The 72,089-nt window shown below is 26.6% G+C and overlaps 2 protein-coding genes across 2 annotated transcripts; one reads left to right on the top strand and one right to left on the bottom strand.

Moving 5' to 3' along the window:
- Positions 1-5,250: 5,250 nt before the first annotated feature.
- Positions 5,251-33,379, bottom strand: LOC129980700 (zinc finger CCHC domain-containing protein 8-like). The gene is made up of 14 exons (XM_056091085.1): positions 33,296-33,379; positions 27,155-27,249; positions 24,419-24,515; positions 24,237-24,333; positions 23,293-23,381; positions 21,985-22,056; positions 16,958-17,077; positions 12,899-12,949; positions 12,553-12,701; positions 10,778-10,819; positions 9,986-10,056; positions 7,299-7,376; positions 5,727-5,799; positions 5,251-5,591 (listed from the first exon to the last, which is right to left on the bottom strand). Exons 2-14 carry the CDS (start codon positions 27,246-27,248, stop codon positions 5,263-5,265), a joined length of 1,362 nt encoding a protein of 453 aa, XP_055947060.1. The 5' UTR covers position 27,249; positions 33,296-33,379; the 3' UTR covers positions 5,251-5,262.
- Positions 33,380-33,959: 580 nt separating this feature from the next.
- Positions 33,960-37,519, top strand: LOC129976054 (protein roadkill-like). The gene has a single exon (XM_056089412.1). The coding sequence runs from the start codon at positions 34,194-34,196 to the stop codon at positions 35,322-35,324; it is 1,131 nt and encodes a 376-aa protein (XP_055945387.1). The 5' UTR covers positions 33,960-34,193; the 3' UTR covers positions 35,325-37,519.
- Positions 37,520-72,089: the final 34,570 nt, after the last annotated feature.

Here is a 72,089-nt window from a genome sequence, read left to right on the forward strand (position 1 = left end):
ACTTTTATACCTTATATTATCTTATATAAGATTTATTCCATTTTACTTACATTTGTTATATTTCTGGTATTCTAATTTTCATTAATTATAAAAAAAGTGCCTTTCAATAAAGATTCAATTTTTGAACCTAGTAATTTAATTTCTATCTCTTTCCCAATTTATGAAATTGGAGCATTTCAATTTCTTATTAAATTTAACAATTCTGTAGCCGATATAAATATGCCCTAAGTATTTTTCAAACAATATTAAAGATAATTAATGTCTTAAGAAGTAATTTACAATATTTGTAAATAAAAATTATTGCTGGGTGCTCAAAACTACAGTACTGTAATAGTAAATAATCATAACTCAAAGCTGTAAATGATGAGTAATTATCTATTTTATTATTTATTAAATGCCTTTTTTTATTTTAAATATCTACTTTTATAAACCTCTTCATTTCAATTTTTTGACATGAAAGACCAATCATAAAATAGAAAAATAAGGAATAAATTATTAACTTATACTTTGGCAAAAGTAGAAGTTATAGTAATTTACTTCCACTTTTGCCAAAGTGAACACTTTCATGAAGAATATAGTATAAAATGAATATTCATAAAGAAATTGGCATGTACAAGTTCATATGAGAAAAGTGTAGGTAAAACTCAATAAAGACTACTTTCTTAAGATGCTATTTCTTAAGATTTACTTTCTTCTGATGTGAGAATGCCCTAAGAATTTGAGATAAAAGAGATGGTGGTGATTAATCTTGTTTATATTCAAAATGTTATTTGGATATCAAACAATCACCAATCAGGAACAATTTGCAGTTATAATTTTTTAAGGAAGAAAATAAACTTGGGACAAAATTATTAATTAAGTATATCAAAGATATTTCATGAATCGTCTTAACTTTTATTAACTGATGCAAAAAATAATAATAATTATCAAAATTAAAATGTTTCAATTAAAATGAAAAAAAAATGAAATTTTTTAGCAGCAGTAATTGTAATGAAACCAAATTAATTTGTACAATCAAGTCTATGATTTATTTTTAAATTTTATTTTGTGAAATTATGCAAATTAAAATGCAACAATCAGAAATTACACAAATACCGAGGGTATTTACACATTTTTTTAACGATTTCGATGAAAAAAATTCTTTTTAAGCAAATATTTTGGAATATAAATTTCTGGCAACAGCTTATTATTTTAAATGGAAAATATTATCTCCTAGTTTTAAATTTATTCTTCGTTCAAAATATCACAAATAAAAATGCTGTAGTTTGTAGGATATTCTTTTACACCCTCCAAAGCGAAATAATCTTATTCCATAGTTCAAAAACATTGTGAGGAGTATGACATTAAATTTTCCAAGTGCAAAATGAACAACATTATTAATTGGAAAGGAAATAGGCAGTAATAATTACTTTTACATGAAAAGGTATCTTCAAATAAATATTCAAAAGAGAAATGCACTGTTGTAAATATTTATAAAGTGAAATTGCTGGAAATAAGAAAATGTGATATAGAAATCGATTGGAAGGTCTTTAAATACATCTGTAGCAACATTAAATCAAGAAATACAACTTAAAAAAAAACAAAACATACTGTTTACTAGCTTTTTCAAAGGTACATGGGTCAACACAAAACAACCAAAACAATTTATAAAACTTTGTATCAAAACTATTTAACAGGAGATAAATGAAAATAGATAGATTGTGTTCATAGATTCATGTTCTTCTTGATGAATTATGAGTTTCTGTAATAACTACAAGATAAATAGGTACATTTACTATTAAAAAAGAAGTGAAAAATAATGTACAGACCTTGTTTCGTAAATACTAAGTAAGTTTCAGTAAGAAATTTATGATTATCAGAAGGTTCTTCTATAGTACGAAAAAATTAAAAATAAGAAGAGTAAGAAAAAAAATATTAAAATAAACTCATTGTACCATCCAAATAAAGTTTTATGTCCAATATTTACAGAAGAAATTTCCTTATCTCAATAACTTTCAAAGAGTGAAACTTCATCAAAATAAAGCTAGAAGTCATATTTAAAAAAATACCAACATGTTCCTTAGAAAAATGAAAATTAAGAAGGTATTGCATATATAAATTTTCAACATATCAAAGCAAAATTCCCTGACATTTCATTTTCTTGGCCTTCATGTTCTTCTGGCAAATAGAAAAGAACTTTTTTCTAAGCACATATTCACCATGATTAATGGATTCTGGTAAGAAATAAATGAGGAATAGATCGACATTCCCCGAAATTTTACAAAAAGAGGTTCATCATTTCAAAGCCTTCCATCAGATCAAACATTTAAAAAAATAACCTTTGCATTTTAAACATTAATTAAATGATCTCAAAATTATTCGAAAAATATGTAAATACCCTTTATATCTTGAAAAAAGTTTCAAATTTAGAAATGGTACAAAAATGCAGGAAAGATTAATTTATATGCATTACTAAATATTAAAGGAAAAATTAATGTATATGCAATACCAGATATTAAAAGAAAGATTAATGTATATGCAATACTAAATATTAAAGGAATAGTTAATTCATATGCAATTCTATATACATTAATGAAAAGATTAAATAATATGGAATAATAGAATCTCTTTACATAAGAGTTGTCACACAACAATATTTTGTGAGGTTACTGTTCAACTTAAAATCTACCAAAAATTAGACAACTACCAAACGTTTTAATGCTAACAGTGCTATAAATGCATCACAGTAAAAGCTTTTAATGTGTTGCATTTTGAACTAAAGAACCTTAATTATTATAGTAATAATAATAACAAAATAAATAAATATGCAGTAAATAGTTAAAAGTATTTTCTAATAAGGGACTGTAATAAATTAAATAGCAGAGAAATTAAAATTTCAAAAGTTAATAATTCATTTTACAACTACACTTATTTATAGATATTTGTACAGTGTGCAATTGGTATAAATATGTAATATGTTACATGAATAATTATACCCCGAAAATAAGATATAGATAATTCGAAATGAATATAAAATATAATTCTAATCAACAAAAGAAAAAAATGAACATTTAAAAGTAATTTCATATTCAAATTCAAAGCTATTACATTTTGAGTTCATTAACATATTTATAATTTAATCATTTGATTAATATTCACAAATTTTGGCATTTGCCAATATGATATTTAAAAGTTATGAAAGCATAATTCTATATTCAAATATTTCCACAAATTGGGAGATTATTTTTTATAAATATGCATTGTAACTTACGATATGTCCATAAATAATTTAGCCTTATTAATAAATATGGCAATTTTCACACACAACATTCTTGGAAGTTAGGAAACTAGACATTTAAAATGACAAAAGTTTTAATGAGTATGCTCTTGACATACGAATAGTCTCCACAGTCATTATCCTAATGAATTTTAAAGAAATAATGGTAATAAATTCATTCAAGATCTGAATGTTCAGATTCATAAAATACAATTCCTCATTATGTAAAAAGAAAATGTCTTCAATACAGTTCAAAGAAACTGAAAAATACAATTCCTCATTATGTAAAAAGAAAATGTCTTCAATACAGTTCAAAGAAACTGAACACAGAAATTACTAAGCAAAAGAAAAGAAGTTACAAAAATTCTTGAAGAATAAAGTGCATAAGTTTTTACACACTTGTTTAAATACGAAAACCAGAGTATCAATAGTGTTCTTAAAATAAACTTTTACTACAAAGTAATCTATTACTGATACTAGATGCTAATGATATATCAAATGAGTGGCTCTCAAGGGGTATACCTTCAGAGTGTGCACTTCCAAACAAGGGTGCCTAGAAGTATTAAATGATTTTTACATGCACCAAAATTCAGATAATTACAGTTGTTCCTTCATATAAATTTAATTTAATTCGCTTTGCTCTTTTTTGGCCAAAGTAGAGTTTTTAGCGACTGTTGCCATAAATTTAAAGTCTTGTGCAAAAGTCAATGGGGCTAAGAAAATAATGATAACTACATTTCTTTAAATTTTACAATTTGAGAAAATGTGCACTGATTAAGTAATAAATTACATATTCCAATGATATTATATTTATCAGAATTTATTCAATAAATTTTTATGGTGTCTAAAATGTGTTTTATTTAATTTGAGCTACTTTATACAAAAAAATATTATCTGAATATTTCCTAAAAAGTACTTTTTGCGGTTAAATATGCATCATTTTGGAAAAATCTTAGTTCAGCAATAACGTCAAATTAAAAATAGTTTAGAAGCCACTGTGTTTAATGGGCAATAGTGTTAATAAATCTTTCTCCTAGTAACATTCCTTTTAAAGAATATAAACTAAAATATACATCATTTTTTTAAAAAAATTGTTTAAACAAGTAAAGTAACATCTAATCATAAATAACAAAAAAAAAAAAAAAAAAAAAAGATTATGCCTGACAAGAAATGAAATCCTAAGGAAAACCTAAAAAAAAACAGCAAGTAAACTTATAATTGTCATGCAAAAATGCTAGTGAATAAAAGCATAAATACAACTTTCTCTAGAAATATGAAATACATACAATACAGAATTGAAAATGAGATTAGATGTTACAAGTAATTTTCATGTGCAATAGTGTAATAGTTACAAATTAACATAGATTCTAAGGAGGTGAAGCATCCTTAGAATTTTTGAACATCCTTCGGTGTTTCTCAAGTGAAAGAAGATGTAGAATATTTACAAAATTAGAAAATGTGAAATATTTATAATATCACTTAACCACTCTTTTCAAATCCAACACCAAAAGATACCAGGTTAGCAAAGATCAATAAAAGCAATAACAATAAAAAGAAGGAGGAAAGACAATGCATTCTATAATATCTTTAAATGACTTATGGTTCAAATATTTAACAGAAATGCAGTGCAATAATAATCAACTTTTTTGAAAACCAGCATTTAATTATTACGTCTGCTGACAAACTTTCTACAAATTTTGAAAACATATACACAGATTGAAAAAAAAAAAAAAAAAAAGTGCAAACTAATGGTAAAAAAATAAAACTACGAAAAAGAAGACGCAGTTTCTCATAAGATGATAATGTCTAATTAAATACATGAATATATTGTACTCTTGTCGTATAAAAGGTGTGAATATGTCCAATAAAATCTATGAAGATGGAATTAGCAAAATTTGTACTATTGAAATGGTTTGAAATTAACAATTTAAACAGCGAGTAAAAACTCAACAAAAAGTTAAAAGTATAAATAAAAAAAAGAAAGGATTATATACACTAAACAAACATCAACTATCTTTTTTTAAGGTTTGAAGTTTTTTCTGCACATTGCTTAGAACATCTCTCATTTTTTCGTATTTACCTACAGAATCTGGAAGATTTTCGAAAGGTAAATGTTCGGTAATTCCTTGAGCAAATTTATCGAGTTCTGGGAGCTTTTTAAAACGATTTCCCTGTGGGAGGATCGGAGTACCTGGAGATTGGGATATTGAGGTTCCTAGTGATTTTTGTATCGATGTGCCATTAGAAGTATTAAACGAATGAGAATCTTGTTTTTTGGGTGTTGAGCAATTTTCAGGTGGCAATTGCGAAAATGAGACATTAGCATCATTTGTTCCTGATTTAAAAGAAAGAAAACAATTGAAAAATCAGTAATTTATAAGAATAAAAAAATAGTAATGAAATTTATTTAGCAATTGAAATGACACCTTAAATTAATCATAATTAAACGTTTTATGCATTTACTGCTTACCATTTCGAACCTTCTTAGCTTCCTCTTCTTCCGCTGAATTAACATTTTTTCTTTTATTTGTGTTATTAGCATTCTAATAAAAAAGAATACCGAATCAAAAACATATTTTTTATATATATCTTAAGTTATTGATATATTTTATTGCTGGATGTAATGTTAAAAAAATTAGAAAATTCTTATTCCCATAAGTGAACATATATATATGTATACTGATATTTAAAAATCTAATTTAAATCTTAATTAATTTTCAAATTTTTATTTTAAATTAGACCATGTTAATTTCATTCTAAAATGTTCTCTTATTTCCTCCTCCAATTCCACTTTTTTTTATTTAATTAATTCTACATGCATTCTAGAAAAAAAATTCTTCTTTTGATATTATAATTTTGATTTATTTCAATCTGAAAAGCTTAATTTGTACAAGAAACAAACGATCATAAAAGATATGTCAGTCTACATCACAACAAAAGAGCAAAAATGACCAATCTTCTTTTTTCCAAAAGGTTTTCCTTCAGTGACTTTACTACCGAGACTTTAACAAGGATTTCTTTGATACATGTAGATTTAGGAAAGGGTCTCTTTGGCATCTTAAAAAGAATGTTTTAAGTATTAAGGAATTTTATCCCTTCGCTCAAAGCATGAGAACATGCTGAATACATCAGTTTTCCATGCTGTGTGCAGAATTAAATTTTTAAAAAAAAATTGGATCAGGAAATAATAGAACATTTTAGAATGAAATTAACATGTAGTAATTTAAAATAAAAATTTGGAAATACCATTATATATATGATTATTTTTTTTAATAAATGTAATACTTCAATCTTTTGTCAAAAGATAATATCATTCCACACATTGAATTGGAGTTATGTCACCATTCCTCTTAATATTCAGTTGAAGGAACTACTAATCCATTGTTCATCAAATAAATATTTCTGTACATTTTATTTCTTTCTCTTTCAGTTTAGGCTTCTGAAGAAAGAGAATGGCCTAGCTAGGAAATGCAACTTATGTTTAAAATTTAAGTTCAACTATTTATATTTTGGATAAATATTCTTATAAACTGATCAAATACTACTTCAAACATTATAATCTATAACTAATTGAGGTTTTGTGCTATATTAATACAGTACCAGTATTATGCTCACACATATTCATATAAAATAGAGATATTCAAGAAATGCTTAAATATATTTGCTTTTATTCAATTTAAAACGTAGGGCAGACACTGACATGATAAAAAAAAAAAGGGAATTATTCATTAAGTTGGAATAGATTATATAAAATGATTCTTAAATATTTTGTTTCTTCAATTCATGAAAAAATAAAATTATACACACTATTTAAGTTAGCTTAGAATGATTTAAAGTTGCAGGAATTTTAATTTGACTATTTGTTAAGAAAGTTAAGAAAAGATATAGTAAAGTGTATAATGAAATTAAAATGTTTAGTAAAGTTGGTAAGACTTCCACAGCTGGCTAAAATGGAAAGAAAATATTTTATATGCAAGCCATCATTATAAATTTTTAAATTCAACTGGTTCATAAAAATGATAATAAATGGAATGAAACTTACAACTGTATTTTCTGCCTTTAAAACTTCACTTAATTGTTGATGAGCTTGAATTGGAACCATACCCATACTTTTCCACTCCTTTACAACAGAAAACAAGCAAACCATATACAGAATGAAAAAATAAATATATTAACATAATAACTTTGGGTTTTTTTAAAAAAATCAGTAGATAATTTATTTAATTTTGCGTGAAATTTATAAAAGCTAAGTTTATATTCGTGAAAGACATTAGAAGTTAAAATTCTATGAAGTATAAAAACTTAAAAATTAAAATTAATCAAAAAATATAGAAAAGAAATATTTTGAAAGAAAATTAGCATAAATTGTGCTAAATTATCATTACTATTTTGAAGCTGCATGAAAGTTATTTTTGACACAAACCTCATTTTTAAGACCTGGAAGCCATTATGATTAAGTACAAAAACGAGTAATTAATTTGAGTACTTAATTTAAATATTTATGTTAAAATTATTTTTTACTCTTTCCCCACAAATTTTATTAAAGATTTGATTACCCAAACTGTATCTCAGAAATGATAATATCGTTTTAAAGATTTAGAAGGGGTATATTTTACCATCCACAGATTTTAATAGAAACTGACAGATAATATATCAACACAAGATTTCTCATAAAATAAACGGGGATAAAAGTGTTATAGCCACCATATTTCTACCAAATGAATTCGGCAACTTTCGAAGTTTGTGGCATAAAGCATTATTTTTAATTTCAAACAGCATGAACATAAATATTTTTAATTGCGTGGTAAAGTGTAAAGAAAATCAATTTCAAATTATCAGTCTTTAATGTTATTATGAGTAAAAATTTCCATATAACATAAATACATATTTTTTAACAGGATTAAGTGTATTATATGCATTTTATATTAAATTTTTTGAAATAAAAAAAAATCAATGAAATGCATAAATGTTTTTATATTCTTCTAATGCATGAAAATTTTCACAAAAACAATTGTTCATATTTCTTTTTAAAGCTCTTTTTAAATAGTTAAAGTTAAATGGTCAAATTTTCTGAATAAGTTTAGCAAAACTTTGTTCAAAGCTTACAACACAATTTTATAATTTTTTTTTTTTTTTTTTTTTGTGATATGCCCCTTTAGATCACAGAACATTTGTATTTAAAAACCCATAATGTAGTTATCTCTATTAATATTGAAAAAGAATATTGCCTGTTAACATATTACATAAATATACTTAGTGAGTGGAAATGTGCAGTGACTTATTCAAAAATCAATATGGAAATTTCAATTACAAAATAAGTGAAATTTCAAATTTTTTTAATGATTATTTCTAAAAAAATAACTAAACAAAAATCATTTTTACTCTATCTTGAAATTGAAAAGTTGAATTCAGAGACATAAATGTGATTGTTGCATAATATTTCGGTAAATTTAATTAATGTTTAAATATTATTTGTAACAATAGTTTTCACTACCAAAAATTTAACTCAAACTTCATTGTTTTGAATGTCTATAAAGAAACTGTTATTCTTCTGTTAAAAAAGTTAATTAAATTTCAGATAACTTTAAAAAAAATTTTACTTTACTCTTAAACTACAAAATTGCAGTAAATGGTTTTATTGTCTATGAAAATTAATTTTTTTTTTCTATTTCTATATGATTTAAAACCACAAATAATTTTATTTCAGAATTAGATTTGTCATGTTATTTATTTTAAGAATGCAAGAACTATTTAGAAATTTTTTTTATAATTTTTAAAGAATTGGATGTTTTTTATTGTGCATTTCATAAAAAAATGGCACTTTATTTTATTTTTTTCTTACATTATTAATTGATTATTCACAAATGTGAACTAACTATACTAAATGTGAATTTAAAAAATAATAATAAATGCAATCATTGTATTTATCACTTGAGTTGTATGTAACTTCAATGATTAAATATTTTTATGTAAATCATATAAATTTTTTGCCAAAATTTAATCTTTTTAGATATTTTGTAGCTCATGAATGCTAATTTAGTCAGGTGTATTAACTATGAATATATGGTCATTCATATTTCACAATCATATGTAATGAAATGTTTCTTTTCTTTTAATGTACATGAATGATTTATATGGCTCTTATGACATTTTATAAAACAGTAGGTGCTCAGTTTAAGGGTAAACGTAATAATTTGTTATTAATTGTAGATTAAATATTTATAACTTTATATAATTAGATATGTGATGAAATTATTTTAATTTATTTCAAACCTGAACAAAATGACAACATCATTAATTTCATAATTTTAGAAATTTATTCTTTTTAGCTTTTTTAAAACAATTTTAAATAAGGGCCTAAGTCACTGACTTAATAAATGCAAAACATGCAATACAGTTTTGTTTTGTTTAAGTATCAAAAGTTAGATAAAAATAGTAAGAATTTTGTTAAAACAGCAAATAGTCACTAAAATTTAGTACCTAACACTTTTTTTTTGGCAATTTTTCAACTAATTTCTTACTTGTTTGTAGTAATTAATTAGATTTAGAATATCAAAGATTAAATCAACAACTAAATTTAAGTTAGGTGACATTAAGAGATTATGGTTAGTTTGCAAAATGCAAATCATTTAATTTTAAAAATGTTCCATATATTAAGACAATAATTGCTGTTAATAGTACTGATCCACATATATTCTTGCATCGAAAGTCACTGAATAATTAACTTACATCTTTGACATTGGGAGGAAGAGGGCAATTAAATCCTGGATATTCTATAAATTTTTTTGAATCATATTTTTCTAAAAAAAAAAGAAAAAGAGAATTAAGATGTTAATATTAAAAAAAAAAAGGAAGATATTTTAAAATAGATATAAAACAATTATAAAAACATAATATATTTTTTTAAAAAATTAATTGAATATATCATGTAAGGTATCTTCTAAAACTGAATTATAAGTCAAAGTTATATAAATTTTATTATATATTTTGAAATGAGATTTCATATTAAACACAAACTCAAAATGCTTTATAAAAAATTTAAGATAAAAAATTTTCATATTTTTTAAATACAAATTATTGGAAACTAACAACTTAGCTAAAACAAACTGATTTTACATTAACCCACAACAGACTAAAAAATAAATCTCAAATCATACTTCATCAAATTATACTTTCTTCGTTGATTCTTGTTCCAATCTTATCAAATTTGGGATGGCAACTAATATTGTTTCACAATACCTAGCTTCTTTTTCTATTCTTTATTTAAATAATAATCATAACTAATTCAAAATTATTTAATTTCAAAACATACTATGCAAGACTTCATTTTAGAATATTTAATTGTTCATTAAAAATTAATTTAATTTAACTAATTCATCAAAATCATTTAACATTGAATCAAAACACAGAAATCACATTTACTTCAAATCTTTTTGTATGTATTTGAATATTTCTCCGAAATAAAAATTACATAGAAGAAAAGCAACTTCTTGTACCTTTAAAAAAAAAAAAAAAACTTACTTTCATATTCTGATGCTTCAGAAGATTCGCCATCAGAAATAGCTAAGACATAAAAACACAATTAACAGAAATTTATAATGAAAAAAAAAGCATTTATATAATAATATTCTTAATTACTGAATAGCACAACAGAAAAGCCATAGCTTAAAAACCTTATAAGGAAAATTTGAAATATGGGATAAGTTTAAAATTATGATTTAAAATTCAAGTTGAAAAATTACACTTAAGTTACATTTTAAAAATGTTCATTATTGGAATCAAACCATTAATATTAAATAAAACATTCCTCAGATATTGCATATTATCTTGAAGCATATGACATCTGCTCATACAGAAAAGCATATTATATCTACTCATTTAACTTCAAAAACATTCTGAAATATACAAAAGAAATGTAAATATATAAAAAAAGATCACAAATTGCATAAAAATTTTTTGCACATTACTGGAAACATGAAAAAAAAAAAAAAAAACAACTGGTTGATTGGTGAAAAAATATAAATTAAATCGAATATTTCTACAAACACAAGAAATCCAAAGAAAAACTAACGAGAGAATTTTCGAAATCCGAGTTCAATGTCAACTTACAGGAATAAAATGGGGCACAAGTTCCACATCAAGGTAAACTAATAGGAAAAGATTATATCATTTAAAAAATTATTAATTATTACTTTCTTAATTAATGGTTGATAATTAATAATTGGTAGTTATATACAAATTGCATAGACATGTCAATGAACTCAGAAAAAGTTTTTTAATGATGTTTCAAATCATTGCTTTCATATTTAGCTTTTCTTTTTTTCTAATAAGGAATTAAAGATGAAGAATGATAGAATCTATATATTCCAATCAACAACCTTGCTGTCATTATTTTCAAATTTAAACTTCTCAAGACATTTCTACGAAATTCATGCATGATGTTCTTTTGGAATTGTTCCTAAACACACTGATTATAATTATCTTATAATCTTTACTAGTTAATCTTGGTTATAAATGACCTGAATTCACATTCCTTATAATAATAATGTATTGGAAAAGAAAAAGAAAAAAAGATTTTAATCCTTTATACTCATTATGATTTGTTTAATAAAATTTGATTAATATATTCTTAATAATGGTTAAGAAAAAGGGCCATATTTCATTATATTCAATTGCATCTAATTATTTAATTTTTTTTATCTTGATATTGTTATAATTTATATTAATGAAATTTTCTGAAACGTAAGACAGAAGAAAGAAACCAAGAATTATAAAATGCTAATGTGGGTATAATTTAGTTTCTTTTTCAGGAAAATAATTGAACAAATATATTAAATTCATAATCGAAAAAGTGGTTAAAATCATTAAGAAGTAAAAATATAAGAACTTTCTAAAAAATATTAGTCAGGTAAGAAGAAGAAAAATATTTGTTGAGATTCAAATTATATTGAAAATGTGTCAAGCCATAAAAGTGAAATTGGAATCAACCAAAATAACAAGACAATTCAAAAATTCAAATGCAACCTTCCTTTTTTTTCCCAAAATATTTTATATAGAAAATATTTAATATTATTTTTATACTAACTGAAAAAAAATATGTAAAATGAACTGACAGGACATTGTCAAATTCAGAAGATTAAAATAAGAATTCAAATTACAAAAAATAAATTAATAAGATATAAAATCAAATTGCTTTCATTATTAACCTTCATCAATCATAGCCATTTCTTAAATTTAATGATTCAAAAAACAAGGCAATCAAGAAAATAATCAAATAAACAAATCTGCCTACCAACCTTTGCCTTCTTCATCATACAAGGACAATCCTGATGTTTCAAGTTTAGCATCATCCATCCATCCAGGTGGGTACCCTATTACTCTCATTTTGTATATATATGGCGGTAACTGATTGTCCTTTAAACCTAAAGCTTTACGAACTTCAGAGCTAAAATGAATTGTTTCATTAATGTAATTACAGGATGAATCATAAATGCTTAAATAAAATTATAATTTCATATATTATAAAACAGAATTTTTAAAAAATTGGATATTATAAACATTTTTGATAAAGTTTTTCCGTTTTTAAAAAAATAAAGAAACATATTTTAAAATAATAAAGTTAAAATACTTTTTAAAATTTACCTGATAGTTCCTGGTTTGATTGAATTTTTCCTTTCTTCTTCATGATATCGACTTGAAATATAAATAAATGGTTTAAAAAATTGTTAATAAAATTCTGACAAATGTGATAATAAACATTCACTTTTATTAACAATAAATCTTGCTAGAATGAAATTAATCAGGAAACTTATTCAAAGCATATATACATCAATAAAAGACACATGGGGGAAAAAAAATAAAAACACTATTTTATTAAATAAATAAATCATAAATAGTAAAAATAAACAAAATAAAAATGGTTATTGCTCAGATTACATTGCTCACATTTTAAAAGCTATATGCTGAATTTTTCAAAGCTTGTGTGAACAATTCAGTAATTATACTTTAATGAACAAATTAAACGCCCACAGAAATTTTTTTAAAAATAGAATGAAATCTACAATCACAAATTTTGAGTTATCATGTGAGAACATTATTATTTTTAATTCATTATTTGTCTTAATTAATTTAAGTCATTAACTAGTTTAAACCGGTTTGAAACAATCAATATTTTTAAATGTTCAATTTTCAATCACAAAACAATCACGAGACTTCTCTATTGGTCTATATATATATATGTAACAAATTCGAATCCTGTCGGCTTTTTAATATGTAATATTATTTGTTGCGAAGCATGATGCAGTTTGAAGACAATGAAGATACTTTTAATTTCGTGACGTCGTTTTATTTCATTTTGAAGAAGCAAGCATATGTACAAGCGACGAGCACACAGAACTACACAGAGAGGAATGAGGGAAGAGCTCTCGGACATTTTATCCCTGGTCTTATATAACCTATAATTTTGATAGGGAAAACATTTCTTCACAGTGCTAATGTATTATGAGATTTCGATAGGGATTTTCATTACAGGCGCCGAGAAGGTAGGGGAAACAAAGGGAGATTTTAAAAAAGAATTTGCTTGATCAGCGGTATGTTATCTCTTCACGCGCAGTGTGGGAAAGTTAGATTTTAGCTGATTCAACAATTTAACAAAGCTTCTCTTGAATTAATTAAGTAGAGACAGTGGAATTGGATCACGAAATAAGAGAATATTTTAGAATGAAGTTACTATGGGCTAAATTAAGATGAAGTTACTATGAAAATTAATTAAATTGAAATTAGAGTTAAAATATCATTACATATATATATATATATACATGTAATGATATTTTAAATTCTTTAATAGAAGTTAATTTTCAAAGCTTATTTTAATTTAGCCCATCGTAACTTCATTCTAAAATATTCTTTTATTTTGTGATCCAATTCCACTTTCTGTTTAATTAATTCCTCTGTAAAACTAATGCACCATCAGTACTACATATCAAATCAAAGTGATACTTCATTTAATACGCTGCCCTTGTCAAAGGTCATTACATCGGAATGCGGCCGGAAATACTATGTTATATAAGGGTAGTGATCATTTGTTTGACCCTTTTTGCTTCTTTCTTACTTTTGCTTTTGTGCCGCTTTGCATCTGCTTGTATATAAATTACTTTCCCGAGATGGATATTAAAGTGAGAATAAAACAAAAGTAAAAATGCAACGTCTCGTCTATGTCTTCAAACCTGCACTCTGCTTCAACTAAAATAATATTACATATTATTTAGTCGACAGAATTCGAAAATGTTATATATATATATATATATATGATAATTTTAATATTGATAATATTAAAATTATTTATAATAATAATCATACTTTTTATAATAATAATTTTTTTAAACTTTCATTTTCCATTTTTTCTAGCTGGCAAACAAAGTTCTGGATCTCGATCGATTTTGAGATGAAATAGGAGCTAAGATAATACCTTAAAGGTATCTGACTGCAGTAAAGCAGCAAATTGGGGTAAAATTAACAATTTTTTTTATTGCTTTATTTTAAAGACTATTTATTTGGATCTCCAAATCTGTGTTTGCTTTATATTTAGGAATAATAAAATCTAAATTATGGAATTTTTTATAAAAATACTGTATTTGAAAATGGAATCGGATATTTTCCCATCACTTTATCAAATAAACAGTACTCAGAATTATAAAATAATTCACAATTTGCACTACTAGTTCATTTTTATCTGTACCAGAATACTTTAGTGAATGTTTCCAACCCAATTTTAAAATAAAAAACGAATTAAAAATTAATCAGTGAATTAAATTTTATATTGCTAACAACTTATTACGATTTAACGAAAATACATATTGCTGGTACATTACCTACTGATTAAATATTATTTAAAGGTACTCTTTCTGTGATTTAAATGTTATTTATGGATATTCTAATTGTGGATTAAACTTATTTTGAGGTTACGAGTAATTTATGAAGAATCTTTTTTCTTTACTTTTGAAGAAATATTTTTGAATATATTTTTTCCCACTATATATATATATATATATATATATATAATTGCCTTAAAAAAATTTTATTCCATTATCAAAAACTGTTATTAAGATGTTATTTTTTTTTAATACCATATGGGTTTTTATACAAGAATTATATTATTGATTGACTTTTCCGGTTTTAAGGAATTACTCAATACTTTTCCAATTTTAACTATATTTTGATAGTAATTAACGATGAAAGAGCCAAAACTCCCCAAATGTAACACCATAGAACATTAACCTATGAACGATTACTTACAAGAAGAAAACAAGCATCTATATGTGCTTACAAAATATCGTATTATAGCCAACGAATCTCCAATCTTTCACTGTTTATTCATAAGTATCACATTTTTTGTTACTATAATGGAACTTGAGCTTTTTCTATTGTTTATTCAAATATCTGTCCTCTTGCTTTCATTCAATTAATTAAATCTATGTCAAGATTTTTTTATATTTATTTTGCACTCCTTTAAATGAAATAAAGAAAATTTTAAATTAAATTAAATTAATAATTAGGTAGTCCTTGTAAATTTATAAAAATTTCAAGTAAAAAAAAATAGAAATATTTTATTTATATTTAAACACAAAGGAAAAAATACACACATTTATACATATCTTCTTCTTAAACTTTTTACCTACGAAAAAATTCATCTTCCAATGGACTTTTCTGTCTCATACATAGCATGTTGTGACTTAACCGCTAGTTATGATGTCATAGTTCTACATCAACCTTTAAAAAATGCATCTGCTGACAAGGAAGCATATGTAATAATAAAGCAATACTGGTAAAAGCAGGTCAACCTTTTAAAAACGTATCTGCTTTCAAAGAAGCATACATAATAATAATGCTATACTGGTAAAAGCAGGTAAAAAATATATGCAATGAAAAGATGATGAAGAAAATGCCATTTATGCTTTAATCATTGCCTACGTGAATTCGAGCTTTAAAACCCCCTAACCAAAACAACATCATGTTCTCACATGATAATATAAAAGAAAAATATTGGAATACTATAAATGTAAGTAGCTAGCAAATAAAACAGACACATTCAGGCTGAAATTCTAGTCTGCAATAAGTATCAATTTATAATCAGTAAAATTATATTTTTAAATTAAATCAGTTATCTTTTTAAAGTCAGTGATTCTTTTGTATAAATAATAAAACTTTTTTCACTTTGAAGCGTATGATGGTTGATACTATTCTATTTCTGGGGATTTTCATTTCACATTCATTTTTGGATAGTTATAACAAATTGTCCACAAAAAAAAAAAAAAAAAAAAATTAAAACTACATTTATTGCATCAGAGACAGAATAATTTAAGATATAAAAAATTATAATTATATCATTTCTTGCCCAACATGTTATCAAAAACCAAAAGTAAGCCTATTATTTTTGAAAATTGTATTTGTCACCATTATTGGTAAAATCAAATTTATATAATTTTTTCACTTGGAAGCATACTGTGGTTGTTAATATTCTATTAAATATTTCAAAAGTAACAGGTTAACAAAAACAAATGTTTAGTTTAATTTTTTTACGAGTTTGTAGGTAGATAAGGCATTAAAATGTTGTGCATAAAGAAAATGATAATCATTATTAAGTTCAACATTTACCACAAGTTCTTTAAACGCAAGAAAAAATTAGTAAATACAAAAACATACCTAGAATTTTCCATTAGAATATCTTTTCGATTTGCAGCTATTTTAGAACGATTAATTTTCTCAGGACAGTCTTTCATGTGATGATCACCAAGACAATTAAAACATGTCATAGTCTGCACTCTGAAACCAAAATAATAATAAGATGAGAATGCTGGTGACTTTAAAAATAATCATAAACTTCTAAAATACTTCTTTAAAATTATTAGAATAAATGCTGTTTGGTTCATATACACAAAAGCTATATTTTGAACAAGTTGCATTAAAAATGCGATACAATGTAGAAATGAATATTTATTTAAGGATTTAATTAAGAATAAAAACAAAGAATTAAAAATACATCTACATAAAAAAATGAAAAAAAGAGAAGAAAAAAACACCCTGAAGCAACATTTATTAGTACAGAAATAAAGAATTTTTTTAAAAAAATCTACATTAAGAATGTTAAATTAAAGTAATACTATTTTTTCATTATAATTGAAAAATGCTTCTAAAATTCAAATAAATGCAAAAAAAAGTTATTGTTAATTTATTATAAAAGTTCATTGTTAATTTTTTTTTTTATATTCCTTCTATTTGAATAAATGAATTTGATAACTTGGGATTCCTGGATATGTTACTGTAGAAGAAAGACAAATATGTGTGAATTATATAAACAGTGGCTCAAAAAATTGAGAGAACACCTTACTTTTACTTGATAAATGCGGCTTTCAATATAAATAACACATTACCGAGAAGTGCAAATATGTTTTTATTTTTACACATAACAAATGGTTTAATTTAGAGTAAAAATAAAGAAAATTCAACTAAAAACTTCAAAATTGAAAAGTTTCAGAAGCATTTTAAATAAACATACGCAGAATTTTGCCTCAAAAAATTGAGAATACACTAAAGAAATTTTTGTAATATCATGCATAGAAACAAAGTGTCACTTTTAAATTGCATGTCTTTTGGCTCTTATAATGGCCTCTGAGCATCATGGTACCGATTTGACCAATTTTTGGTGGTATCCGAAGATATTTTACCCCATTCTTCTTGCAACACTTGTTTTAAATGGGTTTTGTTTCTAATTTTGTGTTTTTGAACCACTTTTTCGAATATGGCACACAAATATTCAATGGCATTGATGTCAGGGTACTGTGGTGGTGTGTGTAACTGCTGTTTACAATGAAAAAGACACCATATTTTGACGTTACGTGCATTCTGTTTGGGGCCGTTGTCCTGCTGGAAAATGGAATATCCATCTAAACCCAAATTTTTAACACTTTCCTTTAGATTGCTGCGACCATATGGTTCATCCAACTTGTTGCCGAAACGTTACAAATTATAGGTAGAAGTGTAAGTGCTGAAACTGTACTAAATGCCATTAGAAAAGCTGGATATAAAAGTCGCATTGTTAGAGAGAAACCGTTCATCAGCTTGCAAATTCAGAAAATGCATTTGAAGTTCAATTTGAAGTGCAAATACTCATCAATTGAAGAGCAATAACCTTTGGACGAAAGCTACATTTAGTAATGAAAGAAAACTCAACATTTTTTGGCAGTGACAACCATCGTACTGTATGGAGAAAGCCTAATACTGCTTTGGATCCCAAAACTTTGCGTCCTACAGTTAAACATGATGGTGACTCCGTCATGATTTGAGGTTACATGGCTTCATCCGGGGTAGGAAATTTAATTTTTATAGATGGCATTATAAATGATATGGTTTACTTGGATATACTTCGCAGCAATCTAAAGGAAAGTGCTAATAATTTGGGTTTAGATGGAAATTTCATTTTCCAGTAAGACAACGATCCCAAACAGAATACACGTCACTTCAAAATATGGTGTCTTTTTCATTGTAAATAGCATTTGCACACACCACCACAGTACCCCGACATCAGTATCATTTCTTTGGTGTATTCTCAATTTTTTGAGGCAAAATTCTGCGTATGTGTATTTAAAATGCTTCTGAAACTTTTCAATTTTGAAGTTTTTCATTGGTTTTTCTTTATTTTTACTCTAAATTACACCATTTGTTATGTGTAAAAAGTAAAAACATGTTTGCACTTCCCGGTAATGTGTTATTTATATTGAAAGCCGCGTTTATCAAGTAAAAGTAAGGTGTATTCTCAATTTTTTGAGCCACTGTATATATATATATTTTTTTTTTTGAATAGGGTTTATACAAAACCCAACTTTTTGAAAAACCGGTTTTCAATTTCAATATTTATAAAAAACCGGTTTTAGCCGGTTTTCGAATTTTTGTCAAAAAAAAAATAGTATTGGAAAAAACATTTTATTACATTTATATAAAAATAACAAAAAAATCAATATCAAAGTCAAAAATATTAAAAAAATGATGGATTACATATACATATTACTTACACAAAAAAACGGAAACTCAAACAAAAAATTTCAAATAATATTTCTATTATTTTCACTAATTTTAATTTCTTCTAAGAAAATAGGATTTTAAAAAACATAAAATATCCACTGAACGGGGGTTAAGTCTTATTCTTATTTTGGACACAATATTGCCTGAAATTGAAAATACTCATTCACTAGCTACTAAGCTTGGTTTTATAGTATTCATAGCAATAACAAATCTAAGTTTTTTGTTCTTTTATTTGTTGCACCAAATAATAAAAATTCAGCGTTTAGTGTCTTTGGATTTGTAAGTTTTTTTTCGAGGTCTTCAAGAAATTTATGAATTGATTTTTCCATGGCTTCTTTTAAAAAAGCATTTCTCTGAGGAGTAAGATTTGCTCTTCATCAGAATCGGTTTCTACATAAGGATTTGGAAAAATTGTAGACAGTATCTTTCCAGATAATAATTTCAGTTTTTGAAGTTAAAGAAAGTCACTAGATTTCTTCGCTGAGCTCGAAATGTTTTGTGGATTTTTTTAGCAAATACAGCAAAGAGTTTTTTTTCTTCGAAAAAGAAGAGTATTTAGGCATCCCGGAAAACCGGTTTTCTTAATTTAAAAACTGGTTTTCAAATGTGATAAATTTACTTTATAAAACCAGGTTTGAAAAACCATCAAATACTATTCTCGAACATTAAAGTGAGATTTTCGTGAAACAGATTTCAATATTTTAGTAAATCCCTTTTGTAATTAGATGTGTTTTTAAAGATTTTATGCCAGAAATTTTTGAAAATTAGATTTTGGCTTGTTTATTAAAAGTTTAGTCATCTTTCGAGGAATTGCTTCTGAAATTCTGCCTTATAACAATTTCATTAAGTTTTTGAAGAAATATAAATTTTGACTATAAAATTTCATTTTCATCTTTATTGCCATTATTTCTTTCTAAAGATGCCCAGGTAAATAAAGCAAGAAAATGAAGAGTGAAAATCTACATAGATGGTATGCTCTTCTATTGCAATAACCTGAGAAACTCTCAAAAGCTGCATTAGCGAAATAGAATTTAATGTAAATTTTGCGGTAAGTGAAAGAACACAAGCACTAAAAGGAATCTGAAATCCCTAGTTTCTTAAGCTTTCATTTTTATAGCCATTATTTCTTTCTAAAGTGGCTGGGTACATTAGCTTTTTCGTCCTTCGTATTAGTGAATTAATGCATTTCAGTGAGGCTTCAAGTGTGCATTCAAGTGAAGCTTCTGCAGGGGGCGCTTCAAGCGTTCTTCTACATTTTAAAATTTTCATACGTTTAAAATGCTTTCTAAATGTTTACTTATTTGAGTTTTTATTTATTTATTTTTTTGTTCTAATGCAAGGAAAAACAGAAATTTTCGGCGACAGAAGAGGACGGCGAAAGGGTTAAGTAAAGAAAATGTAAAAATCTACATAGTTTTGAATATGCTGCAAAACTACAATATATTTCAGTTTTACATATGCTGCTTTAATCCTAAAATCACCCAATTATTTTGATGTTGTAATTTCAGATTAGAAAATTATTTTTAATTAACATTTAAAGTGGCCCAAGCCTTTTATATTTTATTATATTTTTAAAATCTTGAGACCATTTAATCCATGGATAATAATATATATATATATAAAAATAAAATAAATTATTTGTATTTGAACTGAACATAGCAAATACAAAAAGCTATTTTAGATGCTCAGAAGGTATAGTTTAGCCATATTACAAATTAGAATGAAATGCATGCGATTCAGAGCTTATAGTAAGAAAAAGGTACAGGAAATGCTCATGGACTTTTCATTTCCTCATTATTTTCAACATCAGAACCTGATCTAATTCCATGTAACATAAATATGGTGTCAGAACAAATTTTAACAAATAGTAATATATATGGAATTTTTATGCAAATTATTTTCTTTAGAATTCAGATATTGCTCTTATGAGATGTAGCTTCAATCAGCAAAGTTATGGAATTGAGGCTTTGAAATTGATGTTATTTCCCCCATGTTTCACCTCAGGAGTTTTTGTATTAAAAATAATAATGCTGATTTAAAAATTTCATTTTTGAATAATAAGCATTTGACACTGAAGAATGTGCCAAGTGTTTACAAATAAGTTAAATCAGTTAGCTTTGTAGCTCTTTTTAAGAGATTCAAATGTTTTTGAACCATAAGAAACAATTTCGAAAACATTCACATTTTAATGAAGAGCGAAGAATGTGTTAAAAAATAAATGGTTAGTAAAGGGAGGGTGGGGGGCATGTACAGTTAATTTCTGGAACCAATGCTCATCTTAATAACAAATATCTAGAGGTAATTAAGTTATTAAAAAATGAGCAAATTATTTACGATAATGACTCATCTGGCAATTGATAAACTAGGAGTTTTAATTTATTATCTGCCTACTACCATTCTACAGAATATCTAATTTCTTTATAATTCGCTATCAAAATTCAATGCTTAGAAGTCAGTCTAAAATTATATCTTTTATGCAAAACAACATAAATAAAGTAAAGCTTATGAATTAAAACACATAGTAAAGTTCAGTTCACCTTTAAGGCAATATAATACTTTTTAAATCCTAAAAATACTTTATTAATACCTAAAGAATACTTTTTAAATCTATTCTTAAAAGAAGGATTCTATAAAATGGAAAAAATACTAACCTTTCTTCAATGTTTTTTTCTTCAGGTTCTGGTTTATCACAATGTAAAACATCTTCGAATGCAGATGAGTAACTAATTTATTAAAGAAAAGCTTAACCATATATCATGAAACAAAACACATAAAAATTCTTCATTTTAATTACTAATTTAAAATCACTTTTAAAAGATGAAAATCTCTAAAGCTATAAAATAAACTGAATTACAAATTATTCTCAAGAATAGGCAAAAGCTATAATTTATCATGTAAAACTAAAAATTAAAAAAAAGAAATTTCAGGGCATATTGCACATAATCCCAAGGATTTCAAACAAATTTTGATGAGTAAACTAGATTTTAGGCCTCTTCGATGATAATAGCCATACATTAAGGAATGTGATTGTTATTTTAAATATCTTTTAATTAAAAATATTGATAAAAAATTATTTACATCTATTTTCTTTTATTTCAATTTTATTACCTTTATATAAATTCTACTTTTAATTAAAAAAAAACTTACAAAAAGTTTTGATCCTTTTTTTTATATCAAATTTAAATTTATCAATGAATGTAACTCAACTGTAAAAAAAAGGTAACACAAAAATTTCTTTTTCACAATGTGGATATTTTTTAAAAAAATTCCTTTGCTTTTAAGCTATATAGAACACTGACTGGATAAATCAATAAAATTAAACAAAATAATTCTATATGCTAAACAGAAAATCTGGGGATAATAAGTTGGTTCAAATTTTGTACATTTTTACAGAAAATTGTTTACTAATTTCAATTTTTAATAACTCAATGAATTTCATTTCTTCACAGACAGGTTAAAATTACATAAACAATAAACCATTACAAAATATAGGATATTCTCAATAAATGATTATTTTTAAAAAATTATTAAAAAAACTATTGTAATTAAGCTATATAAAATAAGAAGACTGAAATAAGATAACAGAACAGAACTATTTAAATGGATTACTTTTAGAGTGAAAGAGAGAGAGAGAGAGAGAAAGTAATATTCAAATAAATTTTTTTTTTAGTAATGAAGCAAAATAATTGTTTTTGAATGATATATTCCAGTACTGATACTTTATAACAGTACTGATACTTTATAACAATATATAAGTATACAAATTGTCAATAATATTATTTTTTGTAACAGCTTAGGCCCTTTTTTTTTCACTAAAACTATTTTTTCCCCATCAACTTATTATAACATTTAAGTATCCAGATTGAGTATGGTTTCATTTAACCTGATTATGAGAATTCCACTGCATTTTAAATACAAATTTTATAATTAGAAAAAACTATTTACAATGTAAAGGATACAGAGGTACTGTATCTGCTGTTTTTCGGTCAGTACTAGATGATGAATTTAATCTTTCAGCCTCCAAAGTTGACTGAAGTTTGCTAAATTCCTATAGAAAAGAATCCAGATACAATAATAAAAATAAAAAAAAAAGAAAACATGTAATTAAATAAAGATTTTTTTATGTCTAATTTCCTTGAATTTGTATAAGTATAAAAGTTTATTAATTAGATATATATGTATACTATCTAAATTTAGCTTGTAAAACTAAAAATAAACTAGATTTTATTTGAGAAAAATTAAATTAGAAATAGCGAGCATCTCCACATTAATAAATTCATAATTAGAAGGAATTATAAAGGTACAGACTGTTTACGTCTGGAGTTCATTTCATAGATTTTGACAGCACTCAATAAGCAAAACCACATATCATAATTTTTCAAATTTTACAGTAGGAAGAAAATATGAATTGTTTGTAACAAATAATGAATAGTTCTGACTTGTGACAGTATAATCCAGTCTGATGTGAATAAATAAAATCAGAAATATCTGTAATTGGCTGTGAAAGATTTAACTACTGTTTTCTCCTTCAGAACTTCAAAAAGTGAAATAGGTGCTTGTTAGGATTCATATAAAAGTTGTCTCACATTTTATGGAACAACATTAGATACTAGATTATCTTTTCTGTTTATTTCTTAAAAGTGTAAATGTTTAAGTGCATATCAAGGAAGTTTAAAAAAAAAACAACGATTCAAATGACAATATATCTATCAAAATGCAAAGAAAAGATGTGAACATAACAAAAATACATGATTTAAACAACATATAAAACATTAATTCAGTAAATATGATAAAAATATATAACAATAACACAATGAAAACTTTTAAATCAATATCTTCTGCTTCATATATAATTTCAAATGGTTATAGTTAAAATGTATTACTGAAAGATACTATTACATACTTGTTCTCCTTTATCATATATCTGAGAATTCATAGTGAAATGCTCATCTCTGTCCAATATATCCTTCAAGAAATTTTCCAGTTTTGATCTATATTTCCTAGTAAAAAATAAATTGTTAAAATAAAGTTTGTATAGAACAGAAAATAGTGAATTTGTATTTAATCACCACACTATTCACTTACTCTTCATAAAATTCATCTCTAAAGACAACTTTAACAACTGAGTTACCCCATGCCATATTCTCAGTGATCTTGCTGATAAGCATTTTTAATCTCTGAAGTGAATTAGTTAAAGAAACTGAAAAAACATATGATGGCAGCAATGCATTTATAAAAAATACATTATATAATAGTGGCTCATTCAACATAATCATAAGCACATTACAACTTTTAATCCTATACTATGCAATATTGCATATTAGCATTGTATATATATTTTACAATAGATCATGAATAATTTAACATTTAGTTAATGAAATTATTTTTGATGGATGAATTATTGTAATAAAAAATGTAAGTTACATTTTCTTTGATAACTTTTTTTATATTACTTATTATTATTATTTATATAAATTTTCTTGGCTGAAGTTAAACAAAGTAAACTCCAAAAGTGTATAAATTTATTTTTATCACACAATAAATTAATTTATTTCATGTATTTAACTTTATGCATATACAGGGAATTACATTTTCATTAATAAGAAGCTTATGGTAGAATTGAATGTTGCTTACAAGTATTATTAAAAATAAATAAACCTTTCTTTTATCAGTAAAAAGCTTAATAATTTAGTAGTCTACTAAAAATTTTTTTCATCCATTGGTATTATTGCAAGTGCATATAATCGATCTTGATTCATAATGTATCTCATAAAAATAATTTATTCTTTTTGATGCTGAAATACCATTTATGTTTAAAATAATTAAAATAAAAAAACACAATAATATATTTTATTATATAAATTTATAGGTGTATAATGTATTTAAATCATACTGTTATTGCTACAATTTAAGAAATTATATTATTTCAAACCACTCCATGCTATTATGTCAGAGATTTTTCAACTGTAGACCATAACTACAAATGACATTTTACAAAATGATATTGAGACAGGAAGTTTTTGCAATGACTTCTTTCAGATTCATAATAAAAGAAAAATACTATAAAACTGTTCTGATTTTTTTTAAAAATCTATACAAATTTAATAATAATAAACAGTTATTTTAAATCGCTCATTAACATTACATTACTGATCCTTAGATTATATAATTTAATCCTTTGTTTTTTCATTTCTTTTACAGTTTTAGAATCAAATTTTTTCTGCCATAAAAAAAGAACCAAAAATTTACTGAAAAACAATCAATAAAGTTGAATTTCATATTAAATCTGTAACTGGAAGGCGATGTGCATTTTTCTGTGTGTACAGCCTGAAGAAACAATACTGTATTTTGTAATGGCTCAAGATGGAATTTTATTATTTATATTAGAAAGAAAACTGCATTAGCTTGCTAGAAATGAAATGGAATATTATTGGAATTTAAGAAATTAAACATATAATTTAAATAAATTACTAATTAAAATTATATACTAAAAATTGCAAGGGGAGAGGGGTATAGATCTGTAGGCCCTATATTTCAGCCTCTTTTGATTATATACATGCACATACTAAAAAATAAATACATTATTATGTATGCACGCATGGATTTTCACATTATAACAAAATACTAAAAAGATCAAGGAAACATATCTTTATAAAATAATCATAAGACATTATTCACTAATTCAATCCAACATTGATATTAAAAGCAATATTATTTTTTTAATAAATTGAGAAGGCTGCTATCCCATTGTAGAAATACTAAAATAATATTATCACTATTAAAAATATTGTATGCAATCCATATTCATGAAATGAATTTCTAATTTCATTCAAATAATTTATTCTAATAGGTTCTTCAATAAGTTCTTTCAAAAATCATCTATTTTGTCAGAATTATTAAATTTATTCAATCTCATTAGTAAATTTACATGAGAATACAAGTTACATTGATGCAATATGGATCTTACTCCAATTAAATTCCAATCTCTAATTATTAATGATCAAGTTAAATAATAGGGAATAACAGAATTAAATAACAGGGTCAATTAACAATTAATCACTATATTAAAGCAAATTCAATGAAATCAATTTCATATATTAACTCATGCTACTTTAAAGTATAAAAATTTTTAACCTCATTACACTTGACGTACCTAGATGCATTGTGTATAAATATTTTCTCTGCCTCTTTAGATATTAACAACTTAGATGATATAAGTTTTACACTGGAGTTGTAAAATTATAAATTACTGATGTATTGAATGCCAAAATTATTTTTATTTTCTGTAACTGCTGGTAGTTTACATACTAAACTGATCTAAAGATTATTCTAAAATGCTTTCCGAAATGGATTAAATCTGCTCTTGGATTATAATAGAATCATTTTTTGGCAGATTAACTTCACTAAAGATGATTATATCTAGCTTTATTAATTGTGCTGATATCCCAAATCATTTATTTATATTCTCAATTAATTCAATAATCTAGTATTTATTACCACTGAACAATAAAAAACATGAAATAATAGAAATTATTTCATGAATTATTTTAAAAAGTGAACCTATCCAATTTACGGAAAATAAAGAAAGATTTCTTTCATACATTAATTTACATCATTAAAGAAAGAAAGAAAAACATAATAAAATTCAAGAAAACGTAAAAAATATGCATGGACAGTTAATAAATTCTTTTAATTTACTTTACAAAAAAAAAAACTTATAATAATTAAAAATTAATTTACAGCACATCAAAGCAAGGAAAGAAGATTTTACAGTATTATAGAAAAATCAAATATAATTTAATAATTGAAATAAAAGGATATTTTCATTAGTTAAAGTTTTAACTTTGATAGCATTATCTGCATCTTTAATTGAATTTTGCCAATCATTCTCCATCCGTGAGTCTTTATCCTTCATCCTGAAATAAAAAGTCGTTTTTACTATTTATAAACATTTATGAAAATTTGCACTATATTTCATATAAATAATGCTATAGCTGAAAAATGTATAAAGTTTTTTCGAGGATATGAAGATCATAAGGACAGAATGTATCATTTTTGTTAGGCCTAATTATGATGCTTAATTAGAAAGCAGATATCTATTTCTAGTATTCTAAAACATTAATTTGCTTTCATTTCTTTAAAGATACCCCAACTCTCCAAGAAAAATGTGTTTAATTGCTAGTATTTATATCTTTTTTAAAGCTAGTATAATTGGTAGAAAAATTAAGTTTCTGAAAAAAAAAAAATAATAATAACTTCTATAACAGTGAAAACTGATGTAGCTTTCACAGTCAATAAATCAGACCAATAATATGGCATAAGAAATTAGTCATTTATTTTAGAAAAGACACGAATTATATTTTAAATAAATATTGTTTATGCCCTTTCTAAAACAAACAAATCAAATAAACCCAGTTTGTATAAATCTGCAGAATCCTCTCTCCAGCTGAATAAAGATTACTAGATATCTAAACAATTTATTTTTTATAGTTTTCTATTAAGAATCTGGGAACCAAAGACCTGCACTATAAAATAGTAAGAAGAAATACTAGAATAGAACAATAAATATATGTAAAATAGCAATTCAAATTATATGGATTATATAAAATCCAGAGAAAATAAGTTTTAAAAATACATTTTTAAAGAAATAATAATTTTTATAAGATACGCCTCATTTTCCCTGCACTCATTAAAGAAACTTTTTCTTTTGGAAATTGGAGTTTTTGTTTTGAGGTTTATATTTGCTATTTTATTTGATTGCTTTATCTGAAATTTTCTTGCATCTTACAGTTATGTTATAAGTATAACAGAAGGTAGAATTAAAATGCTAATCTCTTCAGTTTGTATGATTCTATGGAAAATGAAACAATGAGATCTGAAAAGTTTGAGTGCAATAAAAACTGAAAGTATTTAGAAGACTCATAGACATTAATATGGAAGTACATTTATGGTTTCAAAATTTATTACAGTCTTATCTCATATCATTATATCGTAATATGTCATAATAGTCTGAATCAAAATTTCTGCTCTCCCCCCCCTTTCATGTTTCATCTTTTTCATGTTCCTTCTCACCTTATTGTATTCAGAGAATTTTGTTTAATTCAAAATGAGGAATACCCCAACAACAAGAAAACCTAAGTTTTAACTAAAAAAATCATCAGCTATTTAACTACAGCATTCCAATCTAGTTATGAGAATCCTGAACTTTGTCTGTTTCAGGTTGGAAAAATATCCTCCATTTATTCCAAATTTCAATCAAATATTTGAATTTTATTAACAAATAATTGGTTCTTATTCAAAAAGACTTCTAAAAATTAAGTTAAGAAATTCTCTAAGACTTAACTATTTTGATGTTATAACTGTCAAGTTAAAGAAACTAGCTTTTAATAAAAATGAACTGAGTTATATATATATCTTTGAAACTTTGCATCTTGTTATACTTTATTCATGATTATTAAAGATTCATATAAATTGTCTGCTTTTGAAAGAAACGTGGAAAATATATTTGACATTCAGATAGTTAAAGTAAAAACACATTATGATTCCTAATATTGTAAGTAGAATGCACTAATAGGAGAAAGAAAAGAAAATTTTTTTGAAGAGGGGATAGAAACAAAAAGTATTTTGATATTCCAGTGAAATGAAAGGAAGTACAACATAGTAAACTTGTTCTATTGGGAGGTGTGGTCAATATAATAAATTTATTGGTTTTTTAAGCCTTTTTGTTTCCAGAAATTCATAGTTTTCTAGTGTTTATCATATAGTAAGTTTTGCATGTTAGTATCAGCGCTATGATTAAGACTTTTTTCCCCTATGGCATGTAATACATATAGAAAAGGCAAGAAGATAAATTGGCTTTTTGTGGAGTGTATTGCATTTATCTAAAAATCAAAATTATTCTTTGTTAATGTAAAAGTGATAAAATATTATGCATTAGTAAAAATAAATGTTAACTAAAATGTAGCCAGAAGATTTTTTATTTCAGTAAGAGCTGTAAAGTTGTCACTTATGGTGAACAAAACATTTTTAGTGATATAAACAAAATAATAACTCGCAGAGTGATTTTTTTTTTTTTTTTTAAGAAGGGGGAAAAAAAGCAGCGAAATATTTTCATGAATTGCTGTAGGATTCAGTTATAAGAAGAAAAAAAAATTGCAGAAATCAAAACAAGCAAATAAATTAGTGGAAAAAAGAATGATATTTGATTTCCTTTTAATTACTTTGGTACATTAAAATAACCCAACAGTGTTGATTAATACCAATCACTTTCTTTTCTAACATATCAAAAGCTTTAAATTCTTTGTCTGTTGTATCTTGAATGGATGTTAAGTACTGTGAACCTTCTCCAGGCCTTTGATTGTTTCTATCTAACAAGTGAGATTTGATCCATATTCTCAATATTGCTATCCTCACTTGAATTGTTTTGTTTTCCTTCCAAAAATATAGATGTCAATTACAATTATTTGTGAGCAAATTTCAATGTTGTTATCAATGTTGACAAACACATTAATGCTGCACCCTTTTTCATTTGCAATTTGCAGCAAAGTCGCTAATAGCTCTGGGTTTATGATGAAGATTTCTTCTGATTCTGCATTTACTATGAACCCTGCTATCAGAAATAATTCAAAACAATCTGTAGTGAAACAGAACTTCAACTTTTGTATGCATAGTTAATTGCATACAAAATCGAAACTTTTAACTTTTTGTTCCAATCCAATGTTTTTATCGGAGCTTTTCTTATGTATTACGGAAAAGCTTATGAAAAAGAGTTTACGAAAAGGCATCTTTTATGTACTTTCATTTAAAGTCACAAATTTTCCCTTGATTTAAAGGCTGAAGAAGTGCGGTTATATTTGAAAAAAGAAAAACAATTTAAATCATTTTAAATTTTTGGATTGATTGTCAGTAATATAGTTATTGACAATGATGGTAATTTTTTTTTTCTGAACAAAAACTATGAATCCAATTTGCAAATGATTGTGAAAAATGTATGAATAAGTCATTCCCATGGCATTTTGTATTGTAGAGAATTTAACATTTAAAAAGAAGTATGACTTTTTATTTCATCTATCACAAAAGTTCTCTCTCTCTCTCTCTCTCTCATTTTCAGTGGTTTTAGTTTCACCTTTTAACTTCTATTAGCTCCAAGCAGAAGCATGAGATTTTATTTCCTTGCTTTTCTAGAAATACACATTTCACTCTAAATGACACAGTTTTATGAGATAAAAGATGATAAAATAAGCAAGAATCATCAAATGTTTTTTCCTGAAAATTAAAAACATTTGATACATCAAACCTAGATAAATGTCCTTAAGAACATTATTCTTCCAGTCTTCTGAAACATCACTACCAACAGCAATTGCATCTCAGAAAATCTTTTTAAAAGAAAAGCATTATCTGTTTTTGAAATGCTTTAGCCAACCACTACCTGCAGCCGAAATCTTTAATGTTCAACTCCTCAGCAATTTCCATAGATTTTTCTCTGAAAAGCAGGGTAGAAATTGGTATATTTTGTGCTGTGGCATGTTTTAGACATCAAACTGAAATCTCCTCAATGTCATCAAACTTCGATTTCCTTATTCTCTTCCTTTTGTCTTTGAAGTCAGTTTTTTCAAAGACTTGTTTGAATAAAAGAATGCTTTTTAAAGTAGTTCTGGGAACATGGCGTTCTTAGGGATAAGCTATTTTTTATACCTTTGATTTTTCAAAATATGCAATTAAACCTTTTTTTTTTTTTTTTTTTTTTTCCTTTAAGAAAATAACTTTTCATTTTCTTGACATATTAAAAATGTAATTGAAACCTGAAACTGCAAGTTAAAAAAACAGTTCTTATAGCTAGGCTTACTCGCTATGAAATGAAGTCACACTCAAGAAAAAAAATGCTTAAACATGACAGAGACACAGCAAGAAGTATGCTTTGAACGATTAGCAGCAAGAAGTATGGTACACATGTATAGAGAAATTTCACGAACTAAAATCTACAAAAAGAATGCTTAGCAACAAAAGGTATCTACAAATGTTTTGCTGAAAAGATAAGTATGATAGAAAATTCCACAATCAAAAATTGGCTTTTTTTAATGTGAAAGAACACAGCTGGAAAGACACATGATGGCATACAAAATGGAAAAGAAAGATGTTTTGGGCCATTTGTGAAGGTGATGAGTTATCCAGAGTAGAATTAAATACGACAACAGATAAAGGAGGATTATTTTACAGTGCAGTGAAAGCTTATAAGCCAGTTAACAGCTACGCTACACGAGCAATTGCTTTTGTATTGTGGTCATGTTACTCGGCTGCGAACCATAAGGTCCCAGGTTCTATCCTCTCTCATCCCAAATCCCCCTACATTGGTGACCAGGATGCGATACCTTCAACCTTCATACAGCCGTTGTGGTGCCATCTACCAACAAACAAAAGTCGTCAGACTCACTTGACGCAGCAACACAAAGCCGTCAGGCTCATTTGGTGCAACAGCAACCACATACACTCGCCATAACGCTTGGCACTTCTCAAAATGGGGAAAGGTGTATTAAACTCAACAGCCACGATACATCACCACTCACCAGCCATATCGTTCGTCTCTTAACATGTTACTCAGCTGCGAACCATAAGGTCCTTTTTAGGAACAATATGAAGTGGTGATGCATAGTTGGTTTTGGATGGTCTTATATGGCCAAATCCCCCTACAACAGTATTGTGTACGAGCCTTATTGAGATCAAAGAAAAACAACAACTTAAAATAGTGATGACTTATATGGAAGATGATTTAACAAGGTTTCAAAAATGAGTTTTTTTTAATGAGGTTCTATAAATATGATCACTTTTCATTGCACAGGAATAAATCAGATATTGTAGATAATAGAATAAATTGATAATGTAGCTTAGTTGAATTAACATCCCATTTGGAAGCAATACAAGAGCTTTCGGATAGACTTCAAAGTTTCGAACCTTGGTCAGATAATGAAGATGATATCTAAGCTGGCAACCCCTTTTTAAATTTTCAAATTGCATTAATGGGAGGACATATAGCCTACAACATAAAATTTAGTGAGTAACAGGCCCATACATACAATGGATATTTAGTAGAATCACTAAACTTGGAATCTTCCAGCCACAAAGCCGAGACCTTATCATTAGACAAATGTAATCCCTCGACATGATAGAAAAAATGAAAATCAATACGAAACATATTCCTTTCATTACTTTTAGCACTTTTTACAAATATTTTATCAAGTAATTATTTCTATATATTTTAATGGTTTACTTTATATTCAATTACCCATGATAATTTTAGAAAACACTGTCTTATCTTCTTTATTTTAATTTAAATCTTAAAATAGTCAAGTTTCCAAACTTCTGCAGTACCTGCATTTTTAAGGGCCGAAATGCAAACTGCAAAATTTTACTCAGAAAATCCATTATATTGACCCTTTTATGAACAGAGACATTTTAAATTTCATTTCTCATGTCATAACCTTTAACTTTCAGTACTTACAAATACAAAATTGGTACTGAAGATGAAAAAAAGGTGAAAAATAATGATATGTACCTGTCTCATTCTTTTGTTTTATAACCTTATGTAGGTAACTAAATCGTTTTATTACAATAAATTTAATAAATATATCCACTTAACTATAACTTTAAACTTTTTATTTTGATGCATCAGCAGCTTTTAATGCATATGAGCATATTCACCTTTAGAAATTTATTATCGTACAAATCGTGACGTATCTAAAAATATCACTTCAAAACAAACTAAGTTTAGCCATATGGGAAAAAAAACTCTATAAATTCTTCATAAAACTATAAATAAACTTATAAATTTTCCCAAAAAATGGACATGAATATTAATAGAAAAAAAAATTATATCAAGATGAAAAGTTTCGTAATGCAGAATAATTTTGTAAGATAAACTAAAACATGAAATAAAAGTTAAAAAAAAGATTTAAAAAAAGTTTGAACCTGTGTTTGAAAAGTCCTTGAACTTCCGATGCAAGGTTTTTGGACGGAGAGAATGTAAATATAAACACCGATGAACAAGTATTTGACGTCAGAAGAATATATTGACGTCATAATATAGTCATGGCATAGATAATGCCACTCTGATAAAATAATTTTCAAATATTAATATGTATTGGTAATTTAACTTAAAAAAATAAATTCATAAAAATAATTATTTAATAAGTAGTAGTATAAAAAATTATTTTATTAATCATTTAAAGACTTATATTGACTGAAATGAATATTTATTCATTAATTTATTTGATTGTTAATTTGAAGATAAATTTCCTTTTCATGAAAAATGGTTTTCTTCTTTTTAATAGTTTTGATAATGGCTAAAATTCTAAAAATCTCCTGAATTGTTGCTTTCAATTGTTTATTATCATTCATATGCAAGGTCACACATAATAATGAATTATGTGTCATTTTCTTCGCTAAAACTGAAATATTTGGATCCATTATAAAAATATTATTAGTTTTTAAAGTATTAATTTTATTTATTAATGTAGTATATTAAGGTTAAAATTACTTTTTCTTTTGATTCTCAAAAAGTAAACAAAGAAAAAACGAAACTTGGTTGTCCGCTCTGAATGTTTCGCCCAATGGTGTCATTGACATTGTAACCTCGAGTATCCGCGTTTTCTCATTTGTTGTTTCTGGAACAAGGAATTTCGGTTAAGTAACTACTACTACTGCAACTTTATTTTAGGTGAGGGCAGATGTGTTCTTTGTGACCCTATTAGTTTCAGTTTGTCCTCTTTGAAATATACACTCTAAATTTGCTAAGCAATTTGAAACGTTTTCAACGTAACAAAAGCTTCTCAATATTGTTCATTAAATTATCGGAGACGCTGCCACAATGGCGTTGACTCGCGTTCCATCTCCTCCACCTACACCGCAATCTGAAGCAGCACAATCTGTTGCTGAAAGCTGGTGTTATACTCAAGTTAAGGTAATCAAATTTTCGTTTATGTGGACAATAAATAATTTTAGCTATAGTCGAGAAGAAATGGGTGAAGTTCTGAAAAGTTCAACCTTCTCAGCTGGTTCAAATGATAAATTAAAATGGTGCTTACGCGTAAATCCAAAAGGCCTGGACGAAGAAAGTAAGGATTATTTGTCTCTTTATCTATTGCTTGTATCGTGTAACAAAACAGAAGTTAGAGCAAAATTTAAATTTTCGATCTTGAATGCCCGTAAAGAAGAAACCAAGGCCATGGAGAGTCAGAGAGCATATCGATTCGTTCAAGGTAAAGATTGGGGATTTAAGAAATTTATTCGGCGAGATTTTTTGCTTGATGAAGCGAATGGACTCCTTCCCGATGATAAGTTGACATTATATTGTGAAGTAAGTGTGGTTGCTGATTCAATAAACATATCTGGTCAGAACAGTGCTATCCAGTTCAAAGTTCCTGAATGCCACTTGTCAGATGACTTTGGCAATCTGTTCGAGGGCCAGAAGTTTAGTGATGTGGTCCTCAGTGTTAATGGACGAGAATTTGCAGCCCACAAAGCTATTCTTGCTGCTAGATCACCTGTATTTTGTGCTATGTTTGAGCATGAAATGGAAGAGAAGAAACAAAATCGAGTTGAAATTACTGATATGGATCATGAAGTTTTGAGAGAAATGCTGCATTATATTTACACTGGAAAAGTATCCAATATTGAAAATATGGCCGAAGATTTACTTGCTGCTGCAGATAAGTATGCACTTGATCGACTTAAGGTAATGTGCGAAGAGCATATATGTGCCAATCTGTCCGTTCTTACTGCCGCAGAAGTTCTTATTTTAGCTGATATGCATAGTGCTGAACAGTTAAAAGCTCACGTCATAGATTTCATAAACATGCATGCTACTGATGTTATGGAAACACCTGGCTGGAAGGCCATGATCAATTCACATTCTCATTTAGTGGCTGAAGCATTTCGAGCCCTTGCTACCCAACAAATACCAGCAATTGGTCCACCTAGAAAACGAGTCAAACCTTAAAAAGTTCAAATTGAACACTTTGCTAATATTGATATTACAAACTTTTTACTTTGGTTTCTGCTTTCCATTTTTTGATTTACATTAAATCATTTGGCATGGAGTTCCGAACTGTTATACCTCTTGCTATTTTCATTATGTGAACTATTTTTTGGAAGATGACAGTTTTTCTTGCTTTTGCTTGATTAACTTTGGAAAGAAGTTTATTTTTGGGTGTACTTTTCATTTTTTGTTTATTTCTAGAGTTAATAATTACATATTTTTTAAAAACTTGTGATTATTATGGAGTGAATTGTATATACTGCTTTTGCAAGATCGAGCCTTGTGGCAGTTACTGCGGTAATGTACAATATTTTTGTGCACTTGTTCTTGTAAAATCAGTTCTTCTGTATTTGCTATTCATCAGTATTCATATTATTTGTTGAACTATAAATGATCTTTAAGATACCTTCTAATTTTTGCATTATATCTTTAAACATGTTTTAAGATTAATTGTATTGTGTATGCTAAGTGTTAAAAAATGTAATGGGAAAATTTAAATGTGCACTTTCTTGTGATTTGTCCTAAATGGTTATGGTTCTTTTTAGTAGATATTGTACTCTCTAGGACTGACATAATTAGATTTATATATCATATTAAAAATGTTCCTGTGTACTTTATTTTTATTTCTTGTGTATGGGTTTCAATTTGTCCAAATCTCATTTAGATTTAGTTAAATGTTTGTTCTTGAATTGTGATTTTGTGTTTTAAGACTTTAAAGAGACAAAAAATTATAATGTAATGTTATGTTTTATTTTTCCTCGACTTTCTGCCTTGTTAATTGTATAGAAGTTTCTCTATAAATAAACAATTATGAGAGATTTTCTATATATTTCTTGTATTATATGTGTATCTCCCGGTTTCTTTCCTTTTTTTATATACATGATTTCAAAACTTGCACTTTTTACTCGTGTATATGTACCTACTTTGTACAAATTGAAAGTTTTGTGATATTGTTTCAACTGTAATTGAAAAATTACTTATACATATTATTCAATGTATTTTATAATATTCTTAGAAAAGTGCACTGTTTAAACTTCCTGTGGCTTTAAATACTTGGATTAGTCTACTTCATTTTCAAATTGCTTTCCACTACTTAAAAGTAACAAAAAAATATTGGAAGGTATATTTTTAATAAGGAAAAATTGTTATATAACTGTTTAAAACGAGTTATTTTTTATGGAATTGTTTTCTTTTTTACAGTTGTTATGCTAATTGTCAAAACAGTAGATTAATAGAAATTCTTTTTAACTCTGAAAGAAAAATATATTTGGTAGTTTTTCATTGATTATTAAGGATGAAAATATAATTACATTATATAGATGACATTAAAAGTTTTAATCAACAGTCATAATTCATGACTCGAGTGGGAATATTAATCTGTCAATTACATTTTCATATTAAATTTTCTTGTACTTTAAAAATTGTAGAATTATATTTCAATAATTCAAAATAAATTGCTTTAATACAATTGAATCTTACTACAAATATTTTATGAATTATATGGATAATTCTTATAGTTAGTCTACGAAAGTTTTCCTTTAGATTAAATTTGGTAGAATTTATTTTAATATTTAAATCTGATTTATAGTTCTGAAATTAATATCATTTGTGCTTGTAAATAATCATTTTCGATGCCAGTATAAAATGGTATTTTTCCTATTTAAAATGCTTCCTACATTTATGTTTTGTAACCTACTTTAATTTTTTGTTAAAATGTTGGTTTTATAATCAAAATTTTGTTTTCTTTGTTTCTCACCACTTATTTTAGTAATGCACATTTTTATTTGTTTAATTTTTTTTCAAATGATTGCTTAAAACCTCTTGCTCTTCAGATTTATGCATTCACATATCCTTTCTTCTCTATTGTAATAATTCCACTGTTTGACCGTACTGAAAAGTAATTTTTTCTCAAAATATATTACTATATGAAATTCATCTGAAAGTTATTCATATCTTAAATGAAACCACTCACTTTGGTTTCTTTTATATGCTTTATAAAAATGTACCTGTTCATATCTTATTTAAGAAAATGTCGTGAATTTATTAATCTAGTAAGTATTAGTTTATGGGAAAGATATCATTGGTGGATCTTATTTCATTAAAAAGGCCTGGCAATTTGTATTTTTGGAAATTAATAAAATAATTTATTCAAATCACTTTCTAATTTTTATTTAATGTGTGTTTTAGTTGTAAAATTTGTTAATCTTATAATGTAGAAGTTTTTCATCATTTATTTTGATGCAGATGCTCTGATATTTTTACACAATACACAACAAAGAAACAAAACAAAAACAATAAAACCAAAAACAGCTCACTATTTTAAAGTAAAAATTAAACTTGCTGGATAATGAAAATTTTAATATATGGTGTTGGGCAGTTTGAAGGTGGTGAATTGCTAATAATCTAATGTTTCAACTATAACTTGCCCTCTAAATTATATAGAGATATCTCAAATAAAAGTGAGTTTTTTTCTGTATATAATTTTATTTATTATATTGGAGTCCTAATGGAACGTATTTCAAATATAGGATGAGGTAAGGATTTTAATTTTATATCTAGATTAACTAATAACAGGACTTGACAATATTTTTTTCTGAGAATATTTCTATGGCTTACAAGTCAACAATTTGAATTTTAAAAAAAAAGTTTTCGAATGAATTTGTTTTTAAAGATACTGCAATAAAATATTGTTTTGTTAAAAATAAGCAATTTTAATTATTTTTCCTTTCTTTTTTCCATAAAATAACATGTTAGGATTTCAAATATTTTATAATATACTCTTCACATAAAAAAATAGCTAAAGAGATTTCTGTTGCTGAATTTCTTTGGAAAGTTTGTCATAATTGGATAAACAGCTGGTATTAGATACTGGCATATTTTTTTATATCCACACAAGACAGTTGTTTAATTGACTTTTAATAAACTAAAGAATTTTTATAAATAACATAATAAGAATTGAATGATATATAAATAATTTATATGAAATGTAGTTAGGAATTTTTTAAATTTTTGGATGTTTTATTTTATACATATGATAATAACCAATTAAAAAAAAGGTGTGTATTACTGACCTTTTATTTATATTTAAAATTAATATAAGGACTAAATATATCCTTGTGCCTCAGAAAGTTTAATTTTAGATACTTATTTTGAATTTTTACCATTATGTTTCGTTTCGTATTTTTTTCATTCTTGAGTTTCATTTTTACATTTGTCTTATTATAATTCTAATCAACATTGACTTCTCCAATAAAAACATTCCCTCTTTCTGTACATGTTATTTATGTTAATGTTTCTAACACTATTGTTAAATTATCTAACCATTTTTATTGATATTAAGATGACAACAATTATAGAACAATGATATTAAAAGTGATTTTGAACCTTCAGAACCTTTAAAACAGATTTTGAAAACTTAGATAATTTTTCCTAATGACATGCATATTATTATTTTGATGACAAATCTAATTCATTTGGCATAGAAAAATTGTATATCTGGTAAATATTATCTTAAATAAATATGCTGTAATCATAAAGTTAGTTATGATATGTCTGATGATAAGACATTCCAAATTAGCTGTGACGGTCTTGAATTTCAACTACTTTTGCAGAATTGGAACAATACCTTTTATTTAGATAAAATATTCTGGATTGTTTTTATATTTTCAAGGAAATATTTCATTTTGAAGAAACTTAGCTATTTTTAATTCTTTAAAAGATTAATTTCTGAAGAAATTTCTTTTTGCTCTGAATTAAAAGAGTTCTTGTTTATTATAATCAATATAGAAGAACTGCTGGCATGGGGGTAGCGCATCTTCCCCATGATCTGGGCGTCCCTGTTCATGCATGGTTATTCTTCATCTGTGAGGAGTGTGAATGTGCCCTCCTGTAAAAAGGGGTTGTGCAAGTAAATATTACGTGTGAGTAGCTAAGATGTAGTCTTGACCCTAGTTGGCACTACTAAAACAAGAGAACACTCTCTCGGCTTAAAAGTGTTGACTTTGTCAGCGGTCTTGTCTATGACAAGTGCCATTAGAAACAACAACAACAATAAAGAAGAACCACTTTGAAGGAAAAAACATTTGCATTTAAATATTGTATTAACTTTTGTTGCTTTCTTTTATGATAACTTTTATAACTCCTTTTTTCTAAAATGTCTTTTATAATTCTTTTTTTTTTTTTTTTTTTTTTAATTTTCCAAGTTTGTCTTTCTTCCCTTAGTCAATTTTCTTATAATGTGTTTTTATTCAATTATGGATTGAAGTTTAGAAAATCTATTCATTTAAATATGCTGTTAAAAATTTGCAAACTTCTTGTTCAGACATTCATGAAGGATACTAATACAAAACCGTCTTATATAAGCTAACAATTGATGATTGAATTGTATGAAATTTAGAGCATTTTTAATAATGACAGTCTAAGAATCAGTCAAATTTTAATTTAAGAAGAGAATAATTACACGAACTTCTTGTTTAAATGGAAAATTAGAACTTATTGATTTGAGGATCACTATTTTAATACCTCTCTCACTTAATGCAATTTGTATTTAATATTTTATTGGCAATTTCAATGGTAAATTAACTATTACAAAATTTGGAACTATGTTGATCTGTATTTTTATTCTCTCCCCATGCATTAACATTATACCTTGTATATAGTTTATAGAAACTTCATATACATGGGCTCTGTTATATAAACACACCTAGATAAAAGTAAGGGAAAGGGGAAGACTTATCCTTTAACTTTATTGTTATACTAGGGATAATCAGGTGCTTATCATTTAATAGCAAGAAAAGATGTTTCATTGTTAAAGGAATAAATGCACTATTATTTTTTGATTATTTATAACACGTTATATAAACACATCTAGATAAAAGTAAGGGAAAGGGGAAGACTTATCCTTTAACTTTATTGTTATACTAGGGATAATCAGGTGCTTATCATTTAATAGCAAGAAAAGATGTTTCATTGTTAAAGGAATAAATGCACTATTATTTTTTGATTATTTATAACACAATAAGTCACATTTCCATATTCTGTTGCCTTTCTTTTATCAGAAATTCAGTAATGATTTTTTTCTTTTTCTTTTAAGATTACATGTAGATTATGGCAAGATTACCTTCTTATTTTCAAAGATTATCAGATTAGATAACAAGGAATTTTATAAGATTTCAAAGTTTTGGGAATCTAATAATGATATAATGCTGTTAATTTGGGTGCAGTGTCGAGATAGTTAATATACAGAGTATTACTTGGGATTGAAATATTTTTATTAGATTCAGGAATATGGGATCATTGATAAACTTGAAATTTTTAGGGATAATTCATCATATCTTTCAATTGTTATGTTTTATAATATTTTTTCAGTGAAATTTAAAGAAAATATTGTAAGTAATTTGGACTTCTATCATAATATTTTACTGATTTCACATTTTTAATCATATATTTTAATATATATTTGTGTGATTGGTGAAATTCAATCCATTTTTTTTATCATGAATGAATTTTAATTTTTAAAGTTGTAAAAGCATTTAAGCAAAGATTTTACAAGACTAGAAAAATCTGTTCAGACAAATTAGATCTTTGAATATGAAATTCTTGCACAATTGAGAAACTAATTTCAGATTTTATCTATAATTTGAAATAACATAGATATTTAGATATATTATCAATGGTCATCTAGCATCCTCTATTTTCACAAAAAGTTACAAAAACTTTGTTACAATTTTATTTTTTTTTAAATGATGAAAAGTGGTGACAGAGTTCTTAAATCACAATTATTGCACTGAATTTAAAATTTCTTATTTCATTTGAAAGCCTTTGACAGCTAGATAAGTTTTCAAGGATTGCCTTATCTCAATAATCTTAAAGTGTAAAAAGATGTCATAAAATAAAAATTTGGCAGAATTTTCAGCTTTAAAACCAGACCAATATTGTAAATTTGCAGATAATCCATCGGAATGCTATATGGTTACTGATTAAGTTTAATTTAAAATAGTACTTTCTTTTGTTGTGATTAGATATAGTTAATTAAAACTGCATGACATAATTCGATATTTACTATTATTATGTTTGACTGCTGGTCACCGAAGGTAGCTTGTAAAATTTATAATTTCTACTTTTTATATTCAAATATGAGTAAAAATTAATTATATTAATTACACAATTATGTACATATAATTGTGTAATAATATACTGTGTAATTTTAAATTGCGATCAGATGACAACCTGAACTGACATCCTCTTATGCTTCATACTAACAGGAAGGCATTTGGCATAACATATTTAATGTGCACTACATCCACTTATTCAACCATTTTATGATGGAATAAGCCTGAAAGTCTTCAGGTCGGCATGACCCTATATAAAATAACTTGTCATAACCGTTTTGAATCTGCCTGTAAATATAAATATAGAGAGTGTGTAAGCAATCAATCCGGTTGATTAACTTGCTTGTTTTATTTGGACCTGAAGCTATACAAAGGCTGATAAGTAAAACTATTTAATGTTGCATTGTTGTTGAAAGATTAAAGAGAAAACTGAATTTCCATAGTATTATGAGCTATTATGTTTATGCTCATAAATTTTAAATGTAAAATTTAATATAATTGTTAACTGACTTTGAATTAACTTATGGGTTATTTTGGAATAGTATATTAAGATGAAGGCTATTGGACACCAGACCCATTAGCCTTCAATCTTTCAAAAATATCAATATGAGGAACTTTGCTCCTCAACTTCAAGTTTAATGTATACCAAATCTACATAAGAAGAGGATTTTTTAATTGAAATTAAATTTTGGAACTGGAATACCTAGTCCTAATGGTGAAACTTTAACAAAATTTCATAATATAAAAAGAAATAAGTAAGCAGTAAACCGAATAGAAAAAGCAGAAAACTGTAGCACAATTTACAAAACAAAAGTATTTATTTTGAAAGGCTAAAAACTTTTAAATAAATTTTCTTTTAAATATTGTTAAAAGAAAGAATTTATCTTATTCATTCAAACTCATTTTACAGGAGGGATTTTTATTTCTATAAATAGAATTTAACAGCTAGAGATTAATGACAGTATTCAATGTTTAATAGTCAATTAAATACAACAATTTACCTTATACACCAAAATAAGAATTAAAATATTGTGTTCAGTATAAAATATATTGGTAAATATAGGAAAAGAATATCTAATTTAATACTAAATGGTAAAACTGACATTTTTAATGATGATGCATGCTCATTAATGTTATATTATGCTTGGGAATATAAATTTTCTTTTATATAGCCCTGGTTAGATAAAGGTTTCTCAATTATGTCTGTTAATTGTACATGAATAATAAATGCTTTGCATTTTGAATTTAATTAAAACATTATTATTGGAATGGAGTAGTTTCTGGCATTATGTAAAAAACATATTTAAGGCAATTTGAAATATCAGAAAAATAATTTTTATGTATTTTGTTGATGCTTAGCTGTACAAACTGCAACAAATTAATACTTTAGCATATATAAAAGAATTTCATAAGTATGGATAGAGAAACACAAATGTTCCCAAATGATGCAGTTTAAGCTCTTATGCAAGTATAGATTGGTTCAAGAAAATAACATATAAAAAACAAATGCCGCAAGTAAACAAGGCTCTAAAGAAAAAACATCCTTATTTCCAAATTCAATTTTTTTATAATGCACTTTCTTAAATACATGTAATAGAATTATGATTGTATTAGCCTACTAGTATTATGTGAAATCTTTTTCTGCTGTTTTTCTATTTTGTGACAGTTAAATTATCAGCATCATGCAGTTTGAATTTTATTACATGAATCTAATATTCTACAATTTCATGTGTCTCAAACAAGTTTACTTAATGTCTTTGTTTTTAATGCTTTAAAATTATTTTTAATTATTATATAAATATATATTTTAGATTCTTTAATATCTGCAACTTCATCTAAAAAATTTAAATAATATTAGTAGAATATATATATATATATATATATATATATATATATATACTAATTTTCATTAGTTAATACTTCATTTTTCAATTCTGAAATTGCAACAATATTTTTGTTAAAGTTCCAGGGGTAGGGGGTTAAGTGAGACTGTGAATGAAAAATAGTGTAAGCTCTGCATTATATCAACAATTTCTTCGGGTTAATTTTTTACAACACTAATTTATTTTTTATTGATATACAAGTTTAATTCCAATTTTAAAGAAATAGTGTTTAAAATAAGCAAAATAATACAATAATGCTATCAATAAACAATATTAATAGAGCAATATTAAAAAAAATTAATTAGAATTTAAAATTAAATTCAATTTTAAAATTTTTCCACCATAACTTCTAAAAATATGACAGCACAATTTTTTTTTAACATTATAATAAAAGAAATTTTAATTGTCTTTTAAATTATATTGATTTAATATTCATGCTTTTTTCGTAGTTTGGCAATTTTTAATTACATTATAATTGATTCATTACTACCCTGAAATTTAAACTGTTTTCAATGTTTCATCAAATATTTACTTGTGTGATTTTCTTCCATTTTTGAAAGCTAAGAGAGAAGGATTTTGTTTAATTTACATAACAAAAAAAATGAAGTTGCAATACTACCAAAATTAAAAGATTAATGAATAGAGATCTGCAAGATAAGTTGATGCTCAAAAAATAGTTTGTAGATAGTATCATGAATAGAAAATTATGCATAAAAGATTTAGTTAAAATTAAATGCAACCAATATCCCTGGTAAATCAGGAAATTGCAAAAAATTGCTAATAATCTATAGAAATAGATTAAACTACAAATCCTAAAATGGACACTGTAGTCAAAAACAATTTTAAATTATTTAGGCAAGATAATCACTTCTTTGCAATTTCCATAATATCATAGAATTTTACTTTATACATATTAATTTTTTTTAATATTATCAATTATTTTTCACTTTAAATATAAAAAGTATCTAAGTATATAAAAGTTCCTCACCTAAATTATATGTTTTGTATAATTTAAGTGAGTTTTTCCTCCTTAATTTTCACATTAAAGTTACAGTCTATTATAGATTTTTTTTTTTACCATGTCTAATATTTATTCAATAATTAGTACATTTTTGAAAAGTGCTTCAAGTATTATTTGTTAATCATTTAATATCCAAAAAAATATATTGAACAATTGATGAATTTTGCAAAAATAAGACAAATTATTGCTTGCTTATTAAAGTTATATTTCATATGTCAAAGTAAATTTTAAAAATATAAAATGATCCATAAAAATATTTTATATAATTTCATATCAATAGGGAACATTTAGACGATTGCAAGTTCTGTCTTTTCTTTTTATAATTAATTCACAGATATTGCCTTACAGATGAAAATTCAGGTTTTAAGAACTTTTTATCATTTGGAATTTTGTAAGATTTCAAATAGAAAACTATATCACTGTGATTAAAATTTTCATGAAATGTCTCACAATTCATTTTAATATGAGATGAAAGCAAGAAGAAATTTGAATGTGAAATATATTTTTCCTAATTTGTGATGATAATTTCTAAAATAATTGAATTAATAATACCTATTTATTATTAAAAAAGGTAACTAATTTACAAATCAATATTTTAACTTGCTTTGATTTCATTTTTGTAAAACATATTTTTCTCTGAGAAAAGAGTGAACTTTAGTTGAAAACAGAATTCTCAAAATCTGGTTTGTTCATACTGTCTGATAATACACTATCTAATAATACCTTAACAGAATAAATTAGAGATTTAATTTATTATATAAAAGCTTTTAATTCGTCTATTTTCTTGTGGGTTACATAAAATTATAGTTCTAACCAAAACTTATAAAGCCCAATGTCTTTATTGCTTGTAATAGAATTTTCCAACTCATTCTGCAACAGAAGTAAGAACTATAAATTTTATTTATATACATTCATCTCATAAATTATTTACACGAACTAAATGCACTAAACAAATTATCTGAGAAATAATGAGAATCAGTATCAAATCTATATCTGCTAATACCTAAAATGAACACTTTCCCAAACTTTAAAGCTCTGCTTGATTTATATTAAAGCTATGATTACATAAATTTTCTCTTTTCAGTAAGTGTTATCAAGCAATATTTAAAGAAAAGAAATAAATTCAAAATTATACATTAAATCCGTATAATAAATCTAAAAGTTTTTCATATTTTGAAAAATTGGAGAATTTATTAATGCATTATTAATAAGTGTCTTCTGTATAAAGATAAAAAAAAGTAGATTATTCATATATAACCAATTTGAAATTTTCTTTCATTTTAAAAATTCTGAAGCATTAACAATTAGGAGTATATATATATATATATTTAAAGGAAATATTATTAGTATTTAAATGCCATATAAATCTACTCTGAAAATTAGTTTTTAGTAACCAGTTTATAAAATGAATCATAATAAATAGCTTTGTGAATCTCTTTATTATGTACCTCAAAGACTATTATACTTCATACTTTGAAATTATCATTTAATTGATCTTCCAGGTTTAACTTCTTTCTTCAAATTTCTAAAAACGTTTGCAATTTCAATTCAAATGAAAATTTGGTAATATTTTTATCAATAGCTTCTGAAAAATTGTCTCTACTCTAAACACTCTAAAATTTAGAATAAATTTTTATTAATATTGACTTATTTATATAGTCATTAGAAGAGCCAGGAAATTCATAGGTTTTGTTTTCAATTATAATTTTTAACATTACTTCTGCTTATCAATTTCATTATTTAATGATACTTCAATTAAATATTTTGTTGCAAAAATAAGGCTTCCAATGTTTTGCTGGATTTTAAATCACTGAATAAAAAAGCAAATTCTGAATTTTAATTTTACTTTTCATATTAAGAAAATTTTTATGAATTTTTCTTATCTTTGAAATTAAGCAAATTTCTCTCCTCATATGTTTGAGTTAATGTTTTTAGACACATCCAGACTCCATTGTGTTCCCCAGTATAGAAATCTTGTTAAAAAAATTTCAGCAATGTGGCTCACTTTCTGTGTATCTTGTCATTATAATCTTTTTGTTTTTAATATTATATAATAAATCAAAATATCATCTTTATAAGTAAGCATTTGCTTATTTTTAAAAAATATAGCATTTTAAAATTTTTACTGTTCTCTCAATTTTGCAAGGTTTGTTACTTTATTATTGATTTACATACTTTTAAGATTTAACTATATCTTTTATATTTATATACTGTAATATACTTTTCTTATTGTTTTCAAAAAAAATTGAAGAAAAAGAATTTTTTTTTATGTAAGTGAAATTTAGCAAAAATATAGCTAGAAAGCTTACCAATTTTCCAGGTATGTTCTAATGCACATTTCAGCAGTATTTAAATGAAAACAAAACTCATCTATTGTAAGTCTATAATAATCTTCTTCCAATTCCCTCACTAGCACTTCAAAATCTGATAAAACACCATGTATTTTCGATTTTCCGTTTTCATATATTTTTTGTTTTTCTGAAAGTTTCATCATATAAGTATTATATTGAATTTTGATTTTCATTAACTCCTATAGTTTATTTTAATTTCTGCTTTTACAAGAAAATGCAAATTAGAAAGATTTGATTCAAAAGAAAAACTAACTAATTTTTAAAATAAGCTAACTTATTAACAAGAAAAAAATCAAAATAATCAAAGTAGGGAAGAAATCATATATCTCAGAATGGCAATTATTCTAATTTAAATGCAGGGTAAAAGATAAACTTCTCAGGGATGTTACTGTTATCATTTACATATATTTAAATATAAGATTAAAAAAGTTATTAAAAACATCAATAAAACCTATGGAATTTACATCGGGAGTTTTTCAAGTTATGATTTTGTAATACATCACTTCATGAAATACTCAGGTTTTAAGTAAACATTATGCAAATTAAGTTAATGTGGTAGACATCTCTTTGAGTTCTCTACAAGATAATAGCCTTTTGAATAAATTACAACAATGGCAGTTTGTACTGTTAGTACATACTGCACTAGGATTACTTTAATCATATTTTTATTTTGTTTTCAAATACTGTTCTCACTTTTATGCCCTTTTCATACTGAAAACTTCCTAGCACATGAAAAATTGTTCAAATGTGGTTAATTTCCATTTGCAAAATGCAGCTTTTGAAAAAAAAGAAAAAAATTCAAAACTTTATAACATTTTTTTTATTTGTTCAAAATATAAAACAATAAAAGCTGAGCAAAACTAGGAATTGTTCCATTGTTCTTTTAGAATATATAAAAGTTTATCAAGTAAACAATTTTTTAAAAAAATATCAGAATGCTGATTAAAACGTTTCAAATTCTTATTACAAGTTTTATGATTTGTTCCTCTTTTCCTCAATTGGAGACAAGGGACTGAAACAGGCATAAGTCTCAAATATCAAAATATAGCCATAAATCCGGAGGTTATTTCTATTCACTTTTTAGATATGACAGTCGAAATGTTACTGAACAGCAGATGCTAACCAGCAGCTGCAGCATATCAGTCCTTTATAGTTTTATATTTTGGACAAAAAAGGATGTGATTTTGATTTTTTCAAAAAACTGCATGTTGCAAATTGAAACAATGGCTGCTTTTTTACTAAGACTTTCCAATTCACTTCAAATAAATTATGGAAGAAGCACGCTGAAATTTATCGTGATGACAATATTTATACAAATAATAGTAACAGATTTTTAAAATAGTAGTAACAGATAGGTTCTTTTAAAATATAATGGAAATTTAAACAAATTACTATGTTTGTATATTTAAAAATGCAAAAAGGTGTTTCTTTCCTAATCTTTTTGGGTTATCTCTGTTATTGATTTTAGTTGCTCTAATGCTTTTAAGCATTTTTATTTCTTATACAGTTTTAATGTAATAAATACTACATTGCGACTATAGCTGCACTGGAAACTTATTTTAAGCTAATAGACTTTTTGATTATTTTTTTCTCATGATTTTCTCTATGATGAGAAAAATATTAAACGTATGGGTTTTAAATATTATACATAAACCAAGCAGTTATCAAAAAATTGAATGTTAAGAAGTACTATCACACTGTGTACCTTTGTTTATATATATAACATCATATTTCTAAACAAATTAAATAATAATCTTTATAAATTTTCCCATATGTTTGTAATTCTGCATTTTTAATAAATATTCAAAAAAACTTGTTAAGCACTCTAATAATTACAGATAGCTAATGTTAAAAGAAATTAAAATAATCAATATAATGAGCTAATAATGAAATGATCTGCAGTAAGTAATTGTTTTAATAAAATTAAAGTACTTAATAATATTTATTTTCTGAGATTTCACAACAGTTTTTTTAAAGTCATTTAAAGAAATATGTGCTTTTTAAGAAGGGTTAAGAGACCAATTTATGAATTATTCAATTTTTGAAAGAGCAATATATATGAAATATATATTGAATTTAAGCTTTCCAGCTATCTATAAATTTGGGTTAATTTTCAATATAAATTATGACTGACAGAAGTTAGTTCTTTAATACTAATGCCATCCTAATGATTATAAAAAAATTTTCATTAGCCCAAAATATACATAAAGCAAAAGAGAATTGGAAAATGAAGGATTGTTTAATGATAAATATGCAAAAATTTAGTAGCACATTCTATATTAATAAATTTTACGAAAACTAACAATTTCCTTATCTCTTTATTTATTTTCTATTTTAAAAAAAATAAATTAGCTTCTAGATTAAAACAAATAGAAAAATCCATCATTAAAAAATATATATTACAGAACAATCTTATTATTATTAAATATTAATTACAAAAAAGATAGATATAATCCTTTATATCTAAATTAATTTTTTATAACATCATCTAATAATATAATATAATCTGTCTAATAACATAATCTTCTAATATTGACCACAAATATTGAAAAAATTTGCAAAACTATTAAGTAATTATTATTTTATTTAAAAAATTAATATCAATTAAAGAGAAGGATCTAATATCTGTATGCTTTTTTTTTAATTTGTTCAAATCTGATTATGTATACATAATTAAGGTCACATGATTTAAATTTACTTTTAAATTTGTGTATTTAAATTATCAATAAAAATTTAAATCAACATCCTCAGAAATGAAGCTTAATTGGGGTTTATATATTACGAAATCAATGAGAATAAAGAGAGTTAGATACTGAAGATAGATGAGAATTAGATATAAAGAGAATTGATATACTATGAAAAAATTGTGATAGACAGTATATCAAACCACTATGCCCGAAATAAAGCCCGTAAGAAGAAAATAGAAAAAAAATCAAAACATTTACATGAAGTAAAATTCGATACTTCAGATGTCTAAAGAGAGAGGGAATTAATATTTAAAATTACACGCAAATGCATTCAAATTATTGTCGTATCGATTGCAATACATCTTTAATACATCATAAATTTAGTTTTCAACACTACTCTAGTAAAAAGTATCTCATTGCAGAAAAAAAATTGTTTTATTTTCTACTTTTTTGAAAAATAATTCTATTTCAGCATTTAAAACACCCGCACTTCTTTCTTCCTTCCTCAGGCCACAGTTGGATGTCGTTATTGATGATAATGATAACAGTTGAAGTGGTTTCTTTTCTGCATTGCTAAATGCCGGTTTTACCTCTGAGTTACAGAATTTGTGACAATATTGATTGTGATTCAAATGTTTAATGAATCATTCTAATAAAATATGAATGCAACATTTATTTTCTTTAAAAAAATGATGAATTTCTTATGAATACCAGAAATTTTGTTCTGGAGTTTTTAAGTCGTTGTTAGTTTCAGTGGAAAGTTCTGTTTGAAGTAAGGATATTCTTGAAAAAAATTAAATGAACATTTAAATGAAATCGACAAATTGAACTTGAATCGTGACGTTTGTCATAAGTTACTTCATGAAGTTGGACATCATTTTATAAAAAATTTTTCACTGATGTTTTAAGTGCTTGATATTCTTTAGAATTACTGCTTTTCTTTATTTTTGAGTGACCGTGAAGAAAAGGTTAACTGGTGGTGGAAGATTTTAGAGATTATTGGGAGAAGGATTATGAATGTCATGAGATATGGTCTCTCTTTCAACTTAACAGGGATGGACAGGTGCTTCTCTGTAATCCATGGTTCTCTGGATAAACATTCTTTTCTAATCTTATTCCGTATAGTTTTAAGTGTATGTGATCGTGCAACAATATTAGATTTTGTATAAAATCATAATTAGGCTTTCAGGGTCCTGTAATAATGGGCCTTTTCTTGTTGTTTCTTCCAGCCTTAACCATTATCTTCTCATTGAGGGACCCTCTAAGCTCAGAGCTTCAGATATTGCTCTGGTGGTTATTACAGCCCTCATTTTACAAAATCTCACAATGAAAGTACAATATCAGGATCTTCTTAGCACAAAATGACCAACAACATTGTTGCGATATCTCTTCGATTTTGGCCAGCTTTGAGAATATCGAATAACATCATGAAGATGTTGTACAGTATCTTGTGCTAATAGGGGAAGAGCTCATGTAGAAAATCAGTTAATTGTGCACTTCGAAATCTACATAATACAAATATGGACCAATTTCTTTGATAAACCACGATATTTCAATTTTTTTTCGTTATTTTTAATTTTCTGAAAAGAAATTTCTGCAGATGTGATGTTAATTGTTAAGGCCATTATCTTTTCAGAATAAAAAACCAAATTTAGACACAATTCAAACTATTATTTAAAAAAAAGTAATGTAATATTGTGAAGTCCAAAATCAGCGATAAATTTTGATTTCCGCAGTCTCATTCAAATTTTTGGAACAAATTAGAAAATCGTCTGGGATTAGTTTCTAAAAAACCAAATAAGGGCTCAAATTCGTAATAAAAAATTCAATTTTTTACTCAAAAAAGTAATTGCGCATTCAATTACATATTAAATTATAATCTAAAAATTGTTAAATCATGGAAGAATATTTAAATATATTCATATTCGGATTTTTTGATATATAAAACACAGAAGCATTTGCCATTTGTAAACTCAAGCTGCAGAGTGTATCCTTGTGTTACTGCACTGCTCGTAAAACCCTCGAAACAACCTTGATTACTATGTGTTTTGCAAAGCGAAAAGAGATTATCTTTATTAAATCTTGTGAGGGATAGATTTATTCCCATAATTGACCAAATAAGATATGATAAAATTGATAAATTTTATATTTCTACAACAGATAAAAACTAATTTGGATTTAATTTTCTCCGATTTAAAATTTAATCTATAATTTAATTCAAAAAAAGGATCATCATTAATTTATTTCTGTTACTTTTTGTTGTTCGGTCCAAACCAAAGAAATGCAAGTAGCTTAATTCATGAATGTAAGATTTGGGAGGGAAAATGTATTTTATCGTTACTTCTATCGTATTTTTCCTAAATTTTAACATCTGTGCTTTGAAATATGGTTTATGTTTTTATTATTAAACTGTAAATCTGTATCAAAGTTTGGAACAAATCCTTCGAAAAACTAACAGTCTGTTTATTTGTCTATTTATGCGTATGTAAGCATGATGACGCAAAAAAAAAAAAGCATTAAATTAGACCGATGAATTTCAGAGTGCGAGCTTGAAATCAAAATTGTAGTAGGCTTAATCAAAACTGGGCTTAGTTTTGACTAAATCCTTCGAAAAACTATACTTGATACTTGATTAACTATGTCTTTTGCAAAGCGGAAAGAGATTCTCTCAGTATGTGTATAGAAGAAAGATAAATAAAATATGCTGTGTATTTTCGAACTAAAATTGTATACGTGTATCAGATTTTAGACATAGTGGATCTATGAAAACAAACACCAAAATCATACTTGAACATGTTCATTATATTACAAAGATTAAAAAAAGAAAAAAAAAAAAAAAGCACTATGTTCTGCTTGCATGTTAGCAAGTTGAGGAGAGAAATTATCCCGATTGCTTAAAAATCTACTTTAAGTTAAATAAAAAACTTTCCTTTGAAATTTTTTAAAGTTTGAAAGAGAATTAAAGAATATATATATAAAGTATATGCATAATGAAGTATTGTTACGGATTTGTAATTCTGCTTTTCTGCATAACTAGTTACGTAATAAGAAAGAGAGTCTTACAGATAGCACTAATGTTGTTGAATGGATGCCTGGTCGATGATGCCACGCCTTAACAACAAATTTGGTTCTTTGACGACAAAAATTAAGGTTTGGTGATACGATGGCAGCTTTCTCAACAAGCATAATTCTCGTAATATGAAATATTCATTAAATAATACGAAATATTCTTTCTCGTAACATTCTCGTAATACGAAATATTCATTCATTCATTAAAAAAATTCTTAGTATCTATGTAAAATAAGACAGTGCGTTCCATTCCGAAAAAAAAATACTCAAACAAATTTATAATAATGTAATTAATTATTTATAATGCATGCTTTTTGATAAGAAAATTATCTAAAGATTTTGTCTTTAGCTGCGTTTCAAAATTTGGCGAAAATGAGACATACCATTATCATTAGATGAATTTGTAGCGCTCATAGCTACTGGCTAATCAGGCTAATGCTACCCAACATACGATGCAATAATTTTCCATGCTTTGAACATTTCTTTTACTTTACTGGAAGTTTGTCGCGTTTATTGTTTCTTCCTCTTCTAAGCAATCTCCGCCGCAGCTTTTTGCTGCGAGACAGAATGAAGTTTCATAAATTCTTCAGTAATTAGGCTATGTTCTTTCACCACTTATTGTTCACTGTATTCTTTCAACTGCTAGTCGAATAATCTTGCAAGAGACAAAATCTCTTCCACTGACTTGCTCAAACTCTCGGAATCGCGTTTGACAACGCTATCCCACTCAACTTTATTTTTCTTGCAGATAAAAGGATTCTCTTTAAACAAGCGCTCAATACAGACTGATGTAGGCCAATTCAACATGTGACATCACGGTATCTCTTCGTCATTCGTTCTACGAAACATCGCTCGCTAAGCGAGTCACTTTTTTACATTTTGTTTTGCTGGTTATGTAAATCATTCGTTGCGTGAATTTTTTTCTCTGTTATCATTCGAATTCCGATGTTTTTTCGAGCGTATTTGTTTATCTGTCATGGAAAGTATAAGCAAAGAAGTACTGATTAGGAATGTGTAGTTGGATAGAGAAAGAGTAGTAAAGTGAAGTCTCCCTTTTTAATATCTCCAGAGAGTTCTCTTTGATCGCTTTATGTCATTGTGGTTATTTAATACAGCGATTTTGGATTTCTGCTAATGTTGTGTCTGAATACTCTGCGGCAATACTTTGTTACTTGTGTTTTTGTGTTTCCTAGCTGTGATTTTTGAACTTTTTATCTTACACCCACCGGATGGATTTTTCCAGAACAGAATATTCTGTATTAATTATAGAACAGAATACGATTGATTAATAAAGACAGTTTGGCTCTATGTTATGAAATAACCCGAAACAATTTCAAAATAATTGATTTGGTGTAAAAAATTTGGAAACAATTTTTCGAAACATTATTCCTTTATACCCAAATTTCTGTTTATGAAAAATTTTTAAGAATTAAAAGAGAGAGAGATGAAACGGTTTCCATTTATACTTTAATTTTATTTGATAATTAATATCATTTTTTAAATCTTATCACATATTGAATATTTTGTAGAAAATAATTATTTATTTTATAGTAACACAAAAATAATTTTGCCAATAAGAAGCTGACTATATTTTTTAATTATAGGAAAACGATTTTTTTAAAAAAATAATATTTGTAACGAATTTATGTGATGATAATGAGGCGGTGACTGATAAATTTGCATAAACTTTTATTTTGAAAAAAAAAAAAAAATCCTACGATTTTTTTTTAAACTTTTTTTTTTTTTTTTACTTTACGGTGTCATAGAAACAGTTTTCTCCACACACTGAAGTTCCGCTAATTTATGAATTTTTTGCAAAAGAAAATGTTAGTATCTCCTACTGTTAAATAATCCTTATTAATTGATTGTTTAGAAAAAGAAAAACAGATAAATAATAATTATTGTGCTCTATTACCTTAATTTTTCTACCTCTTTCTTTATGAATAACCAGCGGGAATGGTCTCTTGAAAACTTTTTCGCATATTCTGTAATAATGGTGATATGCCAGAGAACACTTTGCATGGCATAGAATAGTTACGAATCATTAACCTTTGGCGCGAATTTAGCATTTTGTACTGAATGTGCCGTGATTCTTGCCGAGTTTTTTGGTAATTTTTGACTATCATGTGGTTAATAGTATCTGGAAATCTGAGTTGTGTTTTTTTCCAACTGCCTGAAACCAAAATTTGACACAAAGGTAGTCATAAAATCCCGTACCAAATTTTATATAATTATACCAGTGTGTTTTTGAATTATCGCTTTTACATATTTCTAAAAGTACAGATTAATAGACTGTCAACCCCTCTTTCATTTAACTAAAAATTTGATAGATGTTTTATGTTATAAATAACTTGTATTCGAACAATCGGACCGATTGACTTCCTCAAAACGGATTTTGCTCAAAAAATTGGTAGGAATCTACAAGTTTAATGTAAAAATTGTATACTAAATTTCATCCGTATAACTCACAGCGTTTTAGAATAGTCCTTGTCACAAACAGACAGATGGACATTTTCCAAAAATGTGTTTTTCGAACTCAGGGAGGTCTAAAATGTGGAGATTCTCTAAATCTCGAGTTGGAATATTTTGACGATTAGAAAACTTTCTCTATTCTATGTATACGAGAAAGTAATAAAGGAAAATGTGTTTGTGTATATATGTTTTCCCTTTACAGGATAGACCTAGAACTAGTCAATTTGGCACCTATATACCTTGAAAAGGAAATGGGAACTTTGGTGAGATTCTATTTGAAATTTTAATTAATTTAAAATCAAGCAAAATTCTATTTGGCTTATTTTTTCAATAATAAGAAGGTTTCAATTTTTAGAAGTTTCTTATAAAAAAAAATCCGTACTTTCAAAAAAGGTTTAACTTTTGAAACAAGAAACGATGAAAGATTTTTAAAGTATATTCATTTTTAATAACTGCTGCTCTTTCTAGTATTATAACTGAATATTATATTACGTTTTCTGAATATTACTGTCTGTAACTGAACTGTACATTAGAGCATATAAAATTATGTTTCCGTTCTTTTAGCTTAGATTGCTCTTTTTTTTTTCTTAAATACACGGCCTTTTTATTAAATAATTCCTCGAGATGTTACGTAAAATGAAATATACTGTCCTTTTTTCCTTATACTTTTAGTTATCATGTTTAGTTTTAGAAATAAAGCTACTGGATCAATTGAAGTTTAATTATTTATATTTGAAATTAATATTCAAATAAATTAAAATGAAAACTGCGATCGAAAATTTTAAGTTATCATGTGAGAACATTATTATTTTTTAAGTCATTATTTGTCTTCATTAATTTAAGTCATTAACCAGTTTTAACCGGTTTGAAACAATCATGAGACTTCTCTCTCTCTCTCTCTCTCTCTCTCTCTATATATATATATATATATATATATATATATATATATATATATATATAATTTTCAATTTTTTTAGCTGGCAAACTAAGTTTTGGAGCTCGATCGACTTTGAAATGAAATAACAACTATGATTGATGTCATAGTTCTACAACAACCTTTTAAAAACGCATCTGCTGTCAAAGAAGTATACGTAATAATAAAGTAATACTGGTAAAAGCAGGTCCACCTTTTAAAAACGCATCTGCTTTCAAAGAAACATACACAATAATAAAACAATACTGGTAAAAGCAGGCCCACCTTTTAAAAACGCATCTGCTTTCAAAGGAGCATACGTAATAATAATGCTATACTGGTAAAAGCAAGTAAAAAAAATATATGCGATTAAAAAATGATGATGAAAATTGCCATTTATGCTTTATTTACTGCTTATGCGATTTCGAGCTTCAATGTTCATTGTCTACGCGAATTCGAGCTTCAATATTCATTGACTACGCGATTTCAAGCTTCAAAACCTTCTAACCAAAACAACATCATGTTCTCACATGATAATATGAAAAATTAAACTTCAATAATGAAAATAAGGAAAATGTTACTACAATAAATCGAAGGTATAAGGCTTCTAAAATAATATTTGTTGTACATCTATCATAATTTGAACTTTAAAAATACTTTACCTTGGGAAATATTAAAAACAAAAGAAAAATATTCAATTGAAATTTTTAACAATAATTAATCCAGACGGACCAACCAGTCGCCAAAAATTTAATTTAATTTTAAAAAAATTGCACGGAGATGAAATTGTTATCACTGAAAAGCTGCTTTTTGGAATTTTAAGCTTGTGTCAAAATGGATTTCGTGCAATTATATGCTTCTAAATTATTGTTGAATATTTTTAACATTTGATCGATTTTCATTAAAAATGTAGTTAAAATTTCATAAATTTTATCTTAATGAGTACCTAATAGTAGAGAAGAAGTTATCTGCCATATCTGGTTGCTCAAATCTCAAAGGTTTACGACGCGACTAGGCGGTTTGAACGATTTTTGCGTGACTCAATTCAAGTGTTTGCAGGTCAGAACAACATGAATGACGCATGTACTGGGAATCTTCGGTTCGAGTCACACTTTTTGCCTTATTTTTGTATTATTTATATTAAAAATATAATTATATTAATATAAATAACTGTAGTTTGCCTTAAATATAGTTTTGCCTTATTATTTTATGCATTTATATTTAATATTCTTGCTTTTAGAGTTTATCAATATAGATATCTTTCCTGAAACACACACACACATAAAAAAAACACTTTTTATAACTAACTATTAAATTTTTATAACTATTAGTCTATCTAACTATTCACAGGCTGACAATATCATATAGTGCCTTTTCGAACCTGATTTGACCATGGTAAAACTTCAAAAATATAAGTAATGATAGATAAACTGTAAAGTGAATATTGTAATATAGCGAATTGTTTCAAATAACATGTTGGACTAAGGGCATTCAGGATTTTTTTTTAAAATAACCATTTCATATAGGTAATATTGAAAAATCTTTACATGTAATCAGTTTGTGATTCGTAGCTAAATATTTTCTCAAAAAAAAAAAAAAAAAAAAAAAAACACGCACGCACACACGCACACACACACACACACACACACACACACACACACACACACACACACACACACACACACACACACACACACACACACACACACACACACACACACACACACACACACACACACACACACACACACACACAAGCTTTACTTTACAAATTATTATTTACAAAAACAGTGAAGCTCGGTTTTCCAGATATTAAATATTATTATATTGAAAGCTATTGCATAAGATTCTGCCATAGTTAGATTCTGAAAAACACTTAGAATGCTGCTAAATCAAGTACTGAAGGATTTTTCTGCTGTGAAAAAAAGTGCCATTACCATCAGAACAAATTCGGTTCTTTTAAATATTCAAAGCTTTTTCTACTTGCATACTCCACGAACGAGCTTCGATGAGCAAATTGCAGATATTCGATAATATTTTTTTCATAAATATTTATAAAAACACAAATTAGCATTAATTATCTGAATCTCTATCTCAACTAATAATAAAGAAGTATGTGTGTTTATCTGTGTAGTCTGGGAGTACTACACCATTTCATATAATGCTACGAAGTGTTTGCACCAATATATTTTGGGTGAATAGAAAAGTGACTGTCGATACAACTTCAAGTCTCATACCAAGAAAGACTGAGGGAAAACACAAGCACCGAAGTCTCCTATCATACATTTCAATCAAAAGGAGATTCTCTTCATTCCCATTACCCAAATTATTTTCCCTCTGAATTTTTTAACTGCATCCTGATCTACTATATCATAAAAATAAGTGAACACAGAATATATGTATATTTTCTCATATTTTATCTCTCAGCATGTTATTATTTCAAATTATATTTCTAAATTGAAAAATTTTGTAAACGGTTTTATCTTAATATAATTTCTTATATGCCTGTAAATTCTGCAAATAGTTATTTTTGTTTCGTTTTTTTCTGCTGTAAATATTTTGTTACCTAAATAAAATTCTCGTAATATGCCCACCAAACAGTTCAGTGACCAGAATGGTCAAGGGTACGGGGGTATCAGACGGCGTTCTGTTCTGCCGATACGACTTTTTTTTAAATTTTAAGTAATTAAATATTAATCGAAATTTTGCAGTTTTTTTCTTAATACTTTCGAAAATTTTATTGTACACAAACAAATTTTAGGCTATTTCAATTTTTTTAAATTGCTTTTTTAATCACAGTAGTTAAGCTATCATGCAATTTTTTTTCTTGTATTTTGAAGTTTAAAGAAATATTTTATGTATAATATTTAATCGTATGATTTTCTTTTATTGATGAAACCTGAGGAAAGAAGAATTCATTTATTATATACTCAGTTTATATGGGAATCAGACAATGAAGGTTCATATATCAAAATACAACGTGCAGTTAGAAGATTGGTTGTCTGAACAACTACGTTTTTAATGACATTAGGATATCACAAGACTTGATGCTTTTAGAAAAGGTCATGCAGACAATAAGCTAAATAGACATAACGTTATTTTACGGCTGTAATATCTGTCACATTTGATGTTTAAAATGTTTTGTTGACGGAGTCATGAACTATAAGAGATTTGATTTAAATTAAACACAAATAATGTTTTCGATGAACCGACTGTCTGCTAAAAATGGTGATTCAGGATGAACATAAGACTAACATGATATCCGTTAAAGATCGGTTAGCTAAAAATTTCTTAATGTTGAAAATTGTTGATGCATTCCAAAAGTTAAAAATTTTCAAAAATCTTATAGTCGATGAGCACAATTCAAGCATTTAAACTTTTGTTAATTATTATTTCTTTTGACGAATTACAAATTAATAGCATATAATCCTTATTCTTATTGATTATTTATGGAGTAGAAAACTTCACTTGAGGATATATTAGTGGAAAAGAAGGGTGATACAGGCCGACGAACGGACTGCCAAATGGGCAAAGTAGGCCCATTTGGGGCTTGGCATCAATCCTGGGGGCTTTCAGATTTGAGAGATGAAAACATTCGATTTTTACTGTCGTATTTTCAGAATGATTTAATTTTGTGCTTTCACTTGATCTACCAGGACTAAACTCATTCAAATTAAAATCAAGAACTGTTTATATCTTAGAATATTAATCTTAGAATTTTTTTATATGTTTCATATTCTCAAAATCACGCATATCAGTGTATTACAGGTTTTTTCAAAAAATCTTTTCATTATAATTTTGATTTGTCCGATTGACTTTCATTTGAAGAGTTTCAGCAAACTTTCTTTCAGAGTATTTAAATTTTACAAAAACAATTTTGAATTTTCCAAAATTTTATTTAAAATTGCTTTTTAATTCTGTTTGTGAGATATTGAAATGCACTATGTTAAAGGTGAGTCTCGATTAAATGTTCTGTTAATATGTGTTATTTAGCGAAATATTTGTTACTTAAAAGTTGCTTTTATAAAGAATAAATTAAAATCAATTACAAAAATATCTTGGGCATTGGAGATGGAAATAGGACTTTCGAAACTTCAAGCGCAATCCTTTTCTGGATTGACGCAATGTCAAGAATGCAAAAAAATTTCAAACGAAATTTATTATTATTATTATTATTATTTGCATTATAGAAATATTGAATTAACTAGTTATAACGCCATTGAGAAATATTCTACAAAATACAGAAAATGTCATCATTTTTGAATTCCTCTAAGGAATTTTAAAAAAAAATTCTGCATTCTCATATTTATCGTTTTTAAGGTATTCGACTAGATTCGTAGGGGATTATTCAAAAAAAAATTTTTTTTTAATGTTTATATAATGTTTTTTATTAATATAAGGATAAAAGGATGAATAAAAGTGAAATAATTTAAATATATATACAGCTTTCGAAAAAAAAAATTTTTTGTTGCAAATTCTTGCATTTATTTATAAAACTAGGATTGTTCTAGAAAAAGAAATTCTTACAGTTTTTCATTTCTCATTGTAACATTACATGTGTAACATATCTTAGAGTGTAACTAACTATTATCTAAGAAATATATTCAAAAATAAAATGTTTGTGCGTAATATATGAAATTATCTATAAAATTTTGGAATTTTTTCAATAATGTTTACATTAAACAATCATAAATTCTCTTCTAGGACATTCAACATCACATTCGTAGTTCATTACATTCTGCATAACATAATGAGCATTAAATATAAATTTCATTAAGATATCATGAATATGTTTTTGAGATATGTCGATACTCGTACAATGGAATTATGAAAAAATTCGTTCTTCAGAAAAATCATTTAAAGTTTATAAATGATCATAAATAAACATACTTGTGTGTAAACAATTTACATAACTTGGATTCTAATTGACATAGAGACAAAAGAAAGATATCACTGGAAATAGAAACGTAACTATTTTTCGAAACTGCAAAATAAAAAATAAACAAATAAATAAAAATGCTAGTTTCCACCCAAATTCATGTTTTTAACTTAGTCGGATATATTAATTATTTAATTTATGTACAAAAAAAATTATCAGTTTTTACCCTATATATGTTATTGCAAACGATTTAATTATTTTTAATGCATTGAAAATCGATAAATTTGTTGCAGACGATTTTTATATTTATTTGCTAAATTATTTCAGAATTCAAATTTGCTGAGGGAAAAAAACAGCCGAAAAGTGTGTAATTATTGAATAAAATAACCAATTAAATGTCAAAAAAAGGAAATAGGATATTTTCTTTTTTCTAAAATTAACATAAATGTTAATGATTTTTTAGATAATATTTAATATGATTTTAATTTTGCTGTAAATATCTAAATTATTTTGAGATTTTTTGATTAAAAATGCTTTTTATATATTTGAAATGTGAGGATTAATTTACTGGCATCCTTTTTATCGATTACGAAGCTAAAAATCCGTGATATTTTTTTGCAGTTTAAAGATCCATGCCCTACTTTACTGCTTGTTGCTGGGCTAAAACTAAGAAAGTATCGATCCTTCTCGAGGGTCAGTCACCTAAGGCCTTGAGGCGTTGACTTACCTTGACTCTTGTTGCTTTGCAAGAATAAATGATGGTATTTCTATGGCCACCTGTGCCGAAACACAACATTATCATTCGCAATACTTTTGCCATTTTTCATGACAAAAGTTGTGTGAAAATGTGACGCAAATGGCAACTAAAAGTTTTTCGATAAGCTGCATTAAATTTTTTTTTTATCACTGAAAAAATATGTAGCAAGATAACTCTTATTATACCAAATGCAAAATAAGTGACTCATAAAAGTGGCACAAAAAATGGATTCTTGCTTTCAGCTACAAATAATATAAACCAGTTGATAAATAGAGACCCTATAATTAAAAGAGGTATTTCAAGGAAACACTTGCAAGAGCTCTCAGATTAATAAGGAAGAATTCTTTTAAAAGAAATGGGCCCAATTCCGCCTATTAAGATGTTCAAATTCTTTCGATACCTAACCCTTATCGGACACTAGATTTTTATAAATGATACAACTCGCAAGGCACTGTTTCCACCTGAGAGGTGACTTACGATTGTTAAGGGTTAATGATAATAGCTTTATTTTTGTAATTCATTATGTAATGAAATATTTCTTATTAGAAGAGTTTTTTTATGATATGATTTTTTTTATTTATTCCTTTATATATATTAAGGTGTACATCGTCATTTTAGAAGAAATTATATACTTTTATGATGTATAAGGAATTATTAAAAAGAAGCACTTTAGACTTGAAGACGACTGCATGACACTCTGATAATTATTTTTTTCCAGAAGATATTGGAACAAAAAAAAATGAGAATACAAATGAAAGAAATCTGAATAAATGCAAAATCATTTATGCATTTATCAATCATGGTGTATTAAAATTTTTTACAATAATAAATAATTTTTACAATAATAAACATTTTGGATTCCTGAATTTTTTAAAAAAATTCGCTACGTTCTACTCGTATGGAATCAAAAATTAATTAAAATAACTGATTAATTGACGAATATTGAAACAATATATTATCATTGATAATACACAAGTGCACAAAATTTCAAAAAGTTAACGAAAAAAAACAAGTGAAAAACAGATTATAAAATTCAGTCTTTATTAACATAAATCATAAAAATATCTAATATGAAAGAAGCACAATTTTGATAAACAAGAAATATTTTCTCCTTTATTTTGTATTTCACTTATGTAATACAGAATCTTTTGAGTTCAGCTTCGTAATATAATGAAGCGGATCCTTTGCTATTGATCGACTGATTCCAAAATTTGATAGAGATTTATAATCTTGATGTCAAAATAGCATACTGAATTTATATATTTATTTTTTTGTGTGTTATATCTGCCAAAACATGAATAGAAAGAACCACGGACGTAGAGTAGGAGTGCAGATTGAGTGTGGTGAGACACTCCATCCGCCCCGATTTTTTGCTAAGTCGACACATTTTGGTCATTATTCGGCCATATTTAAAGGAACAATCGAATATGATATTTTATTCTGCATATCAATGGCATTTGAATAAATGTGTTGTAAAAAAAAAGAGAGAGAGAGAATGTGAAATTTTACTTTTTAATTCGATATTTTTGCAAATTATGTACTGAAATTTTCTTGAAGCAGTTTGGTTATTGAAATAAGAACTTGTTGCATCTGCAAAAACGGAAAAACCTCTTTGCAATGCGGGGAAAATACCTAGTCTGCTTCTTATGAAATAATATTACTGTTTTAAACATGTATCGATTCTTTGTATAGATTCTTCGATATCCTATAACAGTCACATAAATAATGCAAGTAGTCGGCAAAAAGAAGTTGAAAATCAAATGAAGAACAATCACATGAAAAAGAGTATTCTTAACGAGGAAAGAAATGTCAAGACTTCACAAGACTTTACCTAATACAGTACACTCCCGATTATCCGCGGAATTGGGTGGCGCGGCCGCCGCGGATAACAAAAATCGCGGATAATCCGAAAAAAGCTAAAAACGGGTATAGCAAAAGAGAAAACAGTCATTCCAACTTTGAAAAATCGTTTTATGTACAATAAAACGTAAAATAAACAGCAGGAATTGTTTAACTAACGCTTAATATTTTAGTATATCACTCAAAACTAACCTAAAATGCATTTTATTAATGAAAACAGAAAAGTGCTTTGTACTTATGAGAGGCGTCAAGAATACACAGAAAAAATAATACATATGTACTGTTTTAATACTGTAATGTATTATGTAATTACAAAAGCATAACTGTAAAACTACACCTTTTTGAAGAAATCAGTCATTTGTGTTTGCTTCTTGCTTTGGAAGCATTTTCTCTTTGCTTGGAAGCAAAAAAAAAAAAAAAAAAAAACTTAGTGTGGCAGGCGCGGATAACCCGCTCGCGGATAATCGGGAGTCTACTGTACTCTCTTATAAAGGTGTTATTCTAGAGAACGCCTTGTATGGCATTGGCGTACAGTACTTAGGAACTATTAACTTTTGGCGTGAATTTACCATTTTTACGGAATCTAGCGTGTTATCCTTAGCGAGGTTTAATTAATCCCTGCATGCAGTTAATGTATTCGAAAATTGAATTTCTGTTTTAGGCGCGTTTTCCGCAACCGATTAAAACCCAAATTTGGCACAGAACAACAATTGTAATCGCAAAATCCTATCCAAAATCCTATACCAAAAATCCTATACCAATAAAGTCATTGCGTTTTTGAACTATCTGGTTTACAGGTTTCTAAAATTATAGACCAACAGACAATCAAACCTATGTTGGATTTGGCTCACACTACAAATGTCAAATCCGCGTACAAAATCTCATCTATCTGGCTCTCTCCGTTTTGTAGTTATCGTGTTAATTTATATTAGAACAAATGGACATACGAACTTCCACTGAATACATTTTTCTCAAAATTTGATAGAAATTTGCAATTAAGACCACATATGAAATTTCGACAGTCTGGCTCAAAGTGTTTTTGAATTATCTTTGTCACAGATAGACAGACATTTCTAAAAATGTGTTTTTTGAACTGAGGGAAGTCTAAAATGTGGAGATTCGTTGAAATCTCGAGTTTGAATTTTTTTTGACGATTGCTATACTTTCTCTATACTTTGTATACTAGAAAATAAAATATCAGGATAAATGTTCTAAATGTATCATATGCAATTTTTCTAAAATAAATTTTGTTTTTATTGTTTTCAAACTATAACAATTTTTCAAATTGTATATGCAGCGTTTAATAATGCACCAAATTGTGGAAAGCCTGTCGAATTTTTGTTTATTAAATTTTAATTGCAAAACAACAAAAATAATCAGGTTGCCCATACTGAATGCAAGTTTCAGAGACAACGAAAATATTAAACCTAAAATTAACAGAAATTCTCTGATTCCTTTACTGAGGTTACTGATGTCCGGTATGCCAATTCTGGTCACCAAACATTAATGGGAAATGCTCATTTAACAATTTTAATGTCAAAAACAAAAGTGTGATCAATACTATCATCCTCATATTCCTAAAAATTGCAATTCAATTTATAGTATATTTTCAATTCCTATAAATTGTTCAAACGATTATATTTATTGCGATACTTAGCCAACTGGAAAAATATTTAAATCGAATTCGATCATATCTTTTTTTTATTTTGGTACTTTGTATTTTATTTTAAAATAATATTAAAATATTGTTTGTAATTCGAATATAGTTTGATTAATTCAATATGATAATTAAAACTTTCTTTCGTTTTTTAATTATTTTTATTATTTAAATATATCAGTTCATAGAGTTTTCGATAATCATTATAGAACAATTTTTAAATTCCTTGATTTACTTGGAAGATGAAGTTTTATAAGCGATTAAAGATATAAAAGAAATTCAGTGATTAGAAATCCAGTTTCTATCAAATTTCAATTTTTTTTTCTCCTTCGCCTTAAAATTTCTTATTCGTAAAAATTATCTTTATCTATATTGTATTCGAGGAAAAGTTACAAATTATTTTTCTTTTCTGTGGAAACATTATGCACAACATTCTTTAAAAAAAAAACCTTATTACATCTGTACTCGGAATGCCTACAAATCAAATGCATATATAAATATATCATCAAACAAATCGAAGAAAATTAAAACATTTATTATGATTAAACAAATTTACTTCAGAGTTTCAGTTTTTGGAACTTTCAAAATTTTTTTTGCCATTTCCCTGAAAAGAGAAATAATTAAATATTCAACCGAATCAATAAAAAAATTGCTTACTTTTTGCAGATATTTCAAAAATAACATTTAAATTACAGAATATTCTGCCTTCAAATTTGTTCATATTATTTTAACAGTCTTTTTATCTTTAGAATCTTGTGAAAACTGGGAAAAAACATACAATTTACTCACGGTAGGTTTTTCGTTCGTTATTTTATCATGCATAGTAGCTGCCTCTTAATGTAATTATTTTGAAATTTATGGTTTTTGATAACAATAATTGATTGATAATAATAACAACCGAATTTGGTAACTATTGAATAATATATTTTTAACAAATGTAAAAGGAAAGAAAAAAAACGTACTTGGCTCTTTTCAAGGCTATCTGTAATTTATAACAAAAATAACAATTAAAAATTTATCAATTATTACGTATCAACAGTTATTGCTTTTTTATTGTAGTTATATATTGTTGACACTTGTATTGTTAAAAAAAAATTTTTATGGATGCTACACGCCATTTGGTTTTTAAATATCTTTATGCAAAATTTAACGTACTTTTAACATAATAAAGTTTACAGTTATAACATCAGAATAATTGTTGCTGGCCTGGTACATAATATAAATTCCTTATGTAATAAAGTAAAAATATATTTAATAATAGCACTTAATAGAATTCCAATGCACATGCAAAGGAATTCCTTTCTTAAAAACATATATAATTTATAATAAAAAACACTATTATGCGTAATAATAATAATTTTAAATAAAATTATATTTATGCTATCTAAAATAATTTTATTACATGCAATTTTTAAATTAAAATGCTAGTATTATTTACACCAAACAACTTTAAATTTTCCTAGCTTTTTAAAAGAAATTACAGACAGTACCAAACGATTTTTTAAATATGTCGAAAACTAATATTTTTCCTCAAGTTTTTAATGCTACTTAAAGAATAATATAGAATCGAATTAAACTCTGTAAATGGCATCACGGATGTATATAAATGAAACGATTTAAAATATCTGCAATATTTTTATTCGCCTCGAAGAAACAGCGTAAAAGATAAATTGATCTGTTCTTTTGTATATATTAAAACATAATCTTTGATTAACACGAAATAATATTTGTGAGGAAATTAGAGGGATATCTATGAAATTTATAGCAGACAAATTATTTGTGAATTTCCTTTTTAGTTATATAATTAGATTTTCAATTCATATGTAATCTCAAAAAATAAAACCAGACTTTTTTGTTTCGTTTTATTTATTTGAAAAATGTAATCTCAAAAAATAAAACCAGACTTTTTTTGTTTCATTTTATTTATTTGAAAAATGTATCCAACTTTTATTAAAGACTGAATGATAGCCTTCTAGATGTGAGTGGTTCCCCACCGTCTCCTAGCAACCAATATTTTTAGACCCAGTTCGTCACTGCGCACTGTATATATAGTATAAATAAATTGTACATGGTCCACAATTAACGTTTTCTGCATTTTTTGAATATCTTACCAATGAGTAATGCGAGAGGGAAGAGATTGATTGATACGAAGTAAGAACTATTTTGGGGTGAATGTAAATTAATCGCACTTCATGAAATGTAGCTCTGGTTATTAATATGATGGAAAGGGAATTATATGCATATAAAAAAGAATGTCTACACATGAGTTTTTCAAAATTAAATACAAGAATGATATTTTAATATTTTGGCGTATTTCAATGTTTCTTAAAATTTTACTCCGTTTTCTTTTGTTATCATTTACTGTCATTATTTCTTATATTACTTTTTCAAAAGTAGTATTTTAACCACTTAACAGTTGTTAACACCGCTTAATAGTTGTTAACATCACTTAATAGTTGTTTTCTTGTTCCCTCTAAACATTAATTTTTTGCTATTATTTAATATTATAATTTCTTTTATTGTTATTCGGGAATGTTTATTTAATTACATTTCTATATTAGAAAACCTGTAAATAAACTAAATTTAGGATATCGACATAATTTGTTTATAGTTTTGCTATGTCCGATTTCAACTCTATCACTTTTTTTAATTATTTTCTCATGTGCGTAATATAGAGAAAGAATTGTAATTCTCAAAAAATTCATACTCGAGGTATTTCACGTTTTAGACCGCTTTGAGTTTGAAAATACATTTTTGGAAAATGTCTATCCATCTCTCTGGCTGTCTGTAAAAAAGACAACAACAACAACAACAACAACAAAAAACACGCGTTGAATTAAACGGATAAAATTTGGTATGCGGTATTATACAAAATTGGTAGATTTTTATCACATTTTCAGCAAAATCCGTTCAGAAGAAATCTGCCTATCCAGCTGTTCAAAAATATATTGACACGATAACTTCAAAATGAAGAGAGCTAGATAGATGAAATTCGGAACACAGATTTAATGTTTACGTAAATGTAACACTCATCAAATAACAAATGTAATGTAACACTCATCAAATAACAAATGTAATGTAACACTCATCAAATAACAAATGTAATGTAACACTCATCAAAGTTTGAGCCAAATCCGACAAGGGGTTGACCATCTGTACTTTCAGAAACATATAAATGCTCTAACTCAAAAACCCAGTGACTTAAATATATCAAATTTGATATACCATTTTGTAACAAAAGCTGTAGTTCTGCGTCAAATTTTGGCTTCAATCGGTTGGGAAAACTTATCTAAAACACAAATCCGATTTTTGAATACTATTAAACCGCATGCCAGTGATTAGTCGCCAAAAAACTCGCCAAAGATGACACGATAAATTCAGTTGAATTTAAATTCACGCCAAAGATTGATATTTAATAACTATTGCACGCCAATGTCACGTAAGGTGTTCTCTGGGACAACACCTTTATTAAAGAGTATGTTAGAAGGTGTTGGGAAGATCGCACCCGCTGGCTTACAATTCATATCAAATTTTTTTAAGAACATGACTTTTTTTAAGAAGGAAAAAAAAATTCTTTATGTACATTATGAATAATGTACTTTGTAAATATTATAGTAATAATATTATAAATAAAATTTGTAAATACAGTTTTTTTAAAGATTATATTAAACTATCTCAAAGTGCAATTTTTCAAAATTTCTTTCAGGGTGATAGTTTTAACTTGTTCCTTCCTGTATTGTTAATAAAATAACCAGTGCTGGTCTTCAGCCCACTAAATCAATTATCCCCAATCGGGTCTTTCTTCTAAGGTCCCCGAATCAGCCTGCATTCTAATTTTGGTTCAATACAGCTGCGTAATTTAGATGGGGGGCATGCAGGCCACTTGGTCTGGGTGCCATTGCAAAACACTCAAAACTCTTAAGAATTTAATAAAGATATCTTTTATACCCCCCCTTGCTTTTTAGCTTCAAGTTTTTACAATCTAGTAGAAAAATAAAAGAACAAATAAAATAAAACATTGTGATGCTAATTTACTGGAAACCAATTGTATAATTACTGTTGTTTCCAAGTGGACCCGTGCTTTCTGAAGCCTATCCTACAATATGCCATTAAGTTTTTGGAGATAAAAAGATTTGACACTGTTTATTTCAGATCGAAATTCAGAAGACATACAAAATGAGCATTTTGCTGTCTTCAATCAATAGTAAAATTCCTTATAGCTCATAAAAAAGGTGATAATTAAAAGCTGATTTTTCTTAAAATTTTTTTTTAAATTTTAATTAACTGCATTTTTTTAAAACTTAAATATAGAAGAGTAGAAATATATATACATTTATTAAGAATTTTTTTTTCAGTTTTTGTTCTTGTTTCACGAAGTTTTGTTTTGTTTGTTTCTTATGGCACTTGCCACTGACAAGCCTGCTGTTACGAAGACAGCGATTTAAGCCTGAGGGGGAACGTCTCTTATTTTTTATAGCAGCGCCAACTAGGGCCAAGAGTACGACTTTGCCACTCACGCATCACTCATTCGCTTGCACAACCCCTTTTTACAGGAGGGCACGTTCACACATCTCACAGATAGAACAACAGAAGAACAACCATGCCCAAACCGGGACTCGAACCCGGGACGCCCAGATCACGGGGAAGACGCGCTACCCCTATGCCAGGACGCCGGCTCGCGAAGTTTTAATGTTTGGATATCGAATCGTTCTGTGTCAGTAATTTCTTAATCGTAGAAATCTGTGGATATCCAAGAAATCGAACTATTTACAAATCACCTCCACTTCCGAGTTAAGGGAGGCGAGCCTTTCAGTGGGGTATGGAATACTTCCAGCCAAACAGGAGTGACAAAAGAATTGCCTTGTCAATTAAAATTTTTGAAGATTACGATGCATTTATGTGATGGAGATATTTTAAAAATAATTTAGTTTCGTGTTTTCATTTGATTTATAAGATGGTATACTCATAAAAATTGAAATTAAGTTTTGTTTAAATTTCACAATAATATTCTGAAAAAAAAATCTTTTTTTTTTTAAATTCACTTGAAGGTGATTGTGGTCATTGATGGGTTTGGGCAATTTGTGGCTCTAGGCAATGCACACTGTGAGGTCTCTTTTTTAATAAAATTGTCAATAACTCCACATTTCAACGCATTTTAAATGTAACGATTATTTTTTTTTATCTTAGTTTAATTTTATATTTTAATAGCTTTGTTTCAATGCGCTTTTATTTGTATATTTGTTATTACATTTTATTCATATATTTATTATGCATTATATATTTTATTATTATAAATATATAAAATACTCAGCAGCTACATTTATACACAATATTTTTAGTGGATATTCTATGCTTATAAATATTGTTATAACAATCTGAATGTAAATATATATAACAGTAGGAACCTAGTTAGCTATACTCGATAAGGTTGTATTATGATCTTAATCATTTATAACTTATAGAATTTGTATTTCTTACAAATTTATTTTAACTAGACTAGTAACATTATTTTTAATTGACTTGTTTGCGGCTTCTTAGATTCAGCTTAGTCGGAAATTTATCCCTGCTCAGGGTCATTACCTCCTCCTCCTTTTTTTGCAGGTTGGCTCAAACTGTAAAAAAAAAAGGGGGGGGGAGGTTCAGTTCAGTTATATTAACGCCCCGTTTAAAGCAACACTAGGGCTATTTTGGGACGGACCTCGTCATTTTGAACCTGGGTCAGATGACGAGGACGACACCTGAGCTGGCACCACTCTCTCCACACCACGCCACACCACACCACACCACACCAGCGAGAGGACGTTTGGTCATGACGAGTTTAACGTGCAACAGACCCCCTTACACGCGGTTTTTCGGTGGAATTGGGACACGAAGCTGAAACCCTCCGGTTCCGAAGCCGAGACCTTACCAACAGGCCACCGCGGCCCTTGGAGGGGGGGAGTAAGAAAGGGCAAAACTTTGTATTAGAATATTTAGATTGCGTTGGAAAATATTTGAAATGTTTTCATCATTTAATTAAAAAATGCTTTCAGATTTGTCGTATGCAAGATATTGAAACCAATTCTCTTGAAGGTTATTAAAAAAACAATAAAAGTTTAAGAGATGAAAGAGAGAAGATGTAAAGCTCGCAACGCTTTATGATTCCTTCAAGGCTTTACCCAGGCTTCCTTTTATTTATTCACTAATAATACTAGCCGTTATACCCATAGCTCTGCCTTTGTTTATTTGTACACACACACACACACACACACACCTATACATTATAAAGAATAATTATAAAGCAAATAACAAAATACTTATAATTTTACTCTATATAGTTTTTGAATTCACATATTCAATTCCTTAAGATGCTTTACAATTCTCAACCCTGATTTAAATTGGCTGGGTTCGAAATCTTGAAAAAGTGGTCCAAATTACAGAAATAATCCCACAGAAATTAAATGTACATCCCAGAAAATCTCATATTTTAAAATGTTAAGATGGTGTAAAAATAATTTTCTGTCCAATGATAAGTTCCGAAATTATGGCGAAAAAATGTCAAATAGTTTTACCTCCATTTCGCCTTTTTTTAGGAGGTCATAGAAAGTTTTTAATAGCATAATTAATCCTTTTACATGCTAAGGAATTGGTGTGCCAAATTCATGTTCGATACTGCCAAAGGGTGTGTGAAATTGTATAGGTTCAAAAAAAAAAAAAAAAAAAAAAAAAGAAAGAAAAGAAAAGAAAGAAAGAAAGAAAGGAAAAAGCAGACCAACAAACAAACGTACATATGTTCAACTTTATATAGAGAGATTAATTTTTCTCATTAATTTATGAATAAAATTCTTTTCGCTTGAAATGAATTTTTCAAAATTGTGCATTATGATTTAGCTGATGAGAATGTGTGTTGTTACAATGCGTTTATTTTCTCGCATTATATGTCGCATGAAGTTATTATTGATAGTGTGTATTTGTAACAATATCCTTTACACGTGTAAATTATAGGTCATGTCAGTTGACATCATTCCTATAAAATGATCCTTCTTTTCCTGCTACCAGAATACGGACACTGATGGACATTTACTTCC

This window comes from Argiope bruennichi, chromosome 1 (genome assembly GCF_947563725.1).
Source record: "Argiope bruennichi chromosome 1, qqArgBrue1.1, whole genome shotgun sequence".
In the NCBI taxonomy this organism is placed as follows: domain Eukaryota; kingdom Metazoa; phylum Arthropoda; class Arachnida; order Araneae; family Araneidae; genus Argiope; species Argiope bruennichi.

Excerpts from the sequence above, each read along its gene's own strand:
- LOC129980700 (XM_056091085.1), bottom strand. The coding sequence starts at position 27,248 with ATGAAGGATAAAGACTCACGGATGGAGAATGATTGGCAAAATTCAATT. Across the intron at positions 24,516-27,154 it reads TAAAACTTTAACTAATGAAA|TTCAGAGATTAAAAATGCTT; the intron begins ATATCCTTTTAT and ends TAACTAATTCAC. Across the intron at positions 24,334-24,418 it reads AGAGATGAATTTTATGAAGA|GAAATATAGATCAAAACTGG; the intron begins GTAAGTGAATAG and ends ATTTTTTACTAG.
- LOC129976054 (XM_056089412.1), top strand. The coding sequence starts at position 34,194 with ATGGCGTTGACTCGCGTTCCATCTCCTCCACCTACACCGCAATCTGAA.